The sequence below is a fragment of the Urocitellus parryii genome, chromosome 14 (genome assembly GCF_045843805.1).
Source record: "Urocitellus parryii isolate mUroPar1 chromosome 14, mUroPar1.hap1, whole genome shotgun sequence".
In the NCBI taxonomy this organism is placed as follows: domain Eukaryota; kingdom Metazoa; phylum Chordata; class Mammalia; order Rodentia; family Sciuridae; genus Urocitellus; species Urocitellus parryii.
The window spans coordinates 64,192,254-64,264,342 of NC_135544.1; the positions used below are offsets into that span (position 1 = coordinate 64,192,254).

General features: G+C 44.9%; 1 protein-coding gene across 1 annotated transcript; it reads right to left on the reverse strand.

Moving 5' to 3' along the window:
• Nucleotides 1-18,177: 18,177 nt before the first annotated feature.
• Nucleotides 18,178-53,914, reverse strand: LOC144250112 (dihydropyrimidinase-related protein 2-like). The gene is given in 13 exon segments (XM_077792559.1): nucleotides 18,178-18,327; nucleotides 18,329-18,351; nucleotides 19,755-19,920; nucleotides 20,700-20,879; nucleotides 23,536-23,706; nucleotides 25,297-25,438; nucleotides 25,938-26,094; nucleotides 33,715-33,835; nucleotides 38,074-38,142; nucleotides 38,638-38,718; nucleotides 38,977-39,038; nucleotides 41,186-41,350; nucleotides 53,833-53,914. Coding segments are annotated over 13 exon segments (1,464 nt in total). The 5' UTR covers nucleotides 53,891-53,914; the 3' UTR covers nucleotides 18,178-18,258.
• Between the last annotated feature and the right edge of the window lie 18,175 nt (nucleotides 53,915-72,089).

The window sequence follows — 72,089 nt, forward strand, 5'->3', positions numbered from 1 at the left end:
CCCAGGAAGGGAGCCCTGACTGGAAATCCAGCTGATCCTGGACTTCTGGCCTCCAGAACTGTGAGAAAATAAATGTCTGTTGCTCGGCCCAGTGGATGGCATTTGGTTATGGCAGCCCAAGCTGACCATTGTACCCACAGAGAGGCCTTGGGGACTAAGTAAGATAACATCTAAACCAGCTCCCCGTGTGCGATAAACACTAGCAATGAGGATTTGAAAATCTAAGCCCAGTAGACAGAAATGAAAGGTGACTTTCTCCTAGGAGTTGGACCTACCCAGAAGAGAAGGGGATGTCTCCCCCTTTTAGGCACGACAGACACTACCCACCAGGCGGTCTTTGAAGGGATTGTCAGAGACGACTCGGTATTGAAATATGGTTGAATAATGTGGGTTTTAAGCTCCCTTTCAACTTCAAGACTCTTTGAAAGTATATGCTTGGATTCTGAGGTCCTTCCAAGCTGTCTTACTATTCATTTTCTCTGGATAAGATATCATCAAACCTAGGAAGTGTTGACCATTGCCATTAAAAAAAAAAAAAAAAATCACAAGCTGGGGTTGTGGCTCAGTGGTAGAACACTCGCCTGGCATGCATGAGGCCCTGGGTTCGATCCTCAGCACCACATAAAAATAAATAAATAAATAAATAAATATAAAGTTGTTGTGTCCATCTACAATTTAAAAAAAAATCACAAAAGATGGCCTTGTTGGATGACCCCCATTGCTTCTCCATGTATTGCTTGTAGAATTGCTGTGTGATTTTTCATGAACCACCTCCCTGGAAATATGACAGAATCACAGAGAGAGGCGGGGGGCATAAAGAAAGCCAGCGAAACATGCTGAGGCTCCCCCAACTACCTCCAACCCAATGAAACAGCCCTTCCGAATCCCATCCTTTATGGCTCACTAGGGAAAGTTCCTCCCACAGAGCACTGCCCATGAATCAGGGTGGCTCTTTTTAACTGAGTCATAGCCCCAAACACACCCTCACATGTTCCTGCAGGTCCGGCCCCACTGGGTCCCACGACCCCCACCTAGAGAGACAACCCACTTAAGTCCTTGTTCTGGGACCACCCCCTCCTAGGATACAGGAATCACCACCAAGGGGGGGGGGGCTACCTTTTGTCCCCTTCCCCTCCTTGAGAAAAACCACAGAGTAAACACTAGAGACAACAGGACTCCTCGGGCATGTGTGTCTCGCATCTGCAAACCATTTGGAAGTAATGATTTCTTTTTGCATGTTTGAGAACTTCTGGATTTTGTCAAAGACACTGATCAGTGTAAGGTTGGCTGCTGTCATTCATACAAAATTGCACAGCCCCATCTCCAGGGCTGAGAACCTGGAGAGGACTCTGAACTTGGAGGTTGTGCTGGGAGCGCCCCCTGGTGGACAAAGACAATGCTGCCTCTTGGCTTTGAAAAACTACTAAAAACTAAGTTTAGTTTCAAAAAATAAATAAATAAATACAACTGAATTTTTAAATTATCTAAATCCATTATTTCTAATAAAGTCTAATATAGTCTCTCCCAATAGTCTTGGTAAATTTACATAATTGTACTGAAATGGCTGGGAATTAAGGATTTGAGGACAACCTGGCTTGACTTCCAGCAAAGCTATCTTCTAGCTGTATTGACTTAAGAAAATTATTCCAACTCTTCACACTCCAGTTTTCTAACCTATAAAATACCCCACGCTGTATTTTTATTAATTTGGCCAACACATGCCAGATGCATAGAACAGTGCATGTTAACTCTTCATTTGAAAAGATGCTGAGAAGTGGCGTGTCCAATTCAAAGTCATCTTCTCTAGAAGGCTTCTTTGCTTAACTACAGAGCTGTCCTTGACCAGACCCAAAGATGCAGATTGATACCTCTAAAACTGACACACACTTGGTATGGGCACATAAACAGTATCCTCTGCCCTGCTCTTGCAAGTTCAGCAGTGGCTCTGAGCTATGATTGGTCTACCCAGGCCAGACTACTGATCCCATGTATTAACCTCACTCCTTGCTCCTATAAACCAGGCCCTTACCTTGGTCCATTTGCTCTAGTCCAGTGAGTGGTCCACATCTTGCCCCCAGGTTGTGGAAACTGCGTTTTGTTCCTGGTCAGCTCTCCAATTTCTCTGATATGGGTCCTCTTTGTTGGTCCCAGTCGTCATGCTGAAGTCTTTCTCCTGGAGGTCTGTGCCCTATATCCCTTCCTTATCTAGATCATAGGGGAATCTTGCAGAATGCTGGAGGCCTAGATTCCTGGCCCTGGTGGTGACCAGACTCTCCATGAAATGGCTCAGAGTACCCAAAGCTTTTGTTTGTTTTATAACTGGATGAAAGAAATGTATGGGTTTGTTTTTTCCCCACTCTCACAGAATAGGAAAATTTTCAAAGAAACATAAACTGTTTTAATTATCAAAGGCCCACCACCATCATTAAAATACTGTAAGGAAACTGAGCCAATTAACCCAAGACTCACAATTAGCATTGAGCAGAACTAGATGATAAACAAGAACTCCTGAGCTCTGACCAGCTCTGTACCAGAGATAGATACTTTCTAAAGTCCCACATGGCTTCCTGATGCTTCAAAGTAACTATGAGATCCCATTTTAAGTAACTACAAAAACACATATTTAAACCAAAATATTCAAATCTCCAAATGTGATCTCATAAATTTGAGGATTCATATTAATTAATTCAAATTTGCACCATTTTGAAAAATGGAAATATTAACATGCTCTCCAAACCAAAAGAAAATTCAAAACAAGAATAAATAAATTTCAATTGAAAGCACTCTGGTTACCTACTTTAATCAAGGGTCATAAAAGTTGAAGAATTTCCTGTAGCTCACTGATGTTCTGATCATTTTTTAAAATACCTATGTACTATGTTTATATTTCATCTCTTTCTGATAAGCAAAGACAGATGAAATATGAGAATATTAATATCAATTATGGATAATGATAGATAATTTTTCAGTGCTGGAAAAATGGAAGAGGTGATACCTGCCCAAAAAAAAAAAATCTGGATCAAGAAAGCAAAAGGTCTGTGACAAAATGATATGAACGATGTATAGGGACAAAATGACACAAATGATGTAAATGACTTAGCAAACTCAAGATAACTGTTTAAGAAAGGATCTGGAAAGGCTAAACACCTACCTGTTTAGCACTGCAGAATCCTCACACCCCAAAGCTCAGGAATTGGTAGCACCCAGATACCTTTATATTTACCCACAGAGTTACTATTTCCATTGTTCTTCTTTCATTCTGTGTCATCTAGATTTCTATCTGGTACCATTTTCTTTCCACTTAGAAGATTTCCTTGTGGTGTGGAACTGATAGTAATACATTCTACCAGCTTTTAATGTCTGAGAAAGTTTTCATTTTTATCTTCATTTTTGAAAGTTATTGCCCTTCCTAAATATTCCATGTTGACCATTTTTTCTTTCAGTATTTTCCTCCACTGTCTTCTGACTTGCATTGTTTCTGAGGAAACATCTGCTGCCATTCCTATATTTGTCCTTGGTTCATGTTTCTCTGCTTTCTTGAAAAACCAATGGTTGACTTTACTTTTTAAAGCAGTTTTAGGTTTACAAAAAAAAAAAAAAAGAGAGAGAGAGAGAAGAAAGTAGCCAGATTCCATATACCTCCTCTGTCCTCCTTCCCCATTTCCCTTATTAACATCTCATGTTTCTGCAATGTACTTGTTACAAGTGAGAACTCAGTGTATGTATATATATATATATATATATATATATATATATATATATATATATATAGTACTACTAACTGAAGTCCATGGTCTATTTTAGGGTTCATTCTTTGTGTTGATAGCTCTATGCTTTTGACAAATGTATGATGTCATATATCCGTACAATGCAATGCAGCATTATAAAGAATAACTCACTACCCCCAAAAAATCCCGTATGCCCCACTTTTTTATCCCCCTCTCCCTCTGACAAACACTGATCTTTTTACTGTCTCTATTTTTGTCTTCTCTATCTATTTTTTATTTATGGCACTATACATATAATAAAATTTATATTTTAACCATTTTTAGTGTACAGTTCAGTGGTACTTTGTACAATCTTGTACAAGCAAGTCCATTATTTATTTCCAGAACTTTTTCATCATCCCAAACAGAACCTCTGTACATAAAGCTACAGCCTTTCAATCCTGTGTTTATTTCTCTGGTAAAGAGAAATTCTAAGTCAGAGAACAGAGGAAGCCCATTTTTTCTTATAATTAGTGTCAAGAGACTATTATTTTGAGAAGACCTCTTCAATATGTCAAGAATTGAACCCCCTCCACTCTTTACATGTAAAATAAATCAAATATTCCCTTAATTGCACATGTTCATAGACTAGTTGTAGCTCTAAACTGAGACAGTTTTATGGGCAAGTTGTTTTAAACTTTCAAATAGACAATTCTTTTGCTATGTAAACTATTCCGTAGTACAGAAACAAATGGAAACCACCCCAATTAATTTAACAAGCTGCTATAGCCTTAAATGTCAAAACCTGGCAAAACTAGTATATACATGAAACAAACCTGAAACCTATCTCAAATATAAATATTGATCTAAAGTTCTAAATAAAACTCTAAATGAGTTGATATCAGCTTTATGTGAGAAAATAACATCCAAGCAGGTGTATAAATTTTGATGTGAGAAAATATCATCCAAGCAGGTGTAGAATTTGTCACTTCTGTAGATCAGAAAAGAAAAACATGTGGTCACCTCAATAAGATCTGTTGTCATTTTATATCTTTTATTTTTAAAAACAAGATTCTTCCCAAAATAGAAATTTAAAAATACTTTACTAACATGATAAAGAATATCTAACATAGCAACTAAAACTTTATCTACTAGATATGTCTTAAAATATGTTCCAAATAAGTTACCTCTATGTGATTTTATTAATGAGCATCATATGGGAAAATAGTGTTAAAATCAAGCATATATGAGAAATGAGAAATTGACCAGATTAAACAGGTTCTTGAGGGCTAGTGTGTGTTCCAAGTGTTCCTTACCCTTCCAACAGCAGGATGTTGTTCCAACAGCAGCTCACCCAACCGCCATTGAACAGAACTGCACTTTGGAACATGATGTCATGATGGTTTTCCCAACAATATGGAGAAGAAGATAAAAATCCTGCTGCCTTCACTAGAACATTGTCCTAAAGTTTCAGCTCAAACGATTCTCAGCTAACGTCATGATGCAGCTTGACAGAACAAGTAAACAGGAAACCACGGGGGACGAGGAGAGCTGAATGGGTCTGCCAACCGGTAGGAGCCATGCACCACCCTCCACCTAGCTGCAGAGCTCTCTTCGCAAGGGCACTGGGAACGTCCAAGGTGGACCACAGTGAGGCCCACAGAACAAGGCCCAATAAATTCAAATTATCTATGTGGCTGATACCAAGTGAATTCTCTAACTACAGTGAAAGTAAGTTAGAAAAAAAATGACAGAAAGATCTCTTAGATAATCTCCAAGACCCAGAAGCTGAGTGACAGCCTTCTCAGTCACCTAGAACACAGAGGACAGGAAAGTGGTAACGAGGCTGAAACCCATGAGCACCAACGTCCTCACTAGAAAAGAAGAAATGCACAGATTCCACAGTAGGAAACTAGAAAAGAAGAGTAGACCCAAAGGAAACAGAAGAAAGGAAATTAGAAACGTCAGAATGAAGTATCTAGATGAAAAAGAGTAAAACATTAAAAAAAAATGGACTGCAAGTTGGTTATTTGAGAAGATCAGTGAAATTGACAAATTTCTAATTATTGTGAAAAGGGGAAAAAATTAAAATGACTCATACCTTGGGGAGTGAGAGAATAACCTCACTACAAATTCTACTGTTATTAAAACGCTATCAAGGGCTGGGGTTGTGACTCAGTGGTAAAGCACTTGCCCAGCAAGTGTGAGGCACTGCGTGGATTCTCAGCACCTCATACAAATAAATAAAATGAAGGTTCATTGACAACTAAAAAAAAAATTAAAAGCATTTGACAAAATCCAACTTCAATTAAATAAAAGTCTCAGAAAACGATAATTAGAAAGAAACTTCCATTATAAAGTATCTATAAAATACTTGAAGCTCATATCTAATTTAATGGTAAAAGACTGAATGCTTTCCCCAGAAGATCAGGAACATAGGATTTCTGTTCTCATTCCACTTTCATTCAAAATCTTACTGGAGGTTCTAGTTCACATAATAAGGCATGAGAAATAAACAAATCTCCCTAATCAGAAAGAAAAAATAAAATTGCTTTTGTTTTCAGACAACCTGACTGTCTGCCAAGAAAATCCAATATGATCTACAAAAAGCTCTAGAACAACAACAACAAAAAAATGAGGCTAACAACATTTCAAGATCAGAATAGAAATATCAGTTAAAACCCAAATGCTAACAACAAACCACTGGAAATAAAAATTTTCAAAATAAGCCAGGTGTGGTGACGAACACCTGTAATCCCCAGGGCTCAAGAGGCTGAGGCAGGAGGATCGAAAGTTCAAAGCCAGCCTCAGCAACTTAGTGAGAACTTAAGCAACTTAGCAAGACCCTGTCTCGAAATAAAAAATAAAAAAGGGCCGGGGATGTAGCTCAGTGGTTAAACACCCCAGGGATCAGTCCCCAGCACAAAAATAAATAAATAAATAAACTACAAAACAATTCCATTTAGAATAGCATCAAAATGTGAAATATGGACAAACCTGACAAAAGGTACAAAAGATCAGTACGTGAAAAATCTACCTGCTTTGCTCTTAAAGAAGTGAAGCAGAGCGCTTGGGGTTGTGGCTCAGCGGTAGAGTGCTCACCTACCATGGGCGAGGCCCTAGGTTCGACCCCCAGCACCATATAAAAATAAATAAATAAAGATATTGTGTACAACTGAAAAATAAATATTTATTTTTAAAAAAGAAGTGAAGCAGAGCTCCCTGTTCTTTCCAAAGAGTTGCAGAAGAGCAACGTTGCATAAACATCTGAAAAACAGTCTCAGTCGGGTGATCCGGATTGCCCCTGACCAGTGGTGAGGACAGTGTACACCCCTAGGTGTGTGAGGACATAGAACATGTGGAGGACAACGTTCCACCTCTGTGCTTGGCCTCCTACAGCCAGTGACCCAGTCTAATCATGAAGCCAACATCAGACATTCCTAACTGAGGGGCAGAAACACCTGACCAGGAATCCTCAAAACCGTCAGGGTCATCAAAGCAGGAAAGTGGGAGAAACTGCCCCAACCAAGAGGAGCCGCAGGAGATGTGATGGCTAAATAAATTTAGTAACTGGACAGGAACCTGAATCAGAAAAGGGACATGAGGTTAAAATTAAGGAATATGGAGCAGCATGGAGTTTAGTTAAAATGATGTATCAGTATTAGTTCTTTCATTGTGACAAACGAACCTCACTTAGACAAGGTGTTGAAGATAGGAGACACTCAGCGTGGAGTAGGTGGGAAATCTCTGCATCTTCTTAGCCAATTTTTCAACACTTCAGAACTATTCTAAATTTTTAAAAAGACATTTTTGAAAACTACCTGCAAGAGAAAATTTTTCAGTTCAATTTTTCAATTCCAAATAGAGAGAATGTCCCACATTCATGACCAGAATCTCAGCAGTTCATAAGCAGTGAATGTGTCACCTGTCCCTGTCATCGAAGTGTTTGACAGACTCATCCCAGTGAAAGCAGAGCTCCTCTCTAACACAGGACGCCACGCCTTCCAGGTGCCCTAAGTGACAAGGCCTAACCTCACTCCTCTGGGCATCATGTGTCAAAAGACAGCCAGGGAGGGTGTGGGAGGAGAGTCAGGGCCAGGAGAGAACAAGGTGAAGTTGGTCAGCAGTTTGGCCAGTCACCAGGGACTTCAGAGAATGCGTTGGGACCTGGGGACCCTGACTACAGAACATCAATATGAAGCACTAAAGCAGGCTGCAAGAGGAGATGAAGGGCATGACCTCCATTTTATCTGTTTGGACAAGTGATGACAGTACTGTCCACCCTATCGGAAAGTAGGTCACCTCTAACAGGAAGACCTATGACTTGGGCCATCTGAGATTCTGTCCCCAAGCCACTTGTTTAGTGACTTGTCCAATCTGCACTCCCACTTCACATCATACATAACTCTCTAAGCTGGAGTCATTTCGGTCCCCACACAGGATGCCAGCACCAGTTCACATGAGATTGGCTGGGTGCTGGTTAGGACGCAGGCGTTCCTGCCTTGGGTAGGGCCAAGTCCTCTCCAGGGTCCTCGCACTTGGTGGTGCACAGCTCATACACTGCTGCCATCTAGTGGACAACTGTGCAACCTGCCAGAGCCAGCTCCAGGCTCATTCCAATTCCCCACCAGCACTCTGTCAACCAAGATGATCCTCATCCAGGAGGGGAAAGACAAGGCAATGCCTTTAAAGGAATCACACATTTAGAGGCAAGCTGGCAACGGACTATTTTTTTAAGTAAGAACCTTGAGGGACAAGATGCTTATTCTGAAATGGGGAAAGGTGCCTGGTAGATGGTGGCAGGATGGAGGTGGGGTGTAGAGAAGATGAAAAACTCGGAAAAACTGGCAGTAAGATGGCCAGTGGGGTGATCCTTTAAGAGCATTATAAAATTTCAATAAGCGTCCCCATCCCAGATTTGCAACTGAGTCACTGAAGACAAAGAGAAAGTTGGGGGCATAAACGGCAGGACCAGAGAAACAGGACATCTGGTCAACTTGGTCCCCAAGGAGTTAACATCAAAACCCTGAGTGCAAGGGGGAGATGGGTTCCCGTGGAGAGGAACCGGGCCTGAGAGTCCTTCGGGTAGCTCTGTGGGTCATTTCACCTTCTTTGTTTGTTTGTTTGTTTTAATTCCATTTTTTATATTTTAACTGATTCCCTGTGAAGTCTTCCCATCCCCTCAGTAGCGACCTCTTCCGGCCTGCGTGTCTTGGGGTCCAGAGTCACAATCATCGCCCTGCCCGTCTTCCTTCCCCTCTAGACTGAGACCTCGTTGGATTCATCTTCCACCTCACTGGGGGCTGCCCGCGGGGTTGGAGGACGGCTGCCTCTCCACAAGGGTCAAAGAGATTCCTGGCGTGAGTGTGCACACCCCACTGTCCTTTCTCCTCCCCAGGTAAGCCCCCGTGAAGGGAACGGAGGAGTGGACACAGAGGACAGCCACATCTGCAGCTGAGATATGACCAGGAAAGCTCTGAGGCACAGCTGGGACCCAGTGCCCGAAGAGCCACACTACACTACAGACCCTCTTCTCTCAGATGGAGGTGATAAGGTCACCATCTAATGAGGGACACTGGCCTAGGTGTTACCGTTTGGAGTTAACCAAGGGGCACTGGCATCAACGGTGTTTGCCAGCCCAGCACCCACCCCTCTTCCAGGCCTCACATCCCAATTTTCCTTTGGAGAAACACGAAACACACACTCTCTCTCTCTCTCTCTCTCTCTCTCTCTCTCTGTGTGTGTAGGAAGCCACTTGCCTGCAGGTGGGCCCCAAGATTAATTCTGGCCAATGGGATGTGAGCAAAAATTATGTCTGTATCCAGGCTGGACCTGGACGTCACCTCCCTCTTCCTCTTCTGCAAGCCTAGAGGAGGCCCCTGGAGGACACTGCTTCTGCGATTGGAGTGGCCTGGGGTCACTGTTGCCACTTAGAAGAGACTCACACAGGAGAGCCCTCCCTCCACCCCAGGAACAGGTGGCCCCCGAGAATTGAAGGCTATTTGCCCCCAAAACAAGCTTACAGTCTCCTTCAAAGGAAAAGAACAATAAAAGCCAGCACCTGCCTGGTGCTGATCATGGGCAGGCACCAGATACCTTATTCAATCCTCCCTATAAACTGACAGAGTGGAAAACACTGATAATTCTTGGAGAAGGAAGCTGGGACGCAGGCACACAGCCCGCAAGGGGCAGGTCTGGATCTGGTGTCTAAGCCCAAATTCGTTGGGCTCCAGCTGATAACTGCACATAGATAAAAGGGAGAGCAGCTGGGGAGTAAGGCTCAGAGGAGATCCAAGAGGGAAAAGCTAGGGGCGCCCTGGATACAATAATAACCAGCACCTGCTGACCACTTCCTGACGCCGGTCCTAGTGTCCCTTCACACCAACTCACCAAAGCCGCACAACCACCACGGGGGAGGTGCTATTATGAGGCCTGTCCTACGGAGGAGGAAACTGAGGCCCGGCATTTCAATGACTGGTCCACAGGCCCAGCTGAGCCGGGACACCCGCCCACGCAGCGTGGTCTCTGGCTCCTCCCACGACCCAGTGAGACTTGGTCATTCCTTGTAATAGACTGGGACAGTTTTGTGTATTTCTGTCCCCGTACGTCTGCCTGGCACGCTGTCCTTCCTCGGTCTTCAGGAAGCCTCAGTCTGTTCCCGGGAAGAGCCAGTCCCACCGAGTCAGCTCGTCTAAGACACCGGGTGGGAGCGCTTCTTGATTCTCTCGGGGGCTCGCCCATCCGCCTTGGGCTCCCTGGTTCCCCCCAGGAACCCCTCAGCCATGGCTTCCTGGCCACCCTTTGGGACCTTCTAATTTTAGGTCTCCGCCTTCATTCTGGTGCTTGAGCCAGCCAATCCTGGGGGGCCTCGGGGCTGGGACTTTCCCCAAGGCTGCAGGGAGGTCCTTACTGCCGCACCCTGGCCCCCTTCTGGCAACTTTCCATGACAAAGTGCCTGAGAAAAGGGGGGGAAATATGATTTGGGCTCACAGTTCAGAGGTTTCAGTCCATAGTCAGCCCCTCGCTGTGGGCAGGTTGGAAGGCAATGGGGTACCCAGGAAGGGGCGGGCACTGCTGAGGACAAGACAGATCCTCCCAGGACACACTGTGCCCCCCTACGTCCCCCAATAGGCCCCACCTCCTGAATGTTCTCCCACCCACCTTCAGCACCCCCCATGGGGACCTCTAGGAGGGCCTAGTGGAAAGTCCTAGGTCACTGAGTGTGTGCCCTCAAAGTGGGACCCCCCCTCCCTGTCTCCCCACACACTCTTCTGCCTCTCCCCCCCCCACTCCAGTTCAACACAGATCACTTGTTCTCCATGTGCTCTGACCACGATGTGCCAGCATCTGTCTCCCTTGCCAGAGGCCAAACACATGCCACCTCCTGATCTTGCTCTTTGAACCTCCCAAATGGTGACCTGAAGAAGGCTTTGGTCTCTGTAAGCTAGCTGCCTCGGGTGTTTTGTTGTAGTCATGCAAAGTCAGAGGACCTAAGTGTCAAGGCTGAGCAAAATACCAACCCTCCACCATCCTGAAGAATGTGGAGGTTAGGATGCAAAGGAACCTCTGCCGGAGGGGAGGGAGGATGACTCTGTCCTCAGAAAGGAGGACCCGCTGTGTGTTAAGTGAGTCGATGGAAAATACTGTTAGTGAAGATGAGCCAAGTTTACTGATCATCGAAAACCTATAGAGTTGAGGAGTGGGGGTTTGACCAAGGGGAAGAAGGATGCCCAGAGGGACACGGGGATAACTACTGAGGAGAGAAAGGGGTACCAGTGCTGGGGAGGCTGGTATCTGAGGCGAGGTCGGGAGGCTGAAGGTGCGTGAAGTCGGAGGGCCGGTGCAGGGGCAGGGGTGTGTGGGAAAGCCGGAGAGGGAGTGGAGACGAAGCAGAGAGCCCACCTCCCTCCATCCAGGAGGGCTCCCCAATCCACCCCAGGGATGCCTGGCTGCTCTCCAAAATATATAATAAAACAGACTGTCTCCCTCCAGCAGAGGGCGCTCAATGCCACCAACAGATTGAGAACAGCCTGCTCTTTCCCCTTGACCCTGGGGATGGGCCAACAGAGGCCTCCCCAAGAGCTGAGCATCACCCCCCACCCCCGGCCCTGCCCAGGCCTTAGATGCTGGAGAAACCAAGGAGGGGCGCTCAGCAAGTGGGCCCTGGTGCCACGCCCTGCAGGTCCTCTTCCCTTGGACTGCAGGTCCTGAAGAGCTGGGCAGCCAGACAGCTCGTCCTCCCCGCCTGCCCCCTCCTTCCTGGGGGTCCACCCTGGGTTCTCTCAGGGTCCCTTGATGGAACAGAAGCCTAAGGAGAAACTCTTTGAGTGCATTCAGCGTTTTGCAGATTTGGGGAAAGAGACACAAGATAAAGCTGCAAACATGTGATCCAGGTCAGGGGCATGGCTAGAGGACACAGGGCTCCCGCTGGGCACCCCCACCCCCACTGCTTCCTGTTGGAGGCTGCATGGAGAATGAGGTGCCCCAGGATGGGGGGGAGGGTGTGGAACTCTAGCACTAAGCCAGGCTTAGCTGACAAACACCATCACACGGGGCACCTCCATGTAATCAATTATTTAACCATGAAACTCTAAGCCCTGGGGCTTGCTCCTCCTCACTCTCCCAGCGCTCCCCACAAGGTCCCTGCGGGTTGTGTGGAGCCCCGTGGGGAGGCTGCACCTCACAGCCTCCACTGCTCCTGGTGCCCAGAGCCCATGACCCTCCTGTGAGCACCAGCCCCCTCCAGAGCTAAACCTCAACTAAGTGTCAGTGCGTGTGCCTATCTATCTCTTGGGCCCTTTCCAAAGTATTTTTATGTCCTTTCCAAAGTATTTTTATGTCCTTTTTCAAAATCCTCATAAAATTAATCATGCTACTCAGTCGTGTACAAACACACATTCATGATTTTACCAAATCAACAGTTTCCCCAAATCTTAGCTCTAAAATTGAATTATTAGCTTTCAGTGACCCTCATCCTTCCCCAATTTCCTCCTGGGGCTGTGCTGGGGTTGGCTCTCTCACTTCTTACCAGAGCCCTCCCACTTTCAAGTTCAAGTTGGCTCCTGGTGATGGCCCCAGGGCTGTCTGCCCCTTTCCTCCCTGGGCCTCAGACCACAGGCCTTCTCCTCTGGCACTTTCCAGCCCCCTCCCCCTCCCCCTCCTAAGCCAGGGCTTTCCCACCAACAGTGAATAAGGGCAATTGAAAACACGCCCCATTTCCTCCAGCCTTTGAGTGTCTCCCTCTCCTACTTCAGTGTGGGGAGACAGCTAGACACAGTGCAGCTATATTCCCTGTGTCTATTTGGGCTCTTTTCTGGATTCTTTTCCATTATTTCACACATTCACATTGCTATCAATATCTTATCTAATTATAAGGGTTTTCTATGATTCATTGCTGTCTACGAGGCCAACATTTCATTTTTCTCTTATTATTAAATTTTCTGGCCATTCTTAGATATTCTCAGATCATTTTTTCCTAATTTCCGAAAAGAGAATATTTTCCAACCTGTGTCTGTTGAGGACAAATGCCCATTTTTTGATAATAAATTCTCCCTTAGAAACCAACTGGCCCCAGGCCGCATGGACTCAAAACCTGCTTCTGAGCAAGTTGTGGGGCTGTTTCTGACCCCTCATCTGCTCCACAGCACAAACCTGATGCCTCCTTCATACATTGCTGCGAAGAGCAGCAGAGTTAGGTGTGAAGCTCTTAGAGCGGAGCCTGGACATCGTGTTAGCTGTCATCGCCACGGTGACTTTAACCAGCAGATTGCTCTGTTCAGCAGTCAACACCATCTCTGATGGCTCACAGTCCTGCAATCTCTGCAGTCCACCAAAGACCTTGACAATCCCCAGTCTTCATCTCCTAATCATTTCTGTCTGGAGAGACATTTAGGACACTGTCTGCAGCAGCCTCCTCCAGATCCTGGCAAGCCTCTGCTCTGCCCACGCCCCATTCATGGCTTGCCCTTTACTAAAGGTCTAGGAAAGCTGGGGATTCAGCTGCGGCTGGTTAGATAACATCATCTATCTTTCAGAGAGGGTAACTCAGACCCACAGCAGTGAAACCGTTTTCTGAAGACATCCCTGATCAGCAGCGCTGTCAGGGCTGAGGCCCACCTCTATCGATGGGGGAAGGAAGAGATGGGCCTTCTATTCAACTTGGGCTCCAGAAACTTGCCAGACAATGGAGCTTCCCACTCCTGGCACTGCAAGGCCAAGCCACTTCCCAAAGGCTATGTGTGCCACTTACTCTTCCTACATGCTCCAAAATGTGCCTCTGGAGTAAATCACACCCACAAAGTTATGTAGCTGGTCCAATCATTTAACAAGGCGCTAGTGCCCGGATCCATCTCTAGAGACCCCCTGGCCAGTCCCCTGCAGCCTGCCTCCTGCCACTCTTGCCATCCACCAGGAGTCACTAAGACACAGCTTAGGAGGCCCTTCCAGGACAGCTTTGGTACCTGGGCCCCAGCAATCCTCTTCTCAAATGGGCCAGAGCCTGCTTCTCGTACCTGCCTGAGCTCCTGCTGGGTCTGTCCTGCAGACGGTGGCCCTGTCGGCTGTGAAGGACAGCCCTTGTCAGGGTGGGGCAGCATGTGCACACACACCTCTGTTGGCATGGACAGGAACCTGAGCCTCTGAGGTGTGGGAGGACATTGGTGTGGTCTGGGCATTGGAGACGGGCTGTGGCTCTGGGGTCTCTGCTTTCTCTCACCGCAGGCCTTCACACATTAGGGTGAGGTGTCTCATCCCCCTCTTTGGGCAGATGTGATTCCACTGGACCACAGAGGCAGCTCCCAGCACTGTGGCTACCGAGAGGACCCAGGACTCTCCCTCTAAGCTGACTCGGGATTTTCTCGATTTCTTCTCAAGGCCTCATTTATTTCTTTTGTCACTGGTCACTGTAAATGCTGGAACTGGCAAAATCAGTGCTCTCAGAGCTCCTGAAGTTTCCAGGCCCAGGGCAGACACTCAGTGCCGACCCACTTGGGTCTTGGGATACCCGCTTTTATTTTCCTTTCACCCGATGAGTCTTTCTTTATGAAATCTTGGGACCAGGTACATATTTTTGTAAGTCACTCATTTCCTGTTTGGATAAGTTTGGACAGAAATCCAAAAGGGAGGGAAGGAAAAGAGGAGGAAGGGGGAAAACAGAGAAAACGACTTCGACCCTATGATGGCCCCAGAACCCAAGGCCAGCACCTCACGCAGTTCTCAGGAGCGGCGATGCCCGCGACGTGTCAGTTAACCGGCGACTGCAGGAGCAAGACCTGGCCCTGAGCCGCACCCTTGGCCCTTGGCTGAGGGTAGAGGGAAGCACTGGGGTTTTCTCTCTGGTTCCCTAGCAGCTCCTCTGCTGAAGGGTGGGTTCAAGTCAGCGTAATTCAGTCACCCACCTTTAACGCACCCAGGCAGCATGAGGGTTTTCCACGGTACAAAAGGAGGAAGCCCTGGGACAGAGGGACCCCACCTGAACCTCAGGTGCTCCACTGACTCCCAGGATCAGTCGTATGTCCACAGCAGGTTCCTGGGGACCTCTGGCCTCTCTGGGACGTGTTCTATGAATTTCTGACGTTTGTGGGCTGGGGTCGTGGCTCAGTGGTAGCACATTCGTCTGGCATGTGTGAGGCACTGGGTTCGATCCTCAGCACCACATAAAAATAAATGAATAAAGGTCGCCTGGACATGGCCACCGTGATGGGGACCGAGTGTCAAGATGAGATGACCTACGTTTTGATGCTGCACTTGTCCATCTACAACTAAAAAAATATTTCTAAAAGATGCTACTTAAAAAAAAAAATTCTGACATTCGGCTTCCGTGCACCCCACAGGATATAGTTTTGCTTGGGATGAGACCTTATCCTATGGCCTGGACAAGGCCACCGTGATGTGGTCCGAGAGCTCCTTAACTGGTAGAGTCACCAAAACCAAGCCAAGCCAGAGCTTCCGTGAATATCCAGGGGAGAAGCATTTTTGGAGACCAAGCAGCCACCTCCTGAGCACCCCAACACAGACACACCCCTGAAACAACCACATTTTGCTTTATTAGGTGTTCCATGGTGATATAAAACAGAGTTCTTAAGGAATAATAAACACGAGACTTGTCTTTTACCATAATTATTTTGCCATTAAGACAGTGGTTACAAAACAAAAAAAAACAAACAAAAACAAACAAAAACAAAAGTCTCTTCTGGTTACACACATGATCAGCTTTAGCACTGAAAGGTCCTCCACTCAGGGGTCACAATCACAATCGCAAGGATTAAAAACCATCTATTATTAAGTCCTACACTGTTTTAGAGCATCAAGTCACTGCAGTTATTCAGTTCTGAGACACTGTCGATTTATTTTAGCATTTACATATGACATTCGTTTAACAGACACACACAGCAAGCCAACAGGTAAACATGCTTACACAGCCTGTGGAAATCTTCAGATTTTAAACTGTTTTTTTTTCTTTTCTTTTCTTTTTTTTAAGAAAACAATCAAAACAACCAAAGTTACCATGACCTGGTACAGGAAAAACAGGAAGACAAGTGAATACTGACGAGCTGCTTGTGTTTCTTAGAATTGAAACAAAAATGTTTTCCAACTTGTTCAAATTTCCTCTAAGTGAAGGTAAGAAAGAAAAAAAAAAAAAAGAAACAAATATATTAAGTCAACCAATTAATTTTTCAAAAGTGCAATTCACCTTTAAAATAACAAATAAACAACAACAACAACAAACCAAAACCCCGACCATAACCCTGAAGGCAAAACGTGAGGATAGACAAGCGTCAAGATGTGATGACCTACGTTTTGATGTTGCACTTGACAAAAGGAGATTTGGTTTCATAGAAGCCTGCAGACCTGACACTGCTTACAAGGACCTGGAAACAGGTTTGGAAAGAAATGCGACACAAGTCAGCAGGGACAGAAAGCAGCCAGCTAGTGTAGGGGGGGTCTCTGAGCCAAGGGAAGGGAGGAGTGTGAGACACGAGGCCACCGTGGTCTAAGTGGGCCACATGCTGGACTTGAAAGGTTTTCTCCCACAACAGCCCTGATGTGACATACAATACATACAACATTTTTCTTTCCTCTTGCAAAGTGAACAGGTCTTGAAGTCAAAGTTCCAAGGGATTTTCTGGGTTGACAAGTTCTCCCTATGTTGCATTACATCTTTTGAAATAATTGAACGGGGAAAAAAAAATGGTCTTTTCCCCCTAAGGGAAAAGGACCAATATAGAAACTTTCCAGGAGAAAAAAGATCTGACCCTCAGGGCCAGACTCCCATGGCCAAGGCCCCTCTAAGGTGGTAGATGGCTTGCGTTTGGCTGGTTCACCGGGTTACTGGGTTGGATTTATGGATTGGGCCAGTTAGCTCTGCATTTTTCTCCAATGCTTGGCTCTGTGTGGCTCCATACTGGGCCCGTCCTGGACAGCGTGGGTGAGAACCCAGCCCATCCCTGCACCTGGTAAGAGTCTTAAAGTCAGACACACCTCCTCGTGATGGTGGGCGGGTAGCACCACTCTTCCAGGACCAGGATAACATGTACTATGGTCACAAGGGCAAAGCTCAAGTCCTGCTGGACAGGTTCTGGCCTCAGTAAAACTGTTACCCTAGCAATTGGAAAAGACAACGGGGACAGGAGGAAAAATACCATCTCAGAGACAAGGGCCAGAGGAAACATGGAGAAAGAGCCAGATATCTGAAGGTACTCATGACTGACAACACTAGAGAGAAAGAGAGAGAGAGAGAGAGAGAGAGAGAGAGAGAGAGAGAGAGAGAGAGAGAGAGCAGAAAAATGGCAAAGAGAATCCTCAAAAGATCTAATCTGCTGCAAAATCTAGGCCCAAAAAGAAAACTTGCCCTTTCTCAACAGTTGACCCAGAAGATTACAGAATGGCGATGTGGACACTTTGGAGCCTCTCAGGAGGGACAAAGCGAGTCTGCCAACCCCCCTGAGTCAGCATGATGGTTATATAATTGCATCATTAGGATGTCCAGTTCAAACCCTGTGTGTTAATATTGAATCAGACTTTCCAATTTAGTATTAAAAAAAAAAAAGAACAAAACTCTAGCCCACCCCCTACCCCTCCCCAGCCCCACAAAAAAAAAAAAAAAAAAAAAAAAAAGCTTTTTAAAAAATTTAAAAAGAAAAGGAAAAAAAGGCAGCTCTGGGCAATTCACTGTATCTCCCCCCATGAGAAGGAAAGATGCTGACGGGCACAGGGGGGCGCCGTGGAGGGTGCCCTCGATGGGGTTTGCTTTGTAGCATGTCTGAGTGTTGGGTGCAGCTCCGTGTGGGGACGGGTGGCTAGGCTTGGGTGTGGTACTCATGTACAGGGATGTAGGTGACAAATTCGTAACTCCAAGTGAGAGACGGAGTGCAGGGCCCAAGAGGGAGCCCCATGAACTGGCTGCCCACAGCAACTATCACAGGCTCTTAAAAAAAAAAAAAAGAAAAAAAAAAGAGGAAGAAGAAGAAGGAGGAGAAGGAGAAGGAAGGAAGTCTCAGAATGTCCTCAGGTGTCCCATCCCCCATTCCCCAGTGGCCTGCAGGCCAGAGCTCTAGCCCAGGCTGGTGATGTTGGCACGGCCACCAGGGGGCGCCACGATGCGCTGGGTGGTACAGCGGGGGAATGTTGTCATCAATCTGAGCGCCTGGAGGGAAGGGGAGAGAAGACAGGGGTGAGGGGACACAGCAGTAAAACAGTCTCCTGCTTTAAACCCAAAAAGCAGTCTAGAAGGGGTGCCGGGCACAGCCTTCTCCGTTTTTGTTTTTTTTTTTTTTTTAAACATGAGCTCAAACCCCAAAAAGGAGATGGACCAAAGTTAGCCCAAGAATTACATCCAGGACAAGCAGTCCTCGTGGAGGCCTGGCTGGATCCATTAGTGGGGAAGTAAAACCACAGATAAGACCCCGACTTTTCACCCTGCAGCCTGTCCTGGTTCCTAGGGGGGCAGCTTTTCTGAGGACACAGCAATCTCCCTCTCTGGTATCGTGTTTCCTAGTCCTACACACGCAATGAGGAGCAGGAACACAGGAGCATCTGGGATCCAAAATCCCAAATCCGAAACACTCCCAAATCTGAAACTTTTTGAAAGTCCACGTGACCTCACTAGTGGACAGTTCCCCAGCTGGCCTCATGTGGGGGCTGCAGTCGGAACACATGCACTCTAGAATAGCATATAGAATTTCCTTCTGATCGTGGACGGTAGATACAAAACATGAGTGAACTTCATGTTTAAACTCGGGGCCAATCCCCAAGATATTTCATTATGTCTACGCAAGTGTCCCCAATATTTAAAAAAAAAAAAAAAACCCTGAAATTTGAAACACTTCTCATTCCAAGTACTTGGGATGAGGGACCTGCACTTTTATATAACTGCATGACAAAAACAAGGTTCATTAATTAAACTTTTTGAAAATGGGTAATCTATATATGGCCTATATGGCAATTTTCTAGAAAAAAAAAAGAGAGACCTGACAAGAAAAACATCTAATGAGTTATTTCTTTAACATATGGCAGGACTCTGGAAGGTGGGAAGCTCTGGTCACAGGCCCAATGAAAGAGGGGAAGGAAGTTTCAAGGAAGGAAACCTTAAAATCTAGACCTTTCCTCTCACCAAGGGAACATCACATATTTTATCCCAGCAAATAGCTAACAGCTCTCCAATGGCTCTGATCTCAGCATTTTGGTCGAATGTCAACTCAACTGATCCTCACAATTCCATAAGGGAGCTGCTACCGTAGTCCCTGTTCCACGGAAGAGGAGATCGAGGCCCACGTGGAGCTGGGCTATTGAGTTTGCTCCAGACTCCGGGACTACTCCCCCTGAAATAGTAGTGTCCTTCCTGAGGATGGATACAACTAAAAAAAATGTCCTTGCCATCTATTAGACCCTGGACCTAGGAGGGGCCTGGTAGTGCCACAGGTGGCATAAACGAATGTGGAGATTCTGACTCTAAAGATGCATCTTGGGTGACAGGAGTGTGTCCCACCTCCCACTGCAACCTCACGGAGCTGGCCTACAGAGGGGCCCCTGGGCAAGCCGGGAACCTACCAGACAAGCTGAATCCAGACTGGTGCAGGTTCCGGACAGGCGGGGCCTGCTGTTTGGCGGGAGACGTCTTGGCTGAGGAGGCTGGGGTGACCGTCTTGGGCGTCACGGACACCTTGCACACAGGTCTGTCATACAGGCCGCGAGGGACTCCTCTTAACTCTGCCAGCTGCAAAACACAAGAGCCCCTCTGCTCAGGCCACAGAGGACACCTCCCCTGCTGGGAAGGAACATGGCCTGGAGCCCAGGCGTGAGGAGATGGAGGGCTTTCCTTACAGACGGGAACAACAGGGACTCATGTGGCGGAGGATCCCGCAGCTCCAGGCCCAGCTCCCACGAGGTGGGCTACAGGTAACTGGTTATTCCACAGTAACTAACATTTTTTAGATTTCTTCCCAAGGCCCCTCAACCTTAGACCCTGGAAGAGTCCCCTAAACTTACAGTGTCATGTCCGAGATCTGCCCCAAGCTCTTTCTAATCTCTCTCTTCCTGTAATTCTCATAGGGCTCCATCCTTCCCCTGCCTCCCAGACCCCAAGCACCAGCTATGCCCAGACACGGTCGGCTTCCAGGCTCATGACAGCCTCCCTCTCCAGTTCCTGCACCTCCCTTCTCTGACTTGATAAACTCCTACTTCACCTTCAAAACCCAACTCGAAATGCCCCCTCCCAGGACACCTTCCCTGCTCTGGGCTCACGGCAGCTCCTCGCCACAGCACACGCTGCAGGGCCACAGGGCGGCACACACTGCCCTGGCTGGCTCTGAGCAGGCTTCTCCACCCAGACCTCCAGCACCAGGAATAAGAAGATCGGGTCTCCTCATCCCCATGTCCCTCTGTGCTCATCCCAGGATTCTGACGTCAGTGCTTCATACATGTCGGTGGAACTGAACTTAATCCAAGACTTAAAAAAAAAAAAAAAAAGAAATTCCTAAGAACAAAAGCACTTACCCTGCTCCTTGCCTTGATGCGCTTGTAAACAAAGTCGGGGAAGGGCTTCCGGGGAACATAGAGCCCTGAGCCCTCGGTGACGTGCAGAGTGCCATCCTCCAGGACGATCTTCCCCTGGCTGATGACCACCAGAGGGGGGCCCCGGCACTCCATGCCCTCGAAGATGTTGTACTCCAGAGACTGCAAGAGGGGAGCACAGGAAGTTCAGAGCAGGCCCCGCCCCTTGCCCCTGCCAGAGTCGGGGCACGAAAGGTCTCTTGCCACCTTCTCCGGCAGGGCAGCCCCACCTCTCACTGACCCTCTAGGCCCAGGCTGGGCTGCGTGGCCCAGCATTTTGACAGGCGTCTCCTATGAGACTTCTCCTGTTGGCTCTCCTCCATCATCAACTAAGGGACTCTCTTACCACCCATGGCATCTCAGCCACAGTAACATCCAGGAGCTGTGTGACTCTGGGCTAGGTCACTTTAACCCTGTCTCAGAGCTTTGGTTTCTTCATCTGTCACCTTTCCAAGTCTTCAGTGACAATGACAACACAAAAGGTTTCATCTCTGTGTAGTTCGTCAGAGAACCCTGACATCTCTGAAAAGCCCTTCAGAAGGTGTGTGTCAACCTGGGTCAAGCCATCCACATTATCCCACAACCCCTTGTCTAATAAATACCTCTGCTTGAACCCTTCCAGACAGAGACTGAACCTAGGGCCATCTTCCTGGGTCCCCACCCCAGGTCTGCCATTTGCCAGCTGTGTGAACCTGGACAAGTCCCTAACACCTTCCTCATCCGTAAGTGGCTAAGACCCACTTCAAAGGACAGAGGCCAAGAGCAAATGAAATGAAAGCAGCTATCTGGGGCTTGGCACCGAGGGACATTTGGCTCTTTACTGGCCTACCAGGGTATGAGCCCTTTGGCAACCAAGGCCTCATGTGACACTTGTACTAAGCCTTGTCACCTAGGAATGAGCCCCTGGAAGGGCTCTGGGGACATCTCACTTTCAAACGCTGGATGGAGGGACCAGCCCCACGGCTCAAAGTACCATAAAACCGAAGCATCCCGGGGTGGGTCACAGCACTGGGTACTCAGCCCTTCAGGCACCTGTAGGCAGGGGCTCCGATACGCGATACCCACCCAGCTCCCCAAAACCCATGCTCATTGCTCCGTGGCAGGAGACACGAGTGACACAGGGTAAACCTCCTGCTGTGACTAATGACACACGGCATGCTGAGTGCCGGGGCTGTGAGGCAGGTGAGGGCAGAAGAGAGGCGATCTGAAAGCCGCTGTTTCCCCACAGGGTCACCTGCAGGAAAGGCAGGCAGTGCTGACCCTCTAACAGGTCTGAGTGGGAACAGACGGAGCCCAGCCTCTGTCTTCCTGAGGCTCATCCTCCATGGTCCAGACGGAGCACGCCAGAGGCGAGTCCCCAGGTCATCTGACCTCCAGCCAGGACCCTGTCTGCTCTTTCCATTGCCTCTGGGGGAGGGACTGTGCGCGGGAGGGAAGCACTGTCTCCATCAACCCTGACCGCAGGCTGTGTGCTCAGCCTGGCAGTGAAGGGCCCTGGACGATGTTCAGTTCCAATTCTGGCTCGACTGCAAAATCGCCGTGTGACATAGACCAGTCACTTCCACTCTCAAGGCCTCCATCTATTTATCTCCCCTCGTGGGGTGAGAAAACGCCCTTTACTGGGGGTCACATGACAGAGCAGGCGGGAGTGCCAAGCTAGGTGCCCAAGGATACGTAGGTTCCCCAGAGGGGATCACTCAGCACCCAGACGGGATCGAGGCTGGAAGTGGGCCAGCCAACGGGGACAGAGGGAAGGAAAGGCAGCCCCACACATGGACTGGAGCCCGCCTCGCCGCAGCCCCAGAACCTCTGTCCAAGTGAGGGCCCCAGCCTGTCCTGGAGAGATGCCAGAATCCCAGATGCCCCATGACGCGGGGCACTCGGGTGGGGTCCGTGCTGGCTAGATCAACTAGAACCGGTGCACTGGAGCCAACAGCTCTCCACCGAGAACTGCACCCAGAACCTCCTCTTGTTTCGTTAAGGAAGCACTTCAAGATTCAAGTGAGATCCTGAGAAGACACTTCGGCCAGAGGCACCCTTCTTTTCCACAGCTCACCTGGTCCATGCTCTTTCGATTTTACACACAGATGATTTTTACAGAGGAATTGTGCTCATGCCCACTGCCCCACAGCATCACAGGACACACAGACCTCAGCGGCTGCGGAGACCGAGACCTTTAAAGACAGCACATTCCCAAGCTTGAGAGCCTGAGAGGCTAGAGCTCCCCACACCTGCAGGTCCTAACCACCATCCAAAGGCTGCACGTATTTCTTCTCTTTGGGGCGAAGTCAAGGTTGATCAATTCACTTAGGACAGTAAAACCAGCTGTCATTTTCCGTCAGGTTCCGGGGTAAAACCACCCCGACAGAAAACAATGACATGTGAAAATTAAAGTGCCCGGTGACTCTCAGGACTGTACAGTGACTTCTCTATTCAGGTCCCTGGCACCAAGCACCAGCAAAAGAGGTGCTGCCGCAAACCATGATGCTGGAATGATGCCCAACTTCTAGAAGCTTCTTAGGACCCAATATCACCTTGGGGATGCTGAAGGTAAAGCGTACTCTAAAATGTGGGTGAGAGTAACATTCTTAATGAATTCACTGAAGAAAGTGAAATGGCTTTTTTCTTTTTGTTTGCTCCCTCAACAAATTTCAAGTTATCACACATCCTGGGGAAAATTCATTCCCAGCCCAGCAAGTACTTTTTACAGCCCCTGGGCCTCTCCCTTCCTCTGCCCCTTGTGTGCCTGTAATCCATGTGGATGAGGTGTGAGGCTTACACTGTTATGCGTCTTCGCAGAGATGGTTTTGATGCTGTCAGGGTCCTGGATAACCAGATCGGCGTCAGATCCCACAGCGATGCGGCCTTTCCGGGGGTAAAGGTTAAAGACTTTGGCTGCATTGGTGCTGGTTACAGCCACAAACTGGTTCTCGTCCATCTTCCCAGTGACCTGAGGGGCAGAGCACACACGACAGCAGGTCAGAGAGCTGCAAGGTGGGATGCTATCCAGCATAGAGAAGGGACATGCCATTGGAACACAGAGGTTGCATGTGCCTCTCAACAAAAGAGAGGTGCAGCTGGGTGGTACACGCCTGTAATCCCAACGGCTCCAGAAGCTGAGGCAGGAGGATTGCGAGTTCAAAGCCAGCCTCTCAGCAAATAGTGAGGCACTAAGCAACTCAGTGAGACCCTCTCTCTAAATAAAATACAAAATAAGGCTGGGGATGTGGCCCAGTAGCCAAGTGCCCCTGAGTTCAATACCTGGTACCAAAAAAAAAGAGGGAGAGAGGCATAGATGTCGCCTCGCATCTAGTCTACCTGCAGGTCTCAGCTCTGCCTCTGGCTCCACAGAATACAGTAGGCGCCAATCACATTAGCTCAAGTCCTTTCCTTTCCAAATCTGTTCTAAATTCAGTACAACAATGGGCACAGGAAATGATCATGCAGCAAGAGAGAGTCAAAAAGGTACAAATGGCCAAAAAGCACACAAAAGAATATTCACTCTAATCAGTAGCTGAAGAAATTAAAGGTCAAACAATAAGACTCAACATTCACCTATCAAATCAGTACTACTTTGAGCTTTTGGCTCATAGTACCCATTTGGACATGGAGAAAACACTGGGGTGCAATCTTCCTAGAAGGAATGCTAACAATAATATGCATCAACAGCCTTAAAAATGCACACACCCTTTTCCCTGATGATGCCTAGAAACATTATTAAGGATGTGTCCAAGGATGTATCTACATGGATGCCTATCCCGGTAAAAAATATCAGAAATGTTCAAAGCATTGCCAGTGAATCATCATTTAGCACCAAATGGAAAAGTCTGCTATCAAAAACCAAGTGCATTTAAGGATATGGAAACTTTTTCATGGTATATTAAAACTGCCCAAAAAACAGATCTCAAAATACTATGCATGACGCTAATGTTATTGACACACTGTCACATAACATATGTAACCCGTGCACTTAAGCACTCCTTAAAAATGGAAAGGCACTTGCTAGCATGCTCCCTGTAGTTGGGTCTGAAACAAGGTGATTTTTATTTACATAATCTAAAAATTCATCAAGAAACAGAAAACCTGTTGCTGTTACATTTTAAAACATTAAAATGAAATAGACCAAAGATTTCCCCAAAGCTCAGTGCCTGTTCAAACTGGGCATTCCAGAAGCCTGAGGTGGGACAGAAATGCTAAATCCAGACAGCCTTCAGAGAGCCCATTTCCAAAGGGACAAGAGGTAGCTGATTGAGTCACCAGGTGGCTGAGGAAGTTCTCTCCTGACGGGCACAGAAGTCACATTTAAAGACTACATGTTTTCAGGCTCCGCTGTCCCAGAGATGATGATAAGAGACATGTAATACTTAAGGTGAAATGATCTTTCAGGAGTAGTCATGGAGACTATTCCTACTTGTGTAGGAGACTGCCACACAAGTACCAGCTTCTAGAATGTTCTCAACCAGCATCTCAAGTCCATGCCTGCAGATGAGGAGGCAGGGGAGCACCAAGGCGCACCATGAGTGAGGCCCTTGGTCCTTACCACAGCCTTGTCCCAGATGACGGACATCCGCTCCTCCGTGCCGTTGGTGCCCTCGGGAATCAGGGTGAAGTTGTCCTTTCCTACGGCTTTCTGGGCAGTGTTGAAAGTGCAGTGGGCCCTGCCAGTGACCTGGAGGTCTCCACTGGAAGGAAACATATCATCGGATAACACTGTGCCCAATCTGTCCTATGAGGAATCTGGGGGAACTCGTGGCACCAGAGAATCAGAACACCCAGGGCTCAGTCCAACAACACTAAAGAGTATGGAGGCCACCTTCACCAGGGGACACTCGCCGGCAGCCCACCAGCACTCTCCTCAGGCCTCTAAGGAGATGGCATCCTCGATGCACAGGTGAGACAACTTGTGGTCAGGGAGGTCAAGTCCTGCAGCCAAAGAGGGGTCTTCGGATACCAACTCATGCCTCATGGCTGACTGTCATGATGGCCCAGCTTTTTATCAGGAACACCCTCCAGGGACAGTGACACAATGACAATTCCTTGTTCGCATCTATCGACCCCAGTTTGGTGCATGCATAAGGGTCTATTTCCAAGCTTGCTCTGGGCCACCGCATGGTCACCTGCAGGTCAGCTTGGCCTGAGGAGTCAGAGAATGTGGAGTGTGAGCAGGGGGCCAGGACTCACCAGGACAGCAGGGAGTTGAGAAAGTCTGGAGTGGTTGGATCTGGGCTCAGGGGTGGCGAGGTGACAAAGGCAGCGGCCTTGGCCCAGTTCTTGCTCCAGTAGTGAGAGCCGTCAGTCCCCAAGCTGGCGGTGATGGGCTCGCCGTACACCACAGTTCCTGAGGGTCAGAACACACGTGGCTCAGTCAGACAGGAGGAGGAGTGGGGCCACCTTCACTGGGGGACACTGGCAGCCCCCACTGCTCTCACCAGCCCTGTGAAGGGGACGGCAGCCTTGTCACAGGTGAGGCAATGCATGCCAGGGAGGCCACGTCCCTCATCTGGCCAAAGCCAGATAGGGAAGGTGCTCCCGGGAATTTCCTGTGAACCCCCCTGTGAAGCCTGCGCATTGTCTCCTGGTGGTCCCAAACAGCCCCCAGGCTTCTGCCTCCCACGCCTGCTCCCAAGCTCCGGGAACAATCTCCAGCTTACTTAGCTTCAAGCACCCCGCCCCAAGTGCCACCTCGGCTCTTCTCGGATGCACTCAAACGTGCCCTTGGGGCTCAGCAAGCGCCCTCTCCACTCACACGTGCCGGTGCCCTGCCCTGTCTAGTTCTGTTGCAAGGCCAGCGAGAGGAAATCACCCAGGACAGGACGAGCCGAAGCCCTGGACAGCAAACACACCACCTCCAGACCTCCCGAGAGGAAGCCTGGACCCGGGTGGCCACGTGAGGGGAGCTGCCCATGTCAGCTGCCATACCCATGGCCGACTTTGGTGGAGTGGCCACAGCCACACTAGTGCGGTCTCAGAGCTTCCAAAGCCTTGGCGAATTTGATACAATGTCCAAGAAAGAACGCCAGCTCCTGCTGCCCAAGTCCTGTCCCCAACTCTGTCAATGCAGAGCCAGCCAGGGTGTTGGGAATCATTTATATACACGGGAAGGCAAACTGTTAGTGCCCTAAGCACAAAAATTTTAAAATTAAAAAATAAAAGTAAAAATAAAATAAAAACCACTCCTCACTGAAACATCTACTGCCCTCACTATCCAAAGGTCTCCCCTTTGACACCACGCCGAGAACAACTTGGCCTCACACCATCTGCCCCAGAATCCCATCCTCCGCTCCACTGAATGCCCAGTTTTGAATTTTTTTGACTCCTCTCAATGGCGACACATTGAAGGCAATTTATTCATTTGCACAGAGTAGGCACTCAAAAACTACACGTTAGATGGATCAAACGGCCCAGTCATGTATTAATTAAAGGCATCAGAGCCGGAATTTGAGCTCGGCCAGCCACATCCACCTCTCCTACCGCAGGGTTCGCCCCCACCCACATTGGCCAGCCTAGATTCCCTTCTCCCCAAACACAGGGCCCGGTCAGGAATGCGCTTCCCTTCCTCTCCACAGCTTCCAAAGCCTTATCACCACATAATATTCCACAGCACCCTCTTTGCCCGCCACTTAGAGCTGGCTCAGAGGAGCTGCCCCCTCCTGCCTCAGGAATTCCACAAAGAAGTCGCTGTTCAGCTGGGAGTGGTGGAGGCTCCGGCAGGCCGCTGGCTCCGGGCAATCAGTCCCAGTCCCAAGCAGGAGGAGGGACCCCAGGACCAGGGGGCCTGCCCAGAAGAAAGCCCCCAGGAAGAAGAGTGCCACTCAGGACGACTGGAAGGGACCCTGCCTTCCTGATCCACTCAAGGACTCCCCCAGAAGCTGGTGCAGAGAGCCCACTCAGCTCACCCCAAAGCAGAAAAACAGCCTATGTGACAAGGACTTGTTACAGCCAAGGTCCTTCACCAGATGCCAACAGCTGACCAGGACCCAGGGGCAGCCTCTCACAGGACCTCAGCTCCCAGCTTTGGGGTGGTGCATCCAAAAGATCTTGTTAAGTCTAACTTGATCTGGTTAAGTCTCACTCTCCCGGCCCAGCCAGGTCTGGACGTCCCACCTACTGCTGCCTGCCTGTCTGAGCCCAAAGGTGACATCTGTGTAAGCCCTAGGAACACCAAGGATTCACAGTCCTGAAGGTCTTCTGGTTCTATCCCCACGGCTGTGAGAAAGTTCATGAGAGAAAGGGTGCTTGGAGTAATAAAAACCAACCCAACAACCAGTAAAAACCCATGGTCGGAGGGCCTGGAGGTCCCTGAACCAATGCCCACATTTCCCAGGGTTCCAGGTAACTTGTCGTGACTCATCCTCTCACTTGAATTTGCTGCTCAGTCCTGCCCTTGGAAACTGAGCACCAGGAGGGGATGGTGCTAGGAGCGCTGGCTTCATCTCTCCCTGTGATATACCACTCGGGTTGGGGTAGGGAGCTGCTCAAAGGTCTCTTCCTTCAGCACCCAGGACACCCACCTCACAAGAGAACAAACTCAGCCTTCAGCCTCTGGAAACCTCTTAACTTGATGGGTTGGGGCTCCCAAGGCCACTGCTGACCAGAGCCTCCCTGCTTAGACCAGGATAAGCAAGGACTCCTAAACCTGAGCCAAACCAAGATGGCAGCAGCATGGACAAGAAAGGGGGCACTAAGAGAAAAGGGGAGCCTCTGGAGGGTCATTTCTGCTTTGTTCTGTTCTAATTCACGGAGGGATTCAGAGGTTCTTGCTGTCTTTGGACTTTATTTCTGTTCTTCAGTTCCAAAGGCAGGGCAGGGATTAACTACCAGTCCAAGGCCTCCACCTCCAGGCAGCATGGGTCTACAGAATGAGGCTCTCCCCAGTGGCCTGGTCACCAGTGGCCTGGTGCCTCCCCCAGGGCTCGTCTCCCCATTCTCTAAACAGCATGCACAAGGAGCGCTGAATGAGCTTCCGGAGCTCAGTCAGGCCATGGACACCAGGGAGCTTGCATGCCAGAAATAATTGCCACTCATAATAATAAACCACGGAATGGCTTAATCGGCCTTTCTGCACTTCTCTAAACACACTGCTGACGCTTTCTTGGCGGCCCTCGGAGCTTCATGATTTTCTTCTCCAGGGAAAGTCTAAACTGAAGGATGTGACCCCAAGCCAGCCTCTGGCAGGCTCACTCGTAACCCTGGGAAATGCAGGGACTCACAGGGGACACACGGGTGGTGTTTATTCACAACCAGCCTGGGGCCAGGGTGCATTCGTGAAGAATAAATGCAAGGTTGGGGTTTAAAAATGTTTGACAGCTCCTTGCTCCTACAGTTCATCATTTCCCATGAATGAGAAGCAGGAGGACAAATCCAAAGGAGGAACAATGGAAGATCACATGTATGTGTAACTCAGAATGAAGCACAAGAGAGACAGAAAAGAGCCTGGGACAGAAAGACAGAGAGACAGGCACACACCACTCACACACACACATACACACACACCAGACTTGCTCTTTCAGAGAACCCATGCCGCACCCATCAGCCTTAGGACCGTGCTATCAGATTTTGGTACTAAGAGTGGTTCTAGGGAAACAAAAATCTCAAGACTGATTTTCAGGATTGCTTCTGAGGTTGTTGGAATTGGTTTTCTAATCCAATTCAATTTAAAAGCCTTAAGGTTTCTATTTCCAGTAAAGACAGCCCTTGCCGTCGATGGCACAATGGGGCGACAGATACACAGAATCCGACTCCTGATGCTCCCTATCAACACTTCTAAGAGGCAAGATTCTGGGTGACACTGTAGAACATTTTTGTCAAACTGACAAAATGTCATGAGATTGACTGTTGCTCTTAATGGTGCTGGAACCAAATGGGGAAAGAAAACAATGGATTCAGGGGTTCGAATTCCCACATCAAGCACCACATAAATGGCCTGAAAGAGACTCCTAAGTCTCACAGATGCAGAAGTGAGATGGCTGAAAATCAAAAGCAGGATCCAAGGGCACGTGTTGTTCAAAGGAGAGAGTGTTGACCCAGAAGGGCTCGTCTCTGGATAGCCTGTGGACTCAGGTGAAAACCTCCTCCCTGGGGTCTCCAGCCTGCTAGCCCACCCTGCAGGCTTCAGACTTGCCAGCCCCACACTTGCATGAGCCAATTCCTTAAAATAGGTCTGTCTCCATCCCCCACCCCCTTTGGTTCTGTTTCTCTGGATAATCCTGACTAATCCAGACTTTGGTAAATTTTATTTCACAACCCAACCCACCTGCCACTCTCAGTTCTAATTCTAGGTTGCTATGTGGTGCACTAGCTGAGCCCTAAGGGTTCATCCCAAGCTGAGGGGGTCCTCCCGATGCCCGAGCACACCTATTGGCCTGCAGGGCATAAGAACTCCTGTCCTGAATCAGGGTTCCCAGGGCTTAAGCCCTCAGCAGCCACAGCTGAATGTGTCTGCCTCTGGGTTCTGGGGGTGGTTTGAGGAGGAAGAAAAAATAGCAAGTCCACAAATGATGTCACTGGGCACCGCCCACGGGCCGCCATTCACCTGTGAAATCTGCCATTCACACACCAGTTTTCATGTAGTGACAAAGGCAGTGGGAAGGAGACCATTCTAGGAGAGAAAGACCCACAGTGAACCCCTTGGACAGAAAGATGCCCGGGAGTCTGGAACTACTTCCCCCAGGCCCCATGATCTGGGGTAAGATTCAATTTCTGCCTTCTGGTTCCTCTTCCAGGAAACAAAGCACTAAACTGACCAGTGTCTGAGATCCTTTCAAGCACAAAAACTGTCCCAGGCATCCTGGTCCTCGCTGTGCTTTCATTTCCTAATCTGCAAAATGGGTTGACGCCATCTGTCCTGCTATGGCCTGGCACAGAAGGATGGAGGCAGCCTGTGTCCAGGAAAGACGGGCTCAGTCGGGTCGGGTCAGGCCAGCATGGGAGAAAAGAGTCCTCACCGATGTTCATCTCAGCGTCTCCCTTTTATCTCAGACCCTCACTTTCCTAAACATCTAGACACACAGACGTCGTAAAGGACCACAGGGGACACGGGAGACACCGAGGTACAGGGGCTCACAAGAGAAGCACCTGTCACTGCTGGTTATGAGTTACCAACTGTCCACATTGGTAGAGAAATTCTGAGTTCTGGCCCCCTGAGGCTCTGTGTAGGTCCCCAGCCCTGCTTGGCTTATACCTCCTCGGTAGCACTGACCACGTCCCACGGTCACTTTATGGTCAAGAGTCCCTTTCCTACTGGTGAAGGAGCTGGCTGAGGCTTGGGACGGTGTCTTGTCCCTGATACCTAGGCCTAAAGTATCACATAGGAAAAGTTTGCTGAAGGAAAAAAAAAGAAATCTCTCTCCATTTCACAGATGAAGGAGTGGAATGGATAAAGCCTCAGACCTCAGACATCAGACCTAGGGGCCAGAAGAACCCTCCGAGGCAGAAAAGCAATCCTTAGCAGAAAACCTTTGCCCTGAGTTGGCAGTGTCTTTCCTCTGCTTGCCTAACAAGTCTGAGGATAAAGCAGCCCTTCATTCTTTCATCCTGAGGATAACTGGCAGAAGTTATTGTATACACCTTTACCTACATGATCACATTTAAACGGCATCATTGCCCCATGAGATGAGTGATGATTACTACCCTCCCCTTGCAGGTGGGAGGAGGTTGCATGGGAATCCTTGCTTCCACATTCCCCAAGCTTCTGCCAGGTGTCAGGCTCCAGTTTCTACCAGGTTCTTGAGGGAAGCCCCAGCCCAGGGAGACCACAGCATTTCCTAGTCTAACATAATCTCCCAGTGTGCAGGTAAGTCAGTCAAACATTAACGTGGAGATCTGTGGGCTGAAGTCAGACGCCTGGCAATCGAGCCCCAGTTCCACACTTTAATAGCCCTGACCTTGTTGACTCAGCTGCAAAGGAAAACAAAACATAAAAGTTGCTGCCTGAGCTGCCTCCTGAAGTTGTCAGGGAGTCCCAACAAGGTGGAAAGAACTTTAATGGCCGGTGTGGTTGGCCAGGGTTCCTGTCCTGCTCGTTAGCACCCAAGAGCACTGAAATTCCTTCCAGCAGCTCAGGTCTGACACAAAGGCTTTCAAGGACTAAAAGGGTGACAAGACCGAACGCAAAAGCCACGTTGGCAACCATGGTGTGGGTACAGCTGGACTGATCCTGGGAGGTTCTGGAACTAGAAAAGACTGAAATCGTTCCCTTGGGTGCTCACCCCGCAGACACACACAGAGCTGAAAGTTAGTGGAACAATAGAGGGCACCGGCCCCCTGGATGCTTCAGTAACACTCCAGACCCTCATTTAGATGAGAAAACTCAGGTACCGGAAGAAAGGGCTTCAGCACCACTCAGGGGGCTGGTCCCCCAAGACCACCTGCCCTGAGTGCAGTCTGGTGAGGGTCCACACGGTCCATGCTCCAGTTTGGGCAGGTGAGTGTCTCAATTCAGGTACACACTAGATAACAGGGCCACAAATCAAGATTATTTTAAACTGTTTGCCTGACTGGTGAATTATCATCATCCAGGCACAGAATAATTGATAAAAGACACAAAAGTCAACTGCCCTCTAGATTCTCCTTTTTGGATACTGTGTGAATAGCCCCCACGCTACATGGTACTGCGACAGGTGATCAGTGTTGTGGCTGAGCCCCACCTGGCCGTCGTGCAAATGTGTGTCTGGGCGATGAAGACATCATCCGCAAGGTCTCCTTGGGTGGATTATATTACGTCTGAGGAGATCATATCACTTTAGGGGAATGCTGACTGCAAAAAAGCAATTCCTTGAACCTGCCAGGAGAGGGCAGGTTCCCAAGAACGCACCAGCAAAGCAACCCCTTGAGAGCCCCAGAGAGCTCCCAAGCACAGGGGCTGGGAATTGCTGGGTCTGAGCAGGCAGTGCTAGGTCCATCTGGAAGCCATCTCCTGGGACCAGCTGACTTAGTGGTCATTGAGCAATTTGTTCTGGGGCTTGTATGAAGTCACCCACCAGTGAAATAAATCCCACAGCCCTCCCCGATCTGTGTAGATCACCTTCCTCGGGGAAGAGGAAACGGAGCTGCAGAGGTCCAAGTGCTCCCTACCGACAGAAACAGAGAGAGACACAGGTACAGACAGAGACTAAGAGAAAGAGAGGCTGAGAAAGACAAGACCCAGTCAAGAGAAAATTAGAAATGGGCAGGTAGAGAGGCAAGCGGTAGGGAGAGAGAAAAAAGTTAGGAAGAAGGGCCTCCTTTTCTCGTGTTCATTTCAGATCAGACTAAGATCCACCATCAAAGCCAACTCTGGGCTCTCAGGCTCCCTGTGTGAGGAGCGAGCTCCCAAGCTGGGGACAACAGGTCTCTGCTGCATTCATTATGCAGAAGATGCTCCACACAAGGAAGCGTCCCCTGAGGGAAGCGCTGGAAGCTGCACTCAATGAATTAGTTTCCAGAGCCTTCTCAATGACTCCCTAGTATGAACAGAGAGCCAGCCTTGCCCAGGATGCATCCATAGTTTATTAAAGGGGCGGGGGTGTACTCAAGCCCAGGATCTTATCTGGGGCAGAAAGGCACCCCTGCCCACCACGAGGCTTTCTGACCTACCCCGCCAAGATCACCAGCCTCCAAGGGGAGACACCTTTGCAAAGCAACGTTCCCCAGAAAGGCTCTGTAGCAAATGAAAAACGACGTCACCCACGTATGTGCCTAGTTTATTTAGATGGCATCAAATTAAATCCCACTTTTCTACAGGGCGGGGGGCGCCCACCAGCCGGCTGCGGCTTTAAATAGATAAGAACAAGGCCGCAGCAGAGGAACAAAGACAGGAAACTGGAGCTCCCTGCCTCGCTGGGCTGTAATTAGGTTAATGCTGGAACGTGATAAAAGTGTCCCAGTTGGCATGAGGGTCGGAAAAGGAGCCCTCCTGGGTGAGGAGCCCTCCCTCCCGCCAACCTGTCCACAGCCAGGTGGCCCAGCCCACAGCACTCACCCTTCTTCCGGGCCTGGGCAATGACTTCAGCCGCGCTCTTGCTCATCACCTTGGTGATGTACAGAGGGCAGTTGGTCTGGTTGCCAATGGTGATGGAACGATTCACAGCTTCCGCCTCCACCTGCAGCAGAAGAGCGAGGTATAAGAATTCAGCCCACCCCAGAGCCCCCATCTTTATCCTCTACCCACCAAGAGACTGACTGCTGTGTCCCCAAGGTTCTGCCCCAGGGGGTACCCAGTGTCAATCAAAATAGGAATGGTGGCAGGGATAGGGCCTTATTCCACAAGCTGACAACATCAGCATCAACCAGGTCCATAAGAAACCCAGATTCCTGGCCCAGGGACCAGATTCCAAAACCCGGGGACCAGAACTCCAGGAGCAGGGCCCAGCCATGGGGGATAAAACATGCTAATATTTGAGAACCACCATGTCCAGGGAACTGGCTGATCTCTATTCAGTACATTGGTTCAGCAGCCAGTCTTGAGCCAAGACATTGAGTACTGTGACTCTGGACTGGGCTTCTGTCAAAAGCTCATGAACGAAACCAGCATCACCCCCAAAACAATGCACCCTCACAGGGCTCAGGACAGGGACAGGCAGCAGCAGCTGTGAGCACCAAGGGCCTCTGTGTGCACACACCAACACGGCCGGCCAGCCGCTGCCTGGTACGCCCTTGAGCCCCAGAGGGGAGGACTGAGCTCATAAACTAACCCAGTATCCCCAAGTTGGCCAGGGGCTCAGGTTCCCCACTGGCTGTAACTGGTAAACCTGGCTCTGCACATCGGCTGCCTCAGTGGACAGTATTTTGAAGATCCCCCGTGAATACCCATCAGGGAAGACTCCCCAGATGCAGTTTATCTTCAGGGCAATCAGCTATGTGTGTCTAAAATGGCAGGTAAGGCTGTGTCCATGCAGCCTCGAGAGGTCACGGGCTCCTTCCAGCAGCCTGTGGTGTGCACTCATCAAGGGGAGGGAAGGGGTGGCCTGCTCCTCCTTGCCCTGCCCCCAACTCTCCCAGGGTAGTGCCTGGTTTGCAGCAGATGCTCGATAATGTTTGCTGCACAAATAAATGACTTCACTTTATTAAGGGTACTTAAAGCTGGGCATTCCTCAGAGCTGGTACTTTCCACCTGGAGTCGCTAACCCAGAATCCCCAAGTTGGCCTGGGGCTCAGGTTCCCCTCTGGCTGTAACGGGTAAACTAATGGCGAGAAGTAAGACAGCTCCATTCACATGTGGCCGTCTGGGCACCACCTATGTGAAGAGGGCTGTCTGGAGGTCCACAGGCAGGGCAAATGGCTCTTGAACATGCTCATGAAGCACCCAAATCTTTTTAATTCCTGGCATAGCTGGGGAAGGGACCCACCACCCCCTCTCCAGGGCTTCACAAGTCCCCAGAGTGAAGTATGAAGAGGGCTCTGCCTCGGTCCTCAGCACTCCCCAGGGATGCCAGAAGCTACCCAGTTCAATGTCCCACACAGACACTTCTGATGGGGAAGAGGCACTATCAAGGATTCCCTAAGGAGACTTTCTGACCGACCCCGCAGAGATCACATTTGCAAAGTAACATTCTGCAGAAGGGCCAGCCCTGAACTGTCCCAAGCAAACTAGTGAGTGCAATGGGTCTAATTAGGGGGACAAGGAGCCTTTAACCAGGGGCTCTACCCCTGGGGGACTGACTCCCACCAGGACCAGCCTTGGACAGAAGAATCCAGGTCCAGGGCTCTGTCTGGATCTGCATACCTGCTGTGTGCTATGTGCTGTGTGTGAAGTGAGCTGGTCCCCACCCCTGCCCCAGCCAGCAAGAGGCTCAACCGAAACCTTCGCTCCTCAGAAGAGAAGTCAGTTAAATTCCACCTGTACCACGAGTTTACCCTCCTTAGGTGTGGGCTTCTGGTGCATAATCACACACTGCTCCACACAATGCTGAAAGAGTAGGATAGTTTAAAAGTAAAATCTCTGCCTCGTTATAGGGCTCTCGGGGACTTGGGAAGTCATCTATTCCCACCTTCTGCAAAGGAGACGACCTATCCAGAGACACACACTGTCAGTACACCACCTGCTCAACCGCACTGGCCCCCTGGACTCCTGGCAGACACAGTGCATGACATTCTGTGAGGCCCAGGCGGGAGTTCCCCTCTCCACGAGGCATTCTTCACCTGCATCTGAGTCCCCAGGCTCTTCCTAGTACCAGGGTCTTTGGGTCGCTCCTTGCTCCTAGCTCATCACATTCCATCCTATGTACTTGCTTCCTATCTGCCTCTTTGTCCCCAGCTCGTGAGTCCCTTCAGAAAGGACCATGTCTCTCTCATCTCTCTGCCCTGCAGAAGCCTGCACAGCCCAAATCAGAACACCTGCTCGACAATGGAATATTACTCAGCAATAAAAGAGAATAAAATCATGGCATTTGCAGTTGGAGAAGAAATGCTAAGTGAAGTCAGCCAATCCCAAAAGAAAACAAATGGCGAATGTTTTCTCTGATATAAGGAGGCTGATTCATAGTGGGGTAGGGAGGGGGAGCATGGGAGGAATAGACGAACTCTAGAGAGGGCAGAGAGGTGGGAGGGGAAGGGAGGGGGCAGGGGATTAGCAAGGATGGTGGAATGTGACGAACATCATTATCCAAAGTACATGTACGAAGACATGAATTGGTGTGAACACACTTTATATACAGAGATATAAAAAAAATTGTGTTATATATGTGTAATAAGAATTGTGATGCATTCTGTTGTCATGTATTTAAAAAAATAAAAGCAATTTAAAAAATTAAATTAAAAAAAAAGAAAGAACACATGCTCAGTCACCTCTCGCCCATTACAGACAGTGATCTCCAGAATTCTCTCCAATCTCCTCCATCTTCTCAGATAATGACCAGGGAAAACCCTACTGAGTGGTCTCACATGATGGGTTGGGAAGAAAAACATGGCGGCAGGAAGGTGTTGGTAAGTTCAAACTCCGTTAACATCATGATGTGAGTGGTTGAAAGACCCTGAAACCGCATGGAAACTGGACTGTGGTATTAGCTGCTGCTTCCTATGTGTTGGGGGCTCTCCCCAATGGGACGGGGGTGCTCAGAGCCACTCAGAATGTTTCCATGTTTCATTCCCTTTACCGCCCACTCAGGGGGTAGCTCACAACAGACCTCTCTTGGCAAACTGACAAAGGGAGAGGAGGTGCAGCTGGAGTGAGGTAGAGCTCTAACTCTACTGTGCCACCCATCAGGCCTCGAAGACTCCCTGTGTCCCCTCCTCATCTCGAAGGACTGTCACAGGGTGAAATTACTCAGGGGAAACACCCCGGGCACAGTGCAGGTGCCTCCAAGTCAGATGAAAAGACATTCCCTGACTGGTGCCTGCCCTGAGTTGTGTCTCCTGAGGAGCCTTGCCAACTAGCTGCACCCGGTGCAACCAGAACAGCTTCCCCCCTGCAGCTCTCCTTCCCAGTAAACCCAGGCGAGCTGCCTTCCTGTTTGCTGTGGGACAGCCCTAAAGCTCTGCTTCAGTGGTCCTGCCCCTTTACAGCCCTCTGGTCAAGCATCTTCCTTCTCCTGTTTCTGGAGGAAAACTCCTAATTTCAAGCTTCTATCTGCCCAGGTCCTTGGCGGTTGCTCTTCCTCCTCCACACCTTCTGTTTTTCCACCAGTTCTTTCTGGAGAACATCTGTTCAGACTCCCTCATTGTTCTCTTGGCTCAGAGCTGCCAGACTCGGCCTTAGCCAGGTCTGCCACAGCTTGACCTTGACCAAAATCTGAAAAGCATTTAAAGGCCAAAAATTCTACTTGGGAAGAAGAGATTGTCTGTCACCTACACCTACACGGTTGTGAGCCCCCTTCCTGTTCCCAATCGTGACTCACTCATCCCAGCCAGGGCCCTGATTCTTGGCTGTGGCGCCAAACAGGATCCTGCTCTAAATTTTCCTTCCCCAGTTTTAAGGGTCTGTCCACCAAACTCTGCTGATCGTGTTGTGCTGTGTGCAGGCTTACCACGGAAAAGCTTACAACCCCCCAGAGACACAGAAGAGCTTGGTGATCTGCGTTCCTGTTTTGGTAACTGGCTGCTGGTTATAAACTACTAGGCGACAGGAAGATAATCAAGAGCTTCCCAAGGAAGGGCTTGGAAAACCAGAGAGGAGCACTCAGGCCACACAATCCCACCCTCTACCTCTGGGCTCCGTAGAACACTTCATTTTGCCTGTGTAGATATACAACGCACGCCTGCACACACATGTGAGCCATAGCTTCTCAGAGAGACCAGTCTGCACGACAAAAGCCCCTTTCTCAACTGGCACAAAGAAGGCTCTGCATGCTCTGCACAGCACCCAAGGGACCTCAAGTCCCGTATCCCATCTGGGGGTGTTCACCTCCTCAGGCCGGCTCAGCACGTGTCCCTCAGGGCCTGTGATGCCCAGATCCAGGATCCTCTGCTGTTCCTGAAATGTGTAAAGAAAGCCAGGTGGTCAGGAAGCTGGCCTTCAGGTCTGACCAACAGAGACCTGGGACCAGGGTGACCCGAGCAAAATGTGAAATTGGCTCTGCTGATCACTCTGCCCTCGTCCCAAGACCTTATAAAGAAAAAGGTTCACTGCCCTATACCCTGGCCTGTCTGACCAGCCTCTGCAAACCACTCAGCCTTCCCCTGGGAGGCTGAGAGCAATATGCTCCTGGTCCTCAGCCTCAGCCACAGTGTAAGATGCCCAGGCGTGACCAGGGAGCTTCCGAACCCCACCCAAGGCAGCTGCACTACGGTCCCAAGGGAAACAGCCTCCTTGAAACAGGGACTGGCTGGCGGGACGCTCATGCCTGCAGGGAGACTGCAGCGGAGTCCAGCCCAGGAACACCAGGCCCTCTGATCTCCCTCCTTGGTGTTCAGCTACCCGCGTCACCCTCCAGGAGATGCAGAAATGATGCAAACGAAAGCCCCCTACCTCTGCAATGATGTCGCCGTTTTCTGCGTGGACTTGGGCTATGGCACCAATATCCCGGATCACACTCAGTACTTCATAAATCTGAGAGAGAGGAAGGTGGGATCAGTCAAGGACTCTGCAATTTACAAAGCAGCACAAACTGAAAGGACACGGATGAGAGCAAGAAGCCAGGGCTAAAGCCCTGGGCTCACATTCTCCCCAAAGGCTGAATCACATCCCTAAATGACTCCACCAGCCGAGCCCCACAAAGCCAAGGATGTACGTATACTGGAGAATGCTTTCCCAGGGGGCAGCAGTGACCACGTGCCCACCAGCCCATTCAGAAGAGCTGATGCGTACCTGGGAATCCGTTAGCTGGAAGTGATCTTTGAAAGCCATGTACACGAGGAAGGAGTTGACCCCTGGGGACAGACAAAATAGAGAGGGAGACGTGACTTTTAATACACAAACCAAATAATCTGGAAGGGAATGAGAAAGTGATGCTACCACATGTGTGTGTGTGTATGGGGGGAGAGAGAGAGAGAGAGACAGACAGACAGACAGAGAGACAGAGAGAGAGAGGGGAGAAAGGAAAAGAGACAGAGATGGAGATACAGAGAGAATGATAAAGCAAACCGGGTAAAACATAAACAACTAATGAATTCTGGGGACAGGGTTCATGAGAATTCCTTTGACTAGTCTTATAGTTGTTCAGGAGGCTTAAAATGATATCAAAATGAAAAGCTGAAGTGGTTATACACCCATGTTCATAGCAGCCCAAGTGGCCATCCAATGGATGATGAGATAAAATCTGGTCTATACATGCAACAGAATTTCACTGAGCCTTAAAAAGGACATTCTGACACCTTCAATAAGACAAATACCATGTGATCCACTCCTGTGAGGGGCCTGGAGAGACAGGAAGTGGAATGGGGCTGGCTGCCTGGGGCTACAGACAAGGGCACGTGGAGACGCATTGTTTAATGTGCAGAGTTTCAGTGTAGTAAGAGGAAGGGTTCTGGAGATGGATGTGCTTCGTGCCACTCTCCCGGACACTGACAGGTGGTTAGAAGGGTGAGTTCTGGGTTATGTGTATTTTACCACAGTTCCTATATTTTTTTTTAAGCTGCCCCCAACACAAGTCTGTCGTGCCTTTAATAAGAAAATGAATTAGAAGTTTCTGTCTGTGAAGATCAGTACCACATGTCTTCTCTTTGGCAAGCAGACTATACTCCTTGCCGATTTTTAAGAAACTCTTTTTTAAATAAAAAAAGGTCCAGTGGCTCAACAAGCAGACATCCGGGCCCATCCTCTCTTCTCTGAGTTCTTGCTTCCCCGCCTCCCGAGGCAACAGACCAAACACCCCTGCCCAACATTCATCACAATGTTAAACAATCGTCCTGACAACCTCCTCGCCTTGGAGCTTAATTCAAGCCACCTGGGGTGCTGGGCGCTGCCTGAGTTAAATGCTCCTGGACATCCTGACCCTTCTCTCCTTGCTAGGCAACAGTTGTCATGGTAACTCTCAGGCCTGGTTTAAAGTAGATTCACTCTAAATATTGAGAGTTAAATCCATTGGAGTCTGGTTATTCTCAAATGTGAAGAAGGTCAAAGGTTACCCACTTTCTTGTTTGTGGAATCTTCAGGCTGGAAAGAAACATCGCAGTGCAGTATGCTCATGTGGGAGATTTTTTTTTTTTTAAAGGGAGAACCATAAACTTTAAGCAACTTGCCCAAGGTCACAGAGCTAGCCTGTGGAAGGGCAAAGAAATAAGGCTGAGGTTCTAGCTCTCCATCCTGCAGATTCTGCACCACATCTGTGGCTGCCCCCCATCCCCACCCCATCCACATCCACATCCACGTCCAGGTTTCCCTCCTGTTGTGGATCACAGCACACAGCACGCCTGAGCCTGGAAGTCCCCTACGTGCATGATGCTTCCCTGAAGGTCAAGACCCAGTGAGGTCAACAAGTGGCCCCAGAAACCCAGTCCCCAGCCAAGTTCAAGAAGACCTGGAAACACCACGTGGTTTGACTTCCCCACCAAACCCCTGAGCCCCCAGGCTCCTGTGAACCGGAGTCCTGGAGACACCTTAAGGTGGATTCCTCCCACCTCCCAGTGAATCTCTCCAATCCCTGGAAATTGTGAAACAGAAAAGCCCCCTTAGGTGTGAAGTGTCCCCCTACTTTCACATCGACCCTGGACTCACGGCTCAGGTGCACCCTGACTGCCCAGCAGCCTCACGGGGCTCAACCAACGCTCACCACATCCCCAACTCCCAGCCTGGCTAGAGAGCAAGGGTCCCTGAGACCAGCAAGCTGTAGGCAGCTGCCACCCAAAAACAGGCCAGTAGCAGGGCTCACATTCTCTACCAACCACGACTGCAGGGGGTTAGGCCCTCCAGTGAGCACAGGCTGCTGCACAAAGCCCGCTCTCCTTGCTCAGGGCCAGGCACCAGCAAAAAGCACAACTGGGATCCAGAGGCAGTACCCAGAGTTTCCCCAGGGCCCTGCCAATGCCTGGGCGGAAGCGCAGCCATCAGCAGCAGGTGTCAGGGCAGCGCCACCTACCGTGGTCCTTCACCAGCGCCTCCATCTCCTCCTGGATGCCCTTATGCCACTCGGTGATGTCCACGTGCAGAGAGTAGTCACAGCAGGACTTGCTGTCGGCCCATTCCCTCCACTGGTCAAAGGCGGCCAGCAGGCTCGTCCCAGACTCGGGAACAACGTGGTCAACTAGGAGAGAAGAGACACACGGCGTCATCTTCAAGAAACTCACAGGCCACGGCTGGCAGGTGTTTTCCCACTTGGCCCCTGAACAGGGCTTCTTGGGTTCCCAACCGAGACAGCGATGCCTTCGTCAGCCCCTAAGAATGCTCTGAAGCCAGCTGAGTACTCAGGAGGGACGAAGAAGAAACCTGTCCTTGGATGCTCCGGGGAAACCACACGTGAACTGCCCGGATCTGATTTCCCAACTCCAAGTCCCTAACCCCGGGGGCACGCTTCATGGACAATGTGTCCTTATGAACAATGGCAGTGTCAAATGACCGGCCAGAGGAGCCAGAACTTCTTTGTGCTGATAGCTGCCATGAGACGCCCCCACCAGACAGCTAGGCACTGGGGGGACTGGAGCGCAGCCACACACTCGGGCCTTTCCAAAGTGCCCAGGCTCAGCTACTCTCCCGTGGCCGCTCATGTTTCTGCAGCATAATACCAGTCTGTAATTTAAGGGAAATCTTTCATCTTAAGAGTTCAAAGCATTCTAAAACGGTGGCTGCTGTGATATTATTATGGAGGTAGGCTGACCCGGAGGACAAAGGACCATGGCTCAGGCTACCTGGGGTCTGTTTCCTGGCTCCCCCTTCAAGGTACCCTTGGGTAAACTACTTAATCTCCATGGTCAGAAATGTCTTGCTGGTTTAAAATGGGGGACAATATTACCCAGCACAGACATTTATTATGGGGATTAAATGAGAGGCGTAGCTATCACCCTTATCGAGCTCCCTGATTTAAACCCTCCAACAGTGTCCCATTGCACGTCATATAAAGGTTAGAATCCCAGCCAACCTCCACACATGATCCTAGATCAGCCCCACCTTGCATTCTGCTCTCCAGCGCCAAAGGCTGTTTTGGGGGTGCTGCACCCCCAGCCCGTCCTCCCACCACAGGGCCCTTGCAGGTGCCATTGTCTCTCCTAGGCCTAGGGGAGCTCTCACCCAGCCACTGTGATGACAGGCTTTCTAGACTACTGTCACCCAGCTTTACAGGAAGCACCTCAGAAATACAAAGCAAAACGATTTGTCCAAGGTTGAATCAAACTTGGGCAACAAGAAAGATGAAGCCCAGGATTCCAGATGCCTAAAGCAATGAGGCATTCTTCCTAAATAAAATATTAGATGTTCTGCACCCAGGTAAGCAGTTCTGAGCTAAGAAAATGCCAGCCTTGGCAACACGGTGAGCTCAGATTTCTGAAATGAATCAAACTTGCAGATGCTGCTAAACTGGGATCCCCTGAGCTTGCCTTTATATATGTCAGGGATATATATGGTCATCGGACATATTGACTACCCTGATCAGATCATTACAAATTGTATATATGCACTGAATGTCACACTGCACCATATGAAAGTACATGCAGTTACTATGTGTCAATTAAAAAATTTATAAAAATATGGCACACTGTGGTAAATTTCTTTGGATAGAATCCACTTTTCCATAAATATTTGCAAGCATTAGTATAAAATATATGCATGTCTATATAATCGATCAGTCCTGATATCTGTAATACGCTAACATTATCTAAAAAAGTAAAATCGATGCACATTTTAAATGCAATTCTGTTCCGTTGGTAAAATGTTACCAGAAATTATGACAAAACAATTCTAATTCTTCTTCTTAAATTGTGCCCCTGACTCCCTCCTCACAAAAAAAGAAAAAGAAGAAAAAAAAAAAAAACAGAAAAACCTCAGCAACAATCAGTTTGGACAGTCTCCACGGCCACTCCCCTGCTTCACCTCTCGCCCTCCTCCAAACCTCCCTCCTAAGCAGCCAAGTGAGTTTTCTAAAACCTTTACTCAGCTGCTGCCAGTCGCCGGCTGAAATCCTTCAGGGGCCAGCCTCCATCTACAGAGTCAAATTCAGACTCCTTCCCCAGGTCCCGTGGGTCTGGGCCCAGCTGACATCCCCAATGCACTCTGTCCCCTACCTGCTCACGGCCATGGCCACCCTGACAGCTTGTCACTTCTTTGGGCAGCCCAGCACCTGCCCATCCCAGATGCCCCCTCTCTGGAAATCTACTGTCCTTGTTCCTCATCCTTCTCATCAGGTCTGTCACCATCCCATGGGGACACCACGATTTGAAATAGTTTCCATACAGGCATCACTAATAATGTGCTGTCTGACCACGCCCCCACTAGGACAAATTCCTCAGAGCAGGGACTGAGGGTTGGGACACAGGAAGAGCTCAATAAATGAACTAAGTAAAAGAATGTCGCCTCTCAGCTCTCACGATCCGCCACACAGGATCAGGTGAAGCAGCCAGAGTTAGAGTCACCCCTTGGTATTGCGAGGCAAAGTCTTGCCCATGCCAAAATCCACAGACACTCAGGTCCCTTATGTAAAATGGCATAGCATTTGCATATGACCCATTCAAAACCTTGAGTGTCCCCTCCCTCCCTTCCTTCCTCCCTCCCTCCCTCCCTCCCTCCCTCCCTCCCTTCCTTCCTTCCTTCCTTCCTTCCTTCCTTTTGCTTTATTGTGCTCAGGATCAAATCCAGGGCCCCCAAGCAGGCCCCCTACCACTAGCTAAATCCCACATACTTTATATCATCTCTAGATTATTCATAATACCTAGAGGGATGCCTGCATGCCTCCGTTGGAGCGGATTCAGTGGATTCAGCATTACTACTTGCTTTGAAGCACATTTTAGTTTTGCTTTTTGGTACTTTCTGGAATGTTTTTTTCCAAACATTTTCGACCTGTGGTTGGTTGAACCCACAGTGGGTTGAATTCACAGACGCAGTATGTGTGGATATGAAGGGACATTTGTACTGTCCTAGAGCCCAGCAGCTTTTCCTGCTCATGCCCCAGAGCTGCTGTGAAGCCCAGAGGGCCCCTGCGCAGCCATGCTGCCTGCCAATCAGAGGGCCGTCTTCCACTGGTGGCAGGGGATGCGGGAGACAATTGTTTTCTTGGGATAGATGGAGATGTCCAGGGCGTGCCAAGCACGTGTAAGGCCTGGGTTCAATCCTCAGTACTGAACAAAGAAAGAGGAAAGACTGCTTGAAAAAAAAAAAAAAGGTTTTAGGGCTCAGGGTGTGGCTCAGTGGTAGAGCCCTTGCTAGTACATATGAGGCCCTGGGTTCATTTCCCAGTGCTGCAGAAAAAAAAAAAGAAAATCTCAAATTTTAGGCAAAGTTAATATCACATCTAATCCAATCTCTACCACCATCACCCTGCAAAAAACCAGCCTACTCGAATTTGGTACGTTTCCTCTATACCTTTTCTCTACACATTGTATTTTTATTCTATTTTTTTATTTACAGTTATCGCTCATTTCCAGACAACAAAAGGCAAACGTCGTCGTGAAGTATTGCAGTTGATGGGGAGCATCCTGGACGTTCCAAAGGACGAAATGGAGCACTTGTTGAATAAAGATTATGGTGGTGTCAGAAAGTGGATGAGGAGTTGCCTTGGAGGGGCTTCAACAAGTGTCCCCAGCACACCTCCGAAACCAAATCAACAACCCCAACCCGTGCTTCATAGTTCTTTTTCAGAACCCCTTTACCAGGAAATGTTAAAGATGGAGCCAAATTAAGAGCTGGCAGAAGCACCAACGGGAATCCACTCTTGGTCCCACGTTCTGCAGCGGTGCCTCTTAGTAACCTCGCTGGAGTTGGACTTGGTGGACCTGGGCGTCCTCTTTTCACACCCATTGCAGATTTCATGCCCACCTTTACACCGTCGCCAGTGTCCCCGCACAACAGGGCCAGAGCTGTACTCCAGGATCTTCTAAATATTTAGCATTATTCTAAAGAAGCCATAACCCTTTTTGATGTTTTACAGCATGGCCTTTTGAAAAAGCACGCATGTGCTTGTAGACAAAAAGAGAAAGCAAAACAGCTGGTATATGTAAGTGTATAGCTACTAGGTATTTTATTTTATTTCTTTAGTTGTTGTTGTTGTTGTGATTTTTTGCTATAGTACTTTTTAAAAATTTTGTTTTGTTTTTTGTAGCACTTTTTGTTTATAGAATTTTGTTCCAATGTAGCAGATAATCATCACCAGTTATCAATTCTGATGTACTTTTGTGAGCCACTGTACAGAGCAGCCTTCTTGAACCACTAGTTCCAACCTCACTTAATGGCATTAAGATAAAAACGATACATGCAATCACAGGAAACGAGAGAAATCCAACCCATAAGAAGGATGTCTCAGATTTAGAGTACATGAAAACCAAATATAATGTTGCAAAACGTTGAGAATATTTAGTTTATCCAAGATAACATTGTACAACTACCAAGCGAAAATTCCAATGGGGAGGACCTAAACAGGAAGCTTAGTGGATAAATTCTAAGATGCTTTGAATCCAAATTCTATGACCCCTATCCATTTTGCTGATTTCCATTTCTCTACGAAAGTCACTTCACATTAATTCAGTTTTCCAGATGATAAATATGTCCAGAAGGAAGAGTATTTTTATGAGGCAACCCCGAAGTGGGATCACATGATCCATTGCCAATGGAAAAGTTAATTAGTAAGAATGTATCATTAAATATCTGGACTGCTTATCTACATACTATTGGGGGCTCTACAATCATTCTTATAAACACATTTTATAAAACATTTGATCAAAACAAGTTGGGGAGAGAAATAAGCTGACAACAGTTTTTGGAAGATGAAAAGCTTTACAACAGGAGTAGTTATAACCTTTTGATAAATTAAGGTAAAAGATGAATCAAAAGTTTCTAGCTTAAGTAGGTGAAATCCGAGAAGCGAAAAAGCAGATTGCATAGCACATACTTCTCTGACACCCGTAGTTTCTAAAACCATTCAGAACGTTTTTATTAAAATTAATTTAAACAAAATTTAATATGTTTTTAAATATAAATTATACTATCATTTAATATAAATTAATCTAATTTAAATCAATCTAATTTAAATTAATTTTATTAGTAGTATTATTTAAATTTCTTTTATTAATACGATGGTTTGATTTAAATTTATTTTATTAATTGATATTGTTTATTAACTTATGTTAAATTATAGTATGATTTATATTTAAAAATTCATTAAATTTTATTTAAATTAATACAATTTAACAAAGTAAATTTAACATAATATAGATTGAATTATTTAATATTGACTATATAATTTAATATAAATGTCAATAAAGTCAATTTTAATAAAAATGCTCTTTGTTGTTTTGGAAATTACAGGTGGCAGTGAAGTATTAGCAATATTATATTCTTTTTTCTCCTCTTTGATTTTACCTAACTTAAGCTAGAACCTTTTGGTTTATCTTTTGCTTTACTTTACAAAAATAAAAAAAAAAAGGAAGAAAAACACCTAGTAGCTACACACATATCAGCTTTTCCTTTCTTATTTCTAAATTTCACCTTAACATTTACATTATTTTACCAAAATTAAGATGCCATCAGTTGTTAGGCATGAACAAAATCACTGAAACAACAACTGGAGGACGCATCCCAAAGGCACATTGGCCAAGTATTCAAAACATATAAATGTCTGAGAACCGATGAGCTCTGATAGTAAAGTTTCCCACCTATGAAAAGTTTCCCAATGCTATGGAAAATGATGACATTTCTCTTTTTGTGTTTTTTAAGCTGAGAACCAACCTAAGGTATGTTATCAGAAATTGTATGTAACTCAAGTCTTTAAATTTCTTATTTTTCCTGTACTGCAGACAAAGAGGCTCACAATTCCTTGAGCTCTACTAGCATTTTAGTGACAGGAAAAAATTCAATGATGCATAGTTGTTTATTTGCATTCAATGTCTATCAATCTTACATACTTTGGGAAGGGTCACAAGCCAAGGCCCTTATGCCTCCTGCTCTATTTCAAAGCCTCCAGCATCAGTTGCAACAATTCTAGGAAACACTGGGAATACTCTATGGTACAAAATGCACAATTACTTTTATTTGAAAGCATCTCTAAGACATGAGTCATTAGGTGACTTTCTTGTTCTAAGTAAATTTACTGAATTATTATTAAGTGATAACACGGTAAGCCAAAATGAAAAATGAAAGCATATGCTTCAAATCAGAGCAAGGAAGAAATAAGAAGGTATGATGTGTGGTAAAAATACACGAACATGCAAATATTATCCAGCCTTCTTACGTCAAATGTCCTCTCTTTTATTTATTTATTTTTTGGAGGTTACATTCTTGCATGATATGCATGGAACAACTTTTGGGGGGATACGATCAGAAATTCAGCACTAAAATCTGCCTTCCTGTAACATCACACGGCTTACTCCCGAGAAGAATATCAAAGTATATATTTGGCTTCGACTTGCCAAATTACTTGGAATCTTATTCCAGTAGACTTCACACGGTTGGGAAAAGCAGAGTTCAGATTTGTCATGAGAGATTTTTATATATTCTGCTCACTCCATTGTGTCTAGGTGAGCCTTTGGGTTTCAATGCCTGGAAACACACTTCTTATATTTCAGAATTGAAGAGCTCTTGGAAACGGCGACCTCACTGCATTCTTGAGAAAAATATGTTATACAGGTACTCAGAAAATTACAAAGATTAATCTAGATCCAAGGTTTTTTTTAAGACAAGGGGTTTAATGGAGAACACAGCAAGATAGCCTTAGAAATTTCATACTCCCTGCATTCTTAGGAAAAGCTGCTATATTGTAAAGAATAACACCAAACAGAAAAGTTCCTAAGAAAATATTGTGCTTTCAGTTTCCTTGTCTCATAAATTTTATTAAAGTTTCATTAAAGACCCTGTATTTGCTAGCCTTTTTATTAAATACTTTTTTGAGATATTCTATTAATGTCTATGACTGGATTTTACTTGGTCTCACATGAATGTCGCTCCCTGTGACAAAGGGTACATGGGAGGCAGGCAGGATCAGCCTGTCCTCTCCGAGGCACCAGCTGTCCGAACCAGGCTCTGACAGAGGTAGTGAAGGGCACTAGCGTCTCCTGGACTGAGCGAGAGGGTAAGTATCTGAGTGATATTAATTGTGTATAAATGCCACATTTTTTTTTTATGCATTCATCTACTAAGTTGTTTCCACAATTTAGCTAATGTGAATTTTGCTGCTATAAACATTGATGCGGCTGTGTCCCTGTAGTATGCAGTTTTTAAGTCCTTTGGGTATAGACCAAAAAGAGGGATAGCTAGGTCAAATGGTGGTTCTATTCCCAAATTTCCAAGGAATTGCCGCCAAACTGCTTTCCATATTGGCTGCACCAATCTACAGTCCCACCGACAGTGTAGGAGTGTACATTTTTCCTGAAATCCTCACCAACACTTACTGTTGTTGTCTTCATCATAGCTGCCATTTTCAAAAATCGCTGACATTCTAACTGGAGGGAGGTGCAATTAAACCCCTATCTCTCACCATGCACCAAACTCCACTCAAATGAATCAAGGACCTAGGAATAAAACCAGAGACCTTGCATGTAACAGAAGAAAAAGTAGGCCCTAATTCCAATCATATGGGATTAGTCCCAAAATTCCTTAATAAGACTCCTATAGCACAAGAATTAAAACCAAGTATCAATAAATGAGATAGATTCAAACTAAAAAAGTTTCTTCTCCACAAAACAAACAATCTGGGAGGTGAATAGGGATCCTACATCTTGGGAGAAAAGTTTTGCCCCATCACACATCAGATAGAGCACTAATCTCTAGGGTATAGAAAGAACTCACAAATCTAAATACACACACACACACACACACACACACAAATAAATAAATAAATGAATGAATGAATGAATGAACGAATAAATAAATAAATAAATAAATAAATAAATAAATAAATAAAATAACCCATTCAATAAATGGGCCACGGACCTGAACAGACACTTCTCCCAAGATGATATAAAATTAATCAACAAATTTATGCAAATATGCTCATCATCACTAGCACTTAGAGAAGTGAAAATCAAAACTACACTAAGATTTGAGGTTCAATCTTAAAGGCTGAAAATGAGCATGTTTCACCTCTCTTTCTCCTTCTACCACCAAATCCTCATAGAAATTAGAAAAGGACATTTGAAATGCTCAGTGATCCAAAATAAGAATGAGAATTTCAAGGACTGAACACAAAAATAGATTATGAAAGAGTAGATCAAGTTGAAAAGACAAAAGCAAACATAGAACGTGCAAGGAAACAGTTCACTTGCAGAAGCTGAGAGGTAACAGGCTGCTTCATGCTTTCAGTATTACATACCAGGGATCACAGAGCACAGGACAACAATAAGATAGTTATCTGGGGTACCACACCGTGGGGTACATAGAGCAAAAACATGGGAAACCCTGCAGAATAAAAGGCATCAACTGAACATCCCTCTCTCAGAACCCAAACAAGGAACCACCAACAAGCAGGGAGGGATAGAGAAGAGCTGTGTAATGCACTTAAGAAGCCTGACTGAGGAGCTATACCAAGAAGTTGTACCATGCACACAAAACTACATATCATGTTCAAACACACAGGCTACAGCCACCAAAATTTACCATGCCCTAGACCACAATGAAAACGCCAGCCAATTCCGTAAAGGTGTTATCACACAGGCTGCAATTCCTTGTGCATCTAAAATTAGAAGAATTTTGACTCCTCAAAAAAAAAAAAAAAAATTCCATATACAATGAAATTAGGGCCATAGAAACAATTCCAAATAATTGTTAGATTAAAGCAAAAATCAAGATGGAATTAAATTAAAATACTATAATGGCAGAAGCAACAGGGATTTAGATATATGTATTTGAAAAGAGATTGAAATCAAACGGCATATGCTTTTAACATAAAAACATAAGAAAATACCTGGATACTGGATAAAATAATGTAAATGTTAAGGCAAAATTTAGAAAAAAACAAAGGAAAAGCTGATGTGTGTAGCTACTGGGTGTTTTGTCTTCCCATTTTTATCTTGGTAAATTAAGATAAAAGATAAACAAAAGTTTCTAGCTTAAGTTAGGCAAAATGAGAGAGCAGACAAAAGTAGACAAAAGTAGAATATATAGCTAATATTTCTCTGATACCTGTAGTTTCTAAACCACTAAGTGGATTTTTATTAAAATTAATCTTATTAATATTTTTATTATATAGTTCATATTAAATGATTTAATCTATATTAAATGTTATTTAAATTGACTTTGTTAAATTGTATTAATTTAAATGAAATTTAATGAATTTTTAGTATACTGTAAACCAATGAGTGGGACAGCTGGGTCAAATGGTGCTTCCGATCCCAGTTTTCCGAGGAATTTTCATACTGCTTTTCAGACTGGCTGCATCAATTTGCAGTGCCACCAGCAATGTATACGTGTACCTTTTTCCCCCACATCCTCGCCAACATTTACTGTTGCTTATATTCTTGATGATTGCCATTCTGATTGAAGTGAGATGAAATCTTAGAGTAGTTTTGATTTGCATCTCTCTCATTACTAGTGAAGTTGAACATTTTTTCATATATTTATTGACTGATTGTATTGCTTCTTCTGTGAAGTGTCTGTTCAATATCTTGCCCTTTACATTAAAATAAATATATATATATATAAATATGTATATATTTATATATATATATATATTGTTTATTGCTGGCAAAAATAGAGTATCATTGAATAGTTCCAAAGTTTAGAGACTTCTAAAAAAGTGGCTTTTATAGACTTTCATGAGTTGAAAACTAGTTGTATTTCTAATAGGGTGGAGCTCAGTAATCACTATGTTGCCATCAAGAAAGCCCGGCAGATGTTTGCCCAGTGGAATGAAAGAAAAAAAAAAAAAAAAAAAAACCAGAATTGAGAACATCATCCAGGCAAATCAGTAGGCAACTGATTCTAGTTCGAGGCAGACAATTAATCTGTTGACGAATCTACTTTCACAGTTTGTACATAACATTTATGGACTATTATTTTAAATTCTATTTTAAAAATATTTATTATTTAGCCTTTAGTGGACACAACATCTTTATTTTATTTTATTTTTTTTTTTATGTAGTGCTGAGGATCAAACCCCATGCCTCACGCATGCTAGGTGAACGAGCTACTACTTGAGCCATAGACCCAACACTCTCTTAAAGAAATTCTTATTTCCACCTTGCTTCTTTATGATAATGAGAATTCAAATTTATGGGTAATATATCATTCACTGAACAACTTCTCAGTCCAAATCAATCCTTCTACTACTGTATTGTCACTGGAGTGTTATGTTAATGTTCCTACAAACGTGTGCGGAACATTTCATTGATTATGCCAATTCTTAAAGATACAAATGTGCCGAGCCCTAATATCCAGAGTACACAAAGAACTCAAAAAGTAAACATTAAGAAAACAAACAACCCAATCAACAAATGGGCCAAGGACCTGAACAGACACTTCTCAGAGAAGGATACACAATTAATCAAAAAATACACGGAAAAAAATGCTCACCATCTCTAGCAATCAGAGAAATGCAAATTAAAACCACTCTAAGATACCAAATCAGTCCAGTAAGAATGGCAGCCATTAGGAAGTCAAACAACAACAAGTGCTGGCAAGGATGTGGGGGGAAAAGGTACACTTGTACATTGCTGGTGCGACTGCAAATTGGTGCAGCCAATTTGGAAAGCATTATGGAGGTTCCTGGGAAAGCTGGGAATGGAACCACCATTCGACCCAGCTATTCCCCTTCTCGGACTATTCCCAAAGACCTAAAAAGAGCATGCTATAGGGATACAGCTACATCAAGGTTCACAGCAGCACAATTCACAATAGCTAGAATGTGGAACCAACCTAGATGCCAGTCAATAGATGAATGGATAAGAAAATGTGGCATTTGTACACAATGGAATATTACTCAGCACTAAAAAATAACAAAACCATGGCATTTGCAGGGAAATGGATGGCATTAGAGGAGATTATGCTAAGTGAAGTTAGCCAATCCCTAGGAAAGAAATGCTGAATGTCTTCTTTCATATAAGGAGGGGGACTCAAAACAGAGCAGGCTGGAAGAGCATGAAAAGAAGACTACCAATTAGAAGGGACAAGAGGTGGGAGGGAATGGGAGAGAGAAGGGGAATTTCATGGAAATGGAAGGATACCCTCATTGTTACACACAATTACATAGAAGAGGATGTGAGGGGAAAGGGGGGAAAAAAGGAGAGAAATGAATTACAGTAGCTGGGGTAGAGAGAGATTATGGGAGGGGAGGGGACAGAAGGGGGGATAGGGAGGGAATAGGAAAGGCAGCAGAATATAACAGACACTAGTATGGCAGTATGTATAAACCTGCACGTACAGCCAATGTGATCCTGCAAACTGTACACGTGGTAAAAATAAGAATTCATACCCCACTTGAATCAAATGTATGAAATATGATATGTCAAGATCATTGTAATTTTTTCTTAAGCAACCAATAAAAATTTAAAAAAAGAAACGAGACAAGGCCCATATTAAAGAGATTTAAAAATTCTACTGAAATCTATAAGAAAATGTTTGAATGAATCATGAGGTATTAAAAGAAGTACAAACTTAATATCTTGCATAGAATTTATCACCCTATGTTTATAGACTCAAAAAGCTTTCCTTACTTTAACCTTCAACTGTGTTTTAACAAAGCCACATTATTCAGGGCTCTCTACTTCTGGCTTTATTCTTTCTTACTTAGTCTTTTCCCCCCTATGAGATCCTCACCACCACAGTCGTCAATGGCTGACCTTGCATTATATTTCAAGGATCACTCTATGTAACATCTTCTCCATTGACTGACTGTATTCAATTGCACTTCATAGCAGGAAATGTATATAACACAGCTTTATGTTGTTCACAATATCTACCACAATACCTTGTACTTTTTGGGCACTGAATATATGTATAAGGATACACTTATGATTACTGGATCCTTTTTGTCACGTGTGCTCGCGAATGAGCCAGGGTTTTCCCTCCATATCCCCCATAGTTTCCAGGAATATTCCAAACATATTGAGAAGAAGAGAAATGCTTTTATTTGGACGGTCAGTTTCGAATACACTAGGTAGGTATCTCTCTCAGATAGAAATACAAAATGACAAACAGCTGTGGTCAGAGTGAACCATGCTAGAAGACCGAATCTGAGTGATCAGAAATGCCTTTCAGCAGGAGGAGCAACAACCACTGGAACCAGATTCAAGCCAAATGGGATAGGTCTTACACTGAAAAAGGATCATTATTTGTGATTTAAAACAATAAACAAACACAGAACACCTAAAGAGAAGGAGGCACCCTGCTATAATTTGGATCTGGAATGTTGCCCAAAGGTCATGTGTTGAAAGCTTGGACCCCAATCCACCAGCATTCAGAACGGACTCTACAGAAAGGTGAATTGAATCCTGAGCTCTAACCTCGTCTGTGGATCAATCCACTGATGGGTTCATGATTGGACAGGACTATCGGGAGTTGGTCAAAACTGTGGGCGGTAGGGCCTAGTTGGAGGGTAGGCCACTGGAGTTGATTCCCTGGAAGGGTACATCATATTCCTCAGTCCTCTCTTCCCCTCACCATTTCCTTGATCTCCATGAGTTGAGAAGCTCTGTTTTGAAGCCAGGCTCTCTGCCATGGTAATCTGCCTCACTTCAGGCCACAGCAATGGAGCCTGAAATTGAACCAAAATAAATATTTACTCATTTAATTTTCTCAGGTATGTTGTCAAAGTGATGAAAAAGTCTTCTCACACACACACACACACACACACACACACACACACACACACACAGGAGGAATGGTCTAAAGGGAGAAAAGGACACTTGGTATTGTTGATGCCTTCTTCAACAGTAGACACAGCTGGGGTACAGCGTGGATTCTCACTTCAGCAGATGCTAAAAGGGGCTTAAATTTTTATTTTAGTCTTTTATGAGGAGACATTGACTAACACAGGCCTGACTTCTCTCTCAGATTTGGAGATGAATAAGAAGGACCAAGAAGATTTCCTTTTCTAGCACAGGACACAAATGCAGTCACTAGTTTCTGATAGCAATCTGAGTAATTATGTCTACTTGCTCTATCTTGAAGGCAAGAGACATTATGAGGTGATTCATATGATCCTCAGAATCTATTTAACCATTAATTTTCCAAAAATTCTTCCTTTTTTTAAATTTTATTTCTGCCACCTTGGGGTTTTGTTTCCTGAACAGACATATAGAAAGAACAGCTCAAGGAAAAGAGTCTCCTGAATATGGGCTCTGGGAAGAGAGTAATGGGAGCAAACCCAAACCCCTTCTAAAGGGTAATAAGGAAAATGATCCTAAAGGAAACAAAAAGGCAAATATGAACAAAGTGGCAGCAGGCTCCATTTGTTGGCCACTTTCTCTGCACCAGCCATCAGGTGAGAACTACACACACTATGTTCTCATTTACTGTTCAACTCATGCTTGTGAGAGAGGTTTCATAAATGCATTCTGTCAGTTTAGCTCCAAAATTGCTTTGGTCCCAACTGGTCTGTCTGTTACAGCCCACGTGCTTCCTCTCTTTGCTTTGTCCCCAACTCTACAAAACTGCCTCCTCATTAACTTGTTGGAATTTAAACACCTTGGAAAGCAGGGCCTTATCTTAACTCCTTCTGATCCTTAGAGGTATGGGAATTACATTTAGGATTGTTACTCCATAGTAGAAAATTTCTCAACTTTCTATTTCGCTCTGTACTCTTGAAACCTGGATTATATTTGGCACTGATAAACAACCATAGGTGAAGTGAACATCAACCTATTGGCTCTAAAACAAATTTTTCTTAAGTGAAATTTAAGCGGAATTTTTGAGCACTTAAATAAACTTCAATCAGAATCAACAAGGACCAAATAATATTAAAATGAACTCGAAAATGTATAGATTAACAGCAAAAGTTTACTTTTGGAAAGGGTAAAGATGGTTCTTTAGTGAAATTTAATCCGTATTATAATTTGAATTCTGAGACTGATTAAGACTCTGTGATGGTTAATTTTATATGTTAACTCGTCTGGGCTACGATGCCCAGATACTTGGCCAACTTTTATTCTGGGTGTGTCTGTGCTGGTGTTATGGGGTGAGATTTACTTTTGAATCGGGGGCTTTTAGTTAAATAGATTCCATTCTCTAATGTGGAGCGAGACCTCACCTCGTCAACTGAATGCAACTGAATGGGACAAAAAGCCCACCTCTCCCAGACAAGAGGGAACTGTCCAGTGAACTACCTTTGGATTTCATCTACAACATTGATTCTTCCTGGCTCCACAGCACACTGCCTTGGGACTCAAACTGGGACACTTTCCTGGATCTCTAGCTCCTCCCAGCCAACCCTGCCCAATCCTGTGAGCCAATAGCTGACAGGCAAGTGCAGGGAAGAAGCAGAGGCCCTGCAGGGGGTGAGTGTGCTACTGGATGCCAGTCCCTGGTCAAAGCGCAGGACAGGCTTCTGAGTTTACAGGCAGGAAGGGATGATTAGTGTTGGTGGAGCCCCAGGAACCCCGCGCTCTGAGGAATTCTGAGCGCTTGGGTCATAATCGACCCCGGCAACGCCGGAGGACGTTCGGGGCAGAGAAGTGGATGGTGATGGACGCGCTTCTCAGAGCTGGTCCGATGGATCACTGAAGTGGCCACGATGTGGTCCTGGTTTGGAGGCCTGGGCTCAGGCTTGGGCCACTTCTTGGGTCAGGTGGGGAGCAGCTTGGCTTTCCTCACCGGCCAGAGCTCCACCTTCAACAGGGAAATGCTTCTGGATGACTTAGGAGACCCAGAAGCAGCTTTACATCATTGTTCGAGAAAGGAAATGGAAACTACTGATTCCACACTAAGATGTGAGAATGAAGGACCGAAAAAGTGCTGTACTGACCTGGAAGAAAAGCATGAAGCATCAGAGCTACAAATAAACCATCAGTCTGTAAGTTCCCAGAATCAACTGCCACAGAAAGAGGTAGAGATCAGCCATCCTAAAGCAGGACAGATTGTACTGCAAGATCAAATGTTCCAACTACAGGCAGCTGCTCAATCAGTACGCTCGGGAGCTTGTGGTGTACCAACAACAACTGCACCGGCTCCGTTCGGTTCCCTGGTCGGTAGTCATTTTTCAGCCTTTCGTGATGATGACACGGACTTTAGTGACATAATTTTATCACAACAAGAAACAAACGGATTACCAACTGAAGTTGCAAAACATGAATCTGAAGTTGGCCACTCGAGGCAGATTGCTGAGGCTCAGGGAACGCACCATTCTGACTCAAGTGAAATCTGCAAAGTACTAAATACTATCAAGACTCTTCAACCAAACCAAAGTCCAGACATATATGATCATCAGCATGAAATTTCAGTTTGGGAGCAGAGTTCTACTGTGGCAGAAAAGGGAAGAACCCTTCCTCAGCATTCAGCAGTGGAAGAAGTGTTCAGGCTTCAACGAGCCCTGGCTGATGCGGAGAAGGAAATCGTGAGACTAAATGGTTTAAACCAGGATAACCGTCTTGCTGAAGACAATCTGAAACTTAAAATGCATGTTGAAGCTCTAGAAAAAGAGAAGTCATCATTGAGTCAAGAAAAAGAGGAACTTCAGATGTCACTGTCAAAACTGAGCCGTGACTATCAAGTCATGAAAAACAGAGCTTCAACGGACATGAATTTGAATGTACAATTACTAGACTTAAAACTTCACTTGAAGGCAAAGGAGGAAGAACTGAATCAGACTATCAATGAAAAGAAAATGCTGATGGCTGAGTTAGAAGAACTGGATCATCGGAATCGGGAAGCTACAGAGCACATGATTTTGATACAAGATGAGCTATCAAAACAACAAAATGAAGGAGACCTTGTCATCAAGAAGTTGGAACAAGATCTAGATGATGAAAAAAAGAGAGTTCATCAACTTGAGGATGAGCAAATGAACATATCCCAAGAGCTGCATGTGCAGAAGGAGAAGTTAACTGAGAATGCACGGAGCCTCAGTGATTTGCATTTAACCAAGCAGAAGCTTGAAGGAAAAGTAGAAGATTTAGTAGATCAGCTAAATCAGTCACAAAAAAATAGTTCAAACATCCAGCAGGAAAACCTTGGGCTTAAGGATCACATTAGACAACTTGAAGAGGAGCTGTCTGGGTTTAAGAGTAAGTATCGAACCTCTCTGAATGAAGACTCTAACAGTCATTGTAAGGATGACATGCCTAAAGAACGAGAAGCTGAAGCTAGCAACCTAAGTCAAAATCTTTCTGAAGAGGAACAGCTCAATGAAAACTTAACGAAAGTTGCTGTTGAACTCAAGACGGAAAATGAAATGTTGATTTTAGCACGTGACGATGTAAGGCGTAAGTTGGAAGAATCTATTGCTGCTTACAATCAAATCTCTCAAGAAAAAGACACTATCACGGAGACTCTCAAAAGAGACAAAGAAGAGACTGAAGCCAAACTGCACCAGGCAGAAAAAAGACTGTTGGAAGAAGCAAATAATCACAGGCAGACTATTCAGGAACTCTCCAATGCACATGATTGGAATACCTCGGCCTTAAAGCTGAAACACGAATGTGCAGTTCAACTCAATCAAGAGAAGGACTTTGAAATAGCAGGACTCAAAAAGAATATTGAGCAAATGACTGCTGATGAAAAAGAAACTGAGGAAATTTTGGCATCTTATATAGAAGAAGAGGAGCGATTGACACAAGTCATAAATGAGAAAGAAGTTTTTATTGAAAAACTCGAAGAAAAAATTTCACAACTACAAAAGGATTTACATAAGTGTTCTCAGGCCTTAAGAGAAAATGAAACTTTAAGGCAATCCGTTGAAAGAAAGGACAAAAGTCTTACCTACATGAGAGCAGAAAACAACTATCTGCGAGTAGAACTGGAAATACTTACGGAACAGCACAATCAAGCTGCACCAGTGGCTGAGCCTGAAGCTCTTGATGCTATCACAGAACTAGAATTGGAGGTATCTCAACTGAACATAGTCAAAAATCATCTGGAAGATGAAATTCAAGACCATCTGAATATAATTGAAAATCAAAACCAGCATAAAATGCAACTACTTCAGTCTTTACAGGAGCAGAAGGAGGAAATGCATGAATTTAAGTACAAGTATGAGCAGATGAATGCTGCGCATAGCCAGTTAATTTTAGAAAGAGAGGAGGAAATTAAGAACTTGCAGAAAACTATTGAAGAACTAAAAGCCCAGTTGCCTGGAGAGAGAGGAGACGCTCAAACACTGAATTCTGATATTTTTCAAGAGACCAAAGTAAAAATCCTAAGAGAAAACGAGGTTCAACACTTCCAAGAAGAAGAGAAAGCTCTGCATTCTGCTGAACTAGCCAAAGAAAAACAGTCAATAGCTGAATGGAAGAACAAGGCCGAAAAGCTAGAAGGAGAAGTAACATCACTGCAGGAACGTTTGGATCAAGCGAATGCTCTGTGGGATTCTGCTTCCAGGCTGAGAGAAGACTTAGATCTCAAGGAAGAGCAGATGGCAGAACTGAAAAAACAAAACGAGCTCCGAAAAGAAATGCTGGACCACGCACAACAGAAATTGTCGACTTTGGTCAACAGCGCAGAAGGAAAAGTGGACAAAGTCCTCATGCGAAACCTTCTAATCGCTCATTTCCAGATAACAAAAGGCAAACGTCGTCGTGAAGTATTGCAGTTGATGGGGAGCATCCTGGACGTTCCAAAGGACGAAATGGAGCACTTGTTGAATAAAGATTATGGTGGTGTCAGAAAGTGGATGAGGAGTTGCCTTGGAGGGGCTTCAACAAGTGTCCCCAGCACACCTCCGAAACCAAATCAACAACCCCAACCCGTGCTTCAGAGTTCTTTTTCAGAACCCCTTTACCAGGAAATGTTAAAGATGGAGCCAAATTAAGAGCTGGCAGAAGCACCAACGGGAATCCACTCTTGGTCCCACGTTCTGCAGCGGTGCCTCTTAGTAACCTCGCTGGAGTTGGACTTGGTGGACCTGGGCGTCCTCTTTTCACACCCACTGCAGATTTCATGCCCACCTTTACACCGTCGCCAGTGTCCCTGCACAACAGGGCCAGAGCTGTACTCCAGGATCTTCTAAATATTTAGCATTATTCTAAAGAAGCCATAACCCTTTTTGATGTTTTACAGCATGGCCTTTTGAAAAAGCACGCATGTGCTTGTAGACAAAAAGAGAAAGCAAAACAGCTGGTATATGTAAGTGTATAGCTACTAGGTATTTTATTTTATTTCTTTAGTTGTTGTTGTTGTTGTGATTTTTTGCTATAGTACTTTTTAAAAAATTTGTTTTGTTTTTTGTAGCACTTTTTGTTTATAGAATTTTGTTCCAATGTAGCAGATAATCATCACCAGTTATCAATTCTGATGTACTTTTGTGAGCCACTGTACAGAGCAGCCTTCTTGAACCACTAGTTCCAACCTCACTTAATGGCATTAAGATAAAAACGATACATGCAATCACAGGAAACGAGAGAAATCCAACCCATAAGAAGGATGTCTCAGATTTAGAGTACATGAAAACCAAATATAATGTTGCAAAACGTTGAGAATATTTAGTTTATCCAAGATAACATTGTACAACTACCAAGCGAAAATTCCAATGGGGAGGACCTAAACAGGAAGCTTAGTGGATAAATTCTAAGATGCTTTGAATCCAAATTCTATGACCCCTATCCATTTTGCTGATTTCCATTTCTCTACGAAAGTCACTTCACATTAATTCAGTTTTCCAGATGATAAATATGTCCAGAAGGAAGAGTATTTTTATGAGGCAACCCCGAAGTGGGATCACATGATCCATTGCCAATGGAAAAGTTAATTAGTAAGAATGTATCATTAAATATCTGGACTGCTTATCTACCTACTATTGGGGGCTCTACAATCGTTCTTATAAACACATTTTATAAAACATTTGATCAAAACAAGTTGGGGAGAGAAATAAGCTGACAACAGTTTTTGGAAGATGAAAAGCTTTACAACAGGAGTAGTTATAACCTTTTGATAAATTAAGGTAAAAGATGAATCAAAAGTTTCTAGCTTAAGTAGGTGAAATCCGAGAAGCGAAAAAGCAGATTGCATAGCACATACTTCTCTGACACCCGTAGTTTCTAAAACCATTCAGAACGTTTTTATTAAAATTAATTTAAACAAAATTTAATATGTTTTTAAATATAAATTATACTATCATTTAATATAAATTAATCTAATTTAAATCAATCTAATTTAAATTAATTTTATTAGTAGTATTATTTAAATTTCTTTTATTAATACGATGGTTTGATTTAAATTTATTTTATTAATTGATATTGCTTATTAACTTATGTTAAATTATAGTATGATTTATATTTAAAAATTCATTAAATTTTATTTAAATTAATACAATTTAACAAAGTAAATTTAACATAATATAGATTGAATTATTTAATATTGACTATATAATTTAATATAAATGTCAATAAAGTTAATTTTAATAAAAATGCTCTTAGTTGTTTTGGAAATTACAGGTGGCAGTGAAGTATTAGCAATGTTATCTTCTTTTTTCTCCTCTTTGATTTTACCTAACTTAAGCTAGAACCTTTTGGTTTATCTTTTGCTTTACTTTACAAAAATAAAAAAAAAGGAAGAAAAACACCTAGTAGCTACACACATATCAGCTTTTCCTTTCTTATTTCTAAATTTCACCTTAACATTTACATTATTTTACCAAAATTAAGATGCCATCAGTTGTTAGGCATGAACAAAATCACTGAAACAACAACTGGAGGACGCATCCCAAAGGCACATTGGCCAAGTATTCAAAACATATAAATGTCTGAGAACCGATGAGCTCTGATAGTAAAGTTTCCCACCTATGAAAAGTTTCCCAATGCTATGGAAAATGATGACATTTCTCTTTTTGTGTTTTTTAAGCTGAGAACCAACCTAAGGTATGTTATCAGAAATTGTATGTAACTCAAGTCTTTAAATTTCTTATTTTTCCTGTACTGCAGACAAAGAGGCTCACAATTCCTTGAGCTCTACTAGCATTTCAGTGACAGGAAAAAATTCAATGATGCATAGTTGTTTATTTGCATTCAATGTCTATCAATCTTACATACTTTGGGAAGGGTCACAAGCCACGGCCCTTATGCCTCCTGCTCTATTTCAAAGCCTCCAGCATCAGTTGCAACAATTCTAGGAAACACTGGGAATACTCTATGGTACAAAATGCACAATTACTTTTATTTGAAAGCATCTCTAAGACATGAGTCATTAGGTGACTTTCTTGTTCTAAGTAAATTTACTGAATTATTATTAAGTGATAACACGGTAAGCCAAAATGAAAAATGAAAGCATATGCTTCAAATCAGAGCAAGGAAGAAATAAGAAGGTATGATGTGTGGTAAAAATACACGAACATGCAAATATTATCCAGCCTTCTTACGTCAAATGTCCTCTCTTTTATTTATTTATTTTTTGGAGGTTACATTCTTGCATGATATGCATGGAACAACTTTTGGGGGGATACGATCAGAAATTCAGCACTAAAATCTGCCTTCCTGTAACATCACACGGCTTACTCCCGAGAAGAATATCAAAGTATATATTTGGCTTCGACTTGCCAAATTACTTGGAATCTTATTCCAGTAGACTTCACACGGTTGGGAAAAGCAGAGTTCAGATTTGTCATGAGAGATTTTTATATATTCTGCTCACTCCATTGTGTCTAGGTGAGCCTTTGGGTTTCAATGCCTGGAAACACACTTCTTATATTTCAGAATTGAAGAGCTCTTGGAAACGGCGACCTCACTGCATTCTTGAGAAAAATATGTTATACAGGTACTCAGAAAATTACAAAGATTAATCTAGATCCAAGGTTTTTTTAAGACAAGGGGTTTAATGGAGAACACAGCAAGATAGCCTTAGAAATTTCATACTCCCTGCATTCTTAGGAAAAGCTGCTATATTGTAAAGAATAACACCAAACAGAAAAGTTCCTAAGAAAATATTGTGCTTTCAGTTTCCTTGTCTCATAAATTTTATTAAAGTTTCATTAAAGACCCTGTATTTGCTAGCCTTTTTATTAAATACTTTTTTGAGATATTCTATTAATGTCTATGACTGGATTTTACTTGGTCTCACATGAATGTCGCTCCCTGTGACAAAGGGTACATGGGAGGCAGGCAGGATCAGCCTGTCCTCTCCGAGGCACCAGCTGTCCGAACCAGGCTCTGACAGAGGTAGTGAAGGGCACTAGCGTCTCCTGGACTGAGCGAGAGGGTAAGTATCTGAGTGATATTAATTGTGTATAAATGCCACATTTTTTTTTTATGCATTCATCTACTAAGTTGTTTCCACAATTTAGCTAATGTGAATTTTGCTGCTATAAACATTGATGCGGCTGTGTCCCTGTAGTATGCAGTTTTTAAGTCCTTTGGGTATAGACCAAAAAGAGGGATAGCTAGGTCAAATGGTGGTTCTATTCCCAAATTTCCAAGGAATTGCCGCCAAACTGCTTTCCATATTGGCTGCACCAATCTACAGTCCCACCGACAGTGTAGGAGTGTACATTTTTCCTGAAATCCTCACCAACACTTACTGTTGTTGTCTTCATCATAGCTGCCATTTTCAAAAATCGCTGACATTCTAACTGGAGGGAGGTGCAATTAAACCCCTATCTCTCACCATGCACAAAACTCCACTCAAATGAATCAAGGACCTAGGAATAAAACCAGAGACCTTGCATGTAACAGAAGAAAAAGCAGGCCCTAATTCCAATCATATGGGATTAGTCCCAAAATTCCTTAATGAGACTCCTATAGCACAAGAATTAAAACCAAGTATCAATAAATGAGATAGATTCAAACTAAAAAAGTTTCTTCTCCACAAAACAAACAATCTGGGAGGTGAATAGGGATCCTACATCTTGGGAGAAAAGTTTTGCCCCATCACACATCAGATAGAGCACTAATCTCTAGGGTATAGAAAGAACTCACAAATCTAAATACACACACACACACACACACACACACACACACAAATAAATAAATAAATGAATGAATGAACGAACGAACGAATAAATAAATAAATAAAATAAAATAAAATAACCCATTCAATAAATGGGCCACGGACCTGAACAGACACTTCTCCCAAGATGATATAAAATTAATCAACAAATTTATGCAAATATGCTCATCATCACTAGCACTTAGAGAAGTGAAAATCAAAACTACACTAAGATTTGAGGTTCAATCTTAAAGGCTGAAAATGAGCATGTTTCACCTCTCTTTCTCCTTCTACCACCAAATCCTCATAGAAGTTAGAAAAGGACATTTGAAATGCTCAGTGATCCAAAATAAGAATGAGAATTTCAAGGACTGAACACAAAAATAGATTATGAAAGAGTAGATCAAGTTGAAAAGACAAAAGCAAACATAGAACGTGCAAGGAAACAGTTCACTTGCAGAAGCTGAGAGGTAACAGGCTGCTTCATGCTTTCAGTATTACATACCAGGGATCACAGAGCACAGGACAACAATAAGATAGTTATCTGGGGTACCACACCGTGGGGTACATAGAGCAAAAACATGGGAAACCCTGCAGAATAAAAGGCATCAACTGAACATCCCTCTCTCAGAACCCAAACAAGGAACCGCCAACAAGCAGGGGGGAGGGATAGAGAAGAGCTGTGTAATGCACTTAAGAAGCCTGACTGAGGAGCTATACCAAGAAGTTGTACCATGCACACAAAACTACATATCATGTTCAAACACACAGGCTACAGCCACCAAAATTTACCATGCCCTAGACCACAATGAAAACGCCAGCCAATTCCGTAAAGGTGTTATCACACAGGCTGCAATTCCTTGTGCATCTAAAATTAGAAGAATTTTGACTCCTCAAAAAAAAAAAAAAAAATTCCATATACAATGAAATTAGGGCCATAGAAACAATTCCAAATAATTGTTAGATTAAAGCAAAAATCAAGATGGAATTAAATTAAAATACTATAATGGCAGAAGCAACAGGGATTTTAGATATATGTATTTGAAAAGAGATTGAAATCAAACGGCATATGCTTTTAACATAAAAACATAAGAAAATACCTGGATACTGGATAAAATAATGTAAATGTTAAGGCAAAATTTAGAAAAAAACAGGAAAAGCTGATGTGTGTAGCTACTGGGTGTTTTGTCTTCCCATTTTTATCTTGGTAAATTAAGATAAAAGATAAACAAAAGTTTCTAGCTTAAGTTAGGCAAAATGAGAGAGCAGACAAAAGTAGAATATATAGCTAATATTTCTCTGATACCTGTAGTTTCTAAAACCACTAAGTGGATTTTTATTAAAATTAATCTTATTAATATTTTTATTATATAGTTCATATTAAATGATTTAATCTATATTAAATGTTATTTAAATTGACTTTGTTAAATTGTATTAATTTAAATGAAATTTAATGAATTTTTAGTATACCGATTTTAAGTCCTTTAGTTATAAACCAATGAGTGGGACAGCTGGGTCAAATGGTGCTTCCGATCCCAGTTTTCCGAGGAATTTTCATACTGCTTTTCAGACTGGCTGCATCAATTTGCAGTGCCACCAGCAATGTATACGTGTACCTTTTTCCCCCCACATCCTCGCCAACATTTACTGTTGCTTATATTCTTGATGATTGCCATTCTGATTGAAGTGAGATGAAATCTTAGAGTAGTTTTGATTTGCATCTCTCTCATTACTAGTGAAGTTGAACATTTTTTCATATATTTATTGACTGATTGTATTGCTTCTTCTGTGAAGTGTCTGTTCAATACCTTGCCCTTTACATTAAAATATATATATATATATATATATATATATATATATATATATTGTTTATTGCTGGCAAAAATAGAGTATCATTGAATAGTTCCAAAGTTTAGAGACTTCTAAAAAAGTGGCTTTTATAGACTTTCATGAGTTGAAAACTAGTTGTATTTCTAATAGGGTGGAGCTCAGTAATCACTATGTTGCCATCAAGAAAGCCCGGCAGATGTTTGCCCAGTGGAATGAAAGAAAAAAAAAAAAAAAAAAAAAAACCAGAATTGAGAACATCATCCAGGCAAATCAGTAGGCAACTGATTCTAGTTCGAGGCAGACAATTAATCTGTTGACGAATCTACTTTCACAGTTTGTACATAACATTTATGGACTATTATTTTAAATTCTATTTTAAAAATATTTATTATTTAGCCTTTAGTGGACACAACATCTTTATTTTATTTTATTTTATTTTTTTATGTAGTGCTGAGGATCAAACCCCATGCCTCACGCATGCTAGGTGAACGAGCTACTACTTGAGCCATAGACCCAACACTCTCTTAAAGAAATTCTTATTTCCACCTTGCTTCTTTATGATAATGAGAATTCAAATTTATGGGTAATATATCATTCACTGAACAACTTCTCAGTCCAAATCAATCCTTCTACTACTGTATTGTCACTGGAGTGTTATGTTAATGTTCCTACAAACGTGTGCGGAACATTTCATTGATTATGCCAATTCTTAAAGATACAAATGTGCCGAGCCCTAATATCCAGAGTACACAAAGAACTCAAAAAGTAAACATTAAGAAAACAAACAACCCAATCAACAAATGGGCCAAGGACCTGAACAGACACTTCTCAGAGAAGGATACACAATTAATCAAAAAATACACGGAAAAAAATGCTCACCATCTCTAGCAATCAGAGAAATGCAAATTAAAACCACTCTAAGATACCAAATCAGTCCAGTAAGAATGGCAGCCATTAGGAAGTCAAACAACAACAAGTGCTGGCAAGGATGTGGGGGGAAAAGGTACACTTGTACATTGCTGGTGCGACTGCAAATTGGTGCAGCCAATTTGGAAAGCATTATGGAGGTTCCTGGGAAAGCTGGGAATGGAACCACCATTCGACCCAGCTATTCCCCTTCTCGGACTATTCCCAAAGACCTAAAAAGAGCATGCTATAGGGATACAGCTACATCAAGGTTCACAGCAGCACAATTCACAATAGCTAGAATGTGGAACCAACCTAGATGCCAGTCAATAGATGAATGGATAAGAAAATGTGGCATTTGTACACAATGGAATATTACTCAGCACTAAAAAATAACAAAACCATGGCATTTGCAGGGAAATGGATGGCATTAGAGGAGATTATGCTAAGTGAAGTTAGCCAATCCCTAGGAAAGAAATGCTGAATGTCTTCTTTCATATAAGGAGGGGGACTCAAAACAGAGCAGGCTGGAAGAGCATGAAAAGAAGACTACCAATTAGAAGGGACAAGAGGTGGGAGGGAATGGGAGAGAGAAGGGGAATTTCATGGAAATGGAAGGATACCCTCATTGTTACACACAATTACATAGAAGAGGATGTGAGGGGAAAGGGGGGAAAAAAGGAGAGAAATGAATTACAGTAGCTGGGGTAGAGAGAGATTATGGGAGGGGAGGGGACAGAAGGGGGGATAGGGAGGGAATAGGAAAGGCAGCAGAATATAACAGACACTAGTATGGCAGTATGTATAAACCTGCACGTACAGCCAATGTGATCCTGCAAACTGTACACGTGGTAAAAATAAGAATTCATACCCCACTTGAATCAAATGTATGAAATATGATATGTCAAGATCATTGTAATTTTTTCTTAAGCAACCAATAAAAATTTAAAAAAAGAAACGAGACAAGGCCCATATTAAAGAGATTTAAAAATTCTACTGAAATCTATAAGAAAATGTTTGAATGAATCATGAGGTATTAAAAGAAGTACAAACTTAATATCTTGCATAGAATTTATCACCCTATGTTTATAGACTCAAAAAGCTTTCCTTACTTTAACCTTCAACTGTGTTTTAACAAAGCCACATTATTCAGGGCTCTCTACTTCTGGCTTTATTCTTTCTTACTTAGTCTTTTCCCCCCTATGAGATCCTCACCACCACAGTCGTCAATGGCTGACCTTGCATTATATTTCAAGGATCACTCTATGTAACATCTTCTCCATTGACTGACTGTATTCAATTGCACTTCATAGCAGGAAATGTATATAACACAGCTTTATGTTGTTCACAATATCTACCACAATACCTTGTACTTTTTGGGCACTGAATATATGTATAAGGATACACTTATGATTACTGGATCCTTTTTGTCACGTGTGCTCGCGAATGAGCCAGGGTTTTCCCTCCATATCCCCCATAGTTTCCAGGAATATTCCAAACATATTGAGAAGAAGAGAAATGCTTTTATTTGGACGGTCAGTTTCGAATACACTAGGTAGGTATCTCTCTCAGATAGAAATACAAAATGACAAACAGCTGTGGTCAGAGTGAACCATGCTAGAAGACCGAATCTGAGTGATCAGAAATGCCTTTCAGCAGGAGGAGCAACAACCACTGGAACCAGATTCAAGCCAAATGGGATAGGTCTTACACTGAAAAAGGATCATTATTTGTGATTTAAAACAATAAACAAACACAGAACACCTAAAGAGAAGGAGGCACCCTGCTATAATTTGGATCTGGAATGTTGCCCAAAGGTCATGTGTTGAAAGCTTGGACCCCAATCCACCAGCATTCAGAACGGACTCTACAGAAAGGTGAATTGAATCCTGAGCTCTAACCTCGTCTGTGGATCAATCCACTGATGGGTTCATGATTGGACAGGACTATCGGGAGTTGGTCAAAACTGTGGGCGGTAGGGCCTAGTTGGAGGGTAGGCCACTGGAGTTGATTCCCTGGAAGGGTACATCATATTCCTCAGTCCTCTCTTCCCCTCACCATTTCCTTGATCTCCATGAGTTGAGAAGCTCTGTTTTGAAGCCAGGCTCTCTGCCATGGTAATCTGCCTCACTTCAGGCCACAGCAATGGAGCCTGAAATTGAACCAAAATAAATATTTACTCATTTAATTTTCTCAGGTATGTTGTCAAAGTGATGAAAAAGTCTTCTCACACACACACACACACACACACACACACACACACAGGAGGAATGGTCTAAAGGGAGAAAAGGACACTTGGTATTGTTGATGCCTTCTTCAACAGTAGACACAGCTGGGGTACAGCGTGGATTCTCACTTCAGCAGATGCTAAAAGGGGCTTAAATTTTTATTTTAGTCTTTTATGAGGAGACATTGACTAACACAGGCCTGACTTCTCTCTCAGATTTGGAGATGAATAAGAAGGACCAAGAAGATTTCCTTTTCTAGCACAGGACACAAATGCAGTCACTAGTTTCTGATAGCAATCTGAGTAATTATGTCTACTTGCTCTATCTTGAAGGCAAGAGACATTATGAGGTGATTCATATGATCCTCAGAATCTATTTAACCATTAATTTTCCAAAAATTCTTCCTTTTTTTAAATTTTATTTCTGCCACCTTGGGGTTTTGTTTCCTGAACAGACATATAGAAAGAACAGCTCAAGGAAAAGAGTCTCCTGAATATGGGCTCTGGGAAGAGAGTAATGGGAGCAAACCCAAACCCCTTCTAAAGGGTAATAAGGAAAATGATCCTAAAGGAAACAAAAAGGCAAATATGAACAAAGTGGCAGCAGGCTCCATTTGTTGGCCACTTTCTCTGCACCAGCCATCAGGTGAGAACTACACACACTATGTTCTCATTTACTGTTCAACTCATGCTTGTGAGAGAGGTTTCATAAATGCATTCTGTCAGTTTAGCTCCAAAATTGCTTTGGTCCCAACTGGTCTGTCTGTTACAGCCCACGTGCTTCCTCTCTTTGCTTTGTCCCCAACTCTACAAAACTGCCTCCTCATTAACTTGTTGGAATTTAAACACCTTGGAAAGCAGGGCCTTATCTTAACTCCTTCTGATCCTTAGAGGTATGGGAATTACATTTAGGATTGTTACTCCATAGTAGAAAATTTCTCAACTTTCTATTTCGCTCTGTACTCTTGAAACCTGGATTATATTTGGCACTGATAAACAACCATAGGTGAAGTGAACATCAACCTATTGGCTCTAAAACAAATTTTTCTTAAGTGAAATTTAAGCGGAATTTTTGAGCACTTAAATAAACTTCAATCAGAATCAACAAGGACCAAATAATATTAAAATGAACTCGAAAATGTATAGATTAACAGCAAAAGTTTACTTTTGGAAAGGGTAAAGATGGTTCTTTAGTGAAATTTAATCCGTATTATAATTTGAATTCTGAGACTGATTAAGACTCTGTGATGGTTAATTTTATATGTTAACTCGTCTGGGCTACGATGCCCAGATACTTGGCCAACTTTTATTCTGGGTGTGTCTGTGCTGGTGTTATGGGGTGAGATTTACTTTTGAATCGGGGGCTTTTAGTTAAATAGATTCCATTCTCTAATGTGGAGCGAGACCTCACCTCGTCAACTGAATGCAACTGAATGGGACAAAAAGCCCACCTCTCCCAGACAAGAGGGAACTGTCCAGTGAACTACCTTTGGATTTCATCTACAACATTGATTCTTCCTGGCTCCACAGCACACTGCCTTGGGACTCAAACTGGGACACTTTCCTGGATCTCTAGCTCCTCCCAGCCAACCCTGCCCAATCCTGTGAGCCAATAGCTGACAGGCAAGTGCAGGGAAGAAGCAGAGGCCCTGCAGGGGGTGAGTGTGCTACTGGATGCCAGTCCCTGGTCAAAGCGCAGGACAGGCTTCTGAGTTTACAGGCAGGAAGGGATGATTAGTGTTGGTGGAGCCCCAGGAACCCCGCGCTCTGAGGAATTCTGAGCGCTTGGGTCATAATCGACCCCGGCAACGCCGGAGGACGTTCGGGGCAGAGAAGTGGATGGTGATGGACGCGCTTCTCAGAGCTGGTCCGATGGATCACTGAAGTGGCCACGATGTGGTCCTGGTTTGGAGGCCTGGGCTCAGGCTTGGGCCACTTCTTGGGTCAGGTGGGGAGCAGCTTGGCTTTCCTCACCGGCCAGAGCTCCACCTTCAACAGGGAAATGCTTCTGGATGACTTAGGAGACCCAGAAGCAGCTTTACATCATTGTTCGAGAAAGGAAATGGAAACTACTGATTCCACACTAAGATGTGAGAATGAAGGACCGAAAAAGTGCTGTACTGACCTGGAAGAAAAGCATGAAGCATCAGAGCTACAAATAAACCATCAGTCTGTAAGTTCCCAGAATCAACTGCCACAGAAAGAGGTAGAGATCAGCCATCCTAAAGCAGGACAGATTGTACTGCAAGATCAAATGTTCCAACTACAGGCAGCTGCTCAATCAGTACGCTCGGGAGCTTGTGGTGTACCAACAACAACTGCACCGGCTCCGTTCGGTTCCCTGGTCGGTAGTCATTTTTCAGCCTTTCGTGATGATGACACGGACTTTAGTGACATAATTTTATCACAACAAGAAACAAACGGATTACCAACTGAAGTTGCAAAACATGAATCTGAAGTTGGCCACTCGAGGCAGATTGCTGAGGCTCAGGGAACGCACCATTCTGACTCAAGTGAAATCTGCAAAGTACTAAATACTATCAAGACTCTTCAACCAAACCAAAGTCCAGACATATATGATCATCAGCATGAAATTTCAGTTTGGGAGCAGAGTTCTACTGTGGCAGAAAAGGGAAGAACCCTTCCTCAGCATTCAGCAGTGGAAGAAGTGTTCAGGCTTCAACGAGCCCTGGCTGATGCGGAGAAGGAAATCGTGAGACTAAATGGTTTAAACCAGGATAACCGTCTTGCTGAAGACAATCTGAAACTTAAAATGCATGTTGAAGCTCTAGAAAAAGAGAAGTCATCATTGAGTCAAGAAAAAGAGGAACTTCAGATGTCACTGTCAAAACTGAGCCGTGACTATCAAGTCATGAAAAACAGAGCTTCAACGGACATGAATTTGAATGTACAATTACTAGACTTAAAACTTCACTTGAAGGCAAAGGAGGAAGAACTGAATCAGACTATCAATGAAAAGAAAATGCTGATGGCTGAGTTAGAAGAACTGGATCATCGGAATCGGGAAGCTACAGAGCACATGATTTTGATACAAGATGAGCTATCAAAACAACAAAATGAAGGAGACCTTGTCATCAAGAAGTTGGAACAAGATCTAGATGATGAAAAAAAGAGAGTTCATCAACTTGAGGATGAGCAAATGAACATATCCCAAGAGCTGCATGTGCAGAAGGAGAAGTTAACTGAGAATGCACGGAGCCTCAGTGATTTGCATTTAACCAAGCAGAAGCTTGAAGGAAAAGTAGAAGATTTAGTAGATCAGCTAAATCAGTCACAAAAAAATAGTTCAAACATCCAGCAGGAAAACCTTGGGCTTAAGGATCACATTAGACAACTTGAAGAGGAGCTGTCTGGGTTTAAGAGTAAGTATCGAACCTCTCTGAATGAAGACTCTAACAGTCATTGTAAGGATGACATGCCTAAAGAACGAGAAGCTGAAGCTAGCAACCTAAGTCAAAATCTTTCTGAAGAGGAACAGCTCAATGAAAACTTAACGAAAGTTGCTGTTGAACTCAAGACGGAAAATGAAATGTTGATTTTAGCACGTGACGATGTAAGGCGTAAGTTGGAAGAATCTATTGCTGCTTACAATCAAATCTCTCAAGAAAAAGACACTATCACGGAGACTCTCAAAAGAGACAAAGAAGAGACTGAAGCCAAACTGCACCAGGCAGAAAAAAGACTGTTGGAAGAAGCAAATAATCACAGGCAGACTATTCAGGAACTCTCCAATGCACATGATTGGAATACCTCGGCCTTAAAGCTGAAACACGAATGTGCAGTTCAACTCAATCAAGAGAAGGACTTTGAAATAGCAGGACTCAAAAAGAATATTGAGCAAATGACTGCTGATGAAAAAGAAACTGAG